Source organism: Trachypithecus francoisi, unplaced genomic scaffold (genome assembly GCF_009764315.1).
Source record: "Trachypithecus francoisi isolate TF-2019V2 unplaced genomic scaffold, Tfra_2.0 Lachesis_group19, whole genome shotgun sequence".
Lineage (NCBI taxonomy): Eukaryota > Metazoa > Chordata > Mammalia > Primates > Cercopithecidae > Trachypithecus > Trachypithecus francoisi.
This window is the reverse complement of record NW_022681464.1, coordinates 5,951,370-6,022,736: the sequence shown is the minus strand read 5'-3', so window position 1 is coordinate 6,022,736 and position 71,367 is coordinate 5,951,370. Positions and strand designations below refer to the sequence as shown.

General features: G+C 45.3%; 1 protein-coding gene across 2 annotated transcripts; it reads left to right on the top strand.

The window, feature by feature from the left end:
* Positions 1 to 22,487: 22,487 nt before the first annotated feature.
* Positions 22,488 to 51,069, top strand: LIPG (lipase G, endothelial type). 2 transcript variants are annotated; one of them, XM_033177769.1, is made up of 10 exons: positions 22,488 to 23,432; positions 27,281 to 27,462; positions 29,410 to 29,589; positions 30,573 to 30,684; positions 36,547 to 36,768; positions 41,343 to 41,585; positions 42,289 to 42,409; positions 43,391 to 43,609; positions 46,589 to 46,693; positions 50,378 to 51,069. In XM_033177769.1, exons 2-10 carry the CDS (start codon positions 27,424 to 27,426, stop codon positions 50,397 to 50,399), a joined length of 1,263 nt encoding a protein of 420 aa, XP_033033660.1. In that variant the 5' UTR covers positions 22,488 to 23,432; positions 27,281 to 27,423; the 3' UTR covers positions 50,400 to 51,069. The 2 variants fall into 2 exon arrangements, with proteins under 2 accessions (XP_033033660.1, XP_033033659.1); XM_033177768.1 differs by lacking the exon at positions 22,488 to 23,432 and adding an exon at positions 23,998 to 24,376.
* Positions 51,070 to 71,367: the final 20,298 nt, after the last annotated feature.

Sequence of the window (71,367 nt, the reverse complement as noted above, 5' to 3'; positions counted from 1 at the left end):
GGCTCACATGTATATGCTATGTGTCTATATTCAGTACTCTTTTATTTTCTCCCTCTCCCATTATTATTATTATCATTAAGACAGGAACTCACTCTGTCACCCAGGCTGGAGGGCAGTGGTGCAATCTTGGCTCACTGCATCCTCCATTTCCTGGGCTCAGGTGATCCTCCTACCTCAGCCTCCTGAGTAGCTGGAACTACAGGTGTACATCACCACTCCTGGCTAATGTTTGTATTTTTTGTAGAGATGGGGTTTGCCATGTTGCCCATGCTGGTCTTGAATTCCTAGACTCAAGCAATACACTCACTGCAGCCTCCTAAGGTGCTGGGATTACAGGTGCGAGACACTGCGCCCAGTCCCTCTGCCTTTATCTCATTGTTGTACCATCCCTGTAGAACTTACCATTTGTGTTATGGTGATCTGATATGTGTCTGCCTCCCTGGTAGGCAGGATCCTTGAGGGAAGGGACCTTTTATATGTACACCAAACACAGGCCCAGTCCACTGGGCATGCCACCTGGCCGTCTTCTGTTGCTTCTGCCCAGTGATCATCTGCTAACCACCTGCACTTCCCTGCACAGAAACAATGGGTTTAATTCAATTTAGGATTATTAATGATTATCACTTGGCTCAGCAGGCTTGTCCTGCTGGGCAAACTCACGAGAGAGCAGTTAGACATTTAAAGAAACTGCTGTGGTTTATATAAAATAATAAGCAGTCTCTCCTCCCTCTTCTATGTATAGACTGCTTAATAATAATAGTTATTAATAGCTAGTATTAATTGAGTACTGAGTGCTGGAGATACAGAGAAGACATAGTCCCACTCTAGTGGGAGGTGCACTAATAAATCCTTGCTGACATGATAGGGTGATAGTGTTATGCTAGAAGTTGCAGGGGGTTGGGGGTAGGTGCGGTGTATGGTAAACTCACCTGATAGCATAACTTAAGCATATCCTGAGAAGAACCTCACATGGCAGACGCCTCTGCATGCGGTTGGGAGTTCTGAGCTGAGGAATCCAGGCATGGCTTACCTGGAGATTCATTCCTTGTCTATGAAGAACCTCTGAGCACCCGACCCTATCCCCACCCTGTGGAATTCGGGCTGTACAGGGGACCCAGGCCGTTTGTTTGGGGTTAAATGAAGGTTGCCAGGTGGAGGTTGTCAGAGGGAGGATACTATGTGAAAATGCTATTGAAACTGTGTGCCTTTTGCAAGTGGTTGCAGTTCTCCTGCTCAGTCCACTGCCCTGGACATTCTCCCCCATATGTAAGTACCCAGTAAAAACCTCATGTCTCATTGGCTGGCTTTGGGTCTCTTCTTCGGCCTCTTGAACCTGGTGCCATCCCCACTGGTGTTGATAGGTGCTTCGCCCAACAAGGGTGGCTGCAGGAACACGGAGGGGTGATGTCTAACTTAGACTGGGATAGATCCGCAGGGAAGGCTTCTTGAAGAAGATGACTCACAGTAAGGGAGGATACCACCCCTCATATCGTCTTATGCCCAATTTCTGCCTCCAAAGAAAGAAGAAGTAAAAACTCAAAGGCAGAAATGAAATCCACAGGTAGACAGCCTGGCGCCGCACCCTGGGCCTGGTAGTTAAAGATCCACTCCTGACCTAATCGGTTCTGTTATCTATAGATTACAGACATTGTATAGAAATGCACTGTGGAAATCCCTATCCTGTTTTGTTACGATCTAATTACCAGTGCATGCAGCCCCCAGTCACGTACCCCCTCTTGCTCAATCAATCACGACCCTCTCACACGCACCCCCTTAGAGCTGTGAGCCCTTAAAAGGGACAGGAATTGCTCACTCAGGGAGCTCAGCTCTTGAGACAGGAGTCTTGCTGATGCCACTCCGGCCGAATAAACCCCTTCCTTCTTTAACTCGGTGTCTGAGGAGTTTTGTCTGTGACTCGTCCTGCTACAACAGTAAGAATAGGAGTTAGCTTGACCAGCAGGGCATGGCTGTGTGAGGCTCTTTTGGTAAAGGAAATGAGATCTTATGCTAGAGAGCTTATGCTAGCTTTAGCAGTGGCATTTGTTGTAAAGAGACACAGCCAGGGATCCACGCATGGAGGTCCTGTTACAGCTGGCCCTTGTGGAGACTGGGTATAAGATAGTGGATCGCAAACTAAAGCACACCAGAATCATCTGGAGGGCTGGTGAAAGCCCAGATCTCAGGGCCTCTCACCTCTAGGGTTTTTGATTCAGTAGGACCGAGATGAGGCCAGAGAATGTGCATTTCTTTTTTTTTTTTTTTTTTTTTTTTTTTTTTTTGAGACGGAGTCTTGCTCTGCCACCCAGGCTGGAGTGCAGTGGCCGGCTCTCAGCTCACTGCAAGCTCCGCCTCCCGGGTTCACGCCATTCTCCTGTCTCAGCCTCCCGAGAATGTGCATTTCTAACAAGCCTGCAGGTGATACTGATGCTGCTGGTCCAGGCCCCACACTTTGAGACCTCCCCCTGCCTAAAGCAGGCCTGGCAATCTCAGTCACAGAAGGCCATGGATCTTGGCCCAAGCTGTGTGCAGTCATGTTGGTTGTGCAGCTACCTTCTGTATTTTCTCTATTTTTTTATTTTTTGAGATAGAGGTTCACTCTTGTTGCTCAAGCTGGAGGGCAGTGGCGCGATCTCGGCTTACTGCAACCTCTGCCTCCCGGGTTCAAGTGATTCTCCTGTCTCAGTCACCCAAGTAACTGGGTTACAGGCGTCCACCATCACATCCGGCTAATTTTTGTATTTTTAGTAGAGACAGGGTTTCATCATACTGGTCAGGCTGGTCTCAAACTCCTGACCTCAGATGATCCACCCCCCTTGGCCTCCCAAAGTGCTGGGGTTACAGGTGTGAGCCACCACACCCAGCCTATTTTCTCTATTTTTGGTGCTTTTATTCTCTCAGGATTGTTCACTCCTCCTGCTCCCTGTGTCTTTACCTCTCAGCTTGCTTTACTCACTGGTGGTTTTGATCCTGCACGGCCTAACAGGGTCCCTCAATCCAACTGCCTCTCTCTTTTTTTTTTTTGAGATGGAACTCCTGGACTCAAGTGATCTTCCCGCCTTAGCCTCCCAAGTACCTGGGACCACAGGCATGTGCACCACTGTGCCTGGCTAATTTTTGTATTTTTTGTAGAGATGGGGTTTTGCAACGTTGCACAGGCGATCTCGGCTCAATGCAACCTCTGCCTCCTGGGTTCAAGTGATTCTTCTGTCTCAGCCACCCAAGTAACTGGGTTACAGGCGCCCGCCACCATGTCCGGCTAATTTTTGTATTTTTAGTAGAGACAGGGTTTCATCATGCTGGTCAGGCTGGTCTCAAACTCCTGACCTCAGATGATCCGCCCTCCTTGGCCTCCCAAACTCTTGGGCTCAAGCAATCCACCTGCCTCGGCCTCCCAAAATGAAGGGATTACAGGTGTGAGCCACTGTGCCTGGCCAAAGTGCTCTATTTCTATAACTCTGTTGAAACTTTCCTGAGGACCATCCATGGCTCCTGTTCTCCAGGCCCAAAAGTCTCTCTTCAGTCCTCAACATTTATTCTATTTTGCTTTTTTCAATCACTTTAGTTTTGACTAAAGTACTCGTGGTTCAAAACTTAAAAGGTACAAAATGCTCTAAAATAAAAAGAAATTATCTTTTCAGCTCTTTCCCCAGCGATCCAAAATGCCCTCCCCAGAGGCAACCAATGTTCCTAGTTTCCTCTAAACGTGCCTGGAAATATTCTATGAATATAAACATGTGTACAGTTGACCTTTAAACAGTATAGGTTTGAGGCCAGGCGCCTTGGCTCATGCCTATAATCCCAGCACTTAGGGAGGCTGAGGGAGGGCGGATCACGAGGTCAAGAGATCAAGACCATCCTGGCCAACATGGTGAAACCCCATCTCTACCAAAAATACAAAAATTAGCTGGGCATGGTGGCGTGCCTGTAGTCCCAGCTACTCGGGAGGCTGAGGTGGGAGAGTCGCTTGAACCTGGGATGTGGAGGTTGCAGTGAGCAGAGATTGTGCCACTGCACTCCAGCCTGGCAACAGAGTGAGACTCTGTCTCAAAAACAAACAAAAAAACAATATGGGTTTGAACTGGAGGGTCCACTTATACACAGATACTTTTTCAACTAAATGCAAATTGAAAACACAGTACTCACGGGATAGGAAAGCTCTGTAGACAGAGGGCTGGTTTTCATATTTACAGGTTCTGCAGGGCTGACTGCGGGACTTGAGTATGCGTGGATTTCGCTATACATGGGGGTCTGGACCCAATTTCTTGCATAAATCGAGGGACGACTATATATATTTTCTTTTTCTTTTTTTTTTTTTTTGAGATGGAGTCTTACTCTGTCACCCAGGCTGGAGTGCAGTGGCTCAATCTGGGCTCACTGCAACCTCTGTCTCCTGGGTTCAAGCGATTCTCGTGCCTCAGCCTCCCAAGTAGCTGGTACTACAGGCGTGTGCCACCATGCCCAGCTAATTTTTTTGTATTTTTAGTAGAGATAGGGATTCACCATGTTGGCCAGGCTGGTCTCAAACTCCTGACCTCAGGTGATCCGTCCCTCCTTGGCCTCCCAAAGTGATGGGATTATAGGTGTGAGCCATCTTGCCCAGCCTTCTCCTCCTTTTTTAAACTGGCTACTTCTATTTGTCAAAGCTCCTCATTAAAAAAATTGGTAGCATATTACACTCCTCCATACCTTGCTTTTTCACTTTAATTTTTTATTTTTATTTATTTTTAATTTTTTAGAGATGGGGTCTTGCTATGTTGCTCAGGTTGGTCTCCAATTCCTGGCCTCAAGTTATCCTCCTGCCTCAGTCTCCCTAGTTGCTAGAATTACAGGTGTGAGCCACTGTGTACAGCCACTTTATACATTGAAGTTAGTGTCATGTCATGACATAAGGTGCTTTTTCATTCTTTTTTACAGCTGGATATTATTCTGTTGTGTGATGTGCCATGATTTATGGCTCCCTGCTGATGGACAATGTTCATAATGTTTTGCTGTTGCAAACATGCTGTAATAAATTTTCCTGCACATATGTGACTTTGCAGTGCAGGGTATTGGTAGTTGTAATTGTCTCAAGGTGGATTCGCCAGAAAATGGAATTTTTTTTTTTTTTGAGGTGGAGTCTCGCTTTGCCCAGGCTGGAGTGCAGTGGCATGATCTCAGCTCACTGCAACCTTCGCCTCCTGGATTCAAGCAATCCTCCTGCCTCAGCCTCCTGGTAGCTGGTGCGCGCCACTACATTCAGCTAATTTTCGTATTTTCAGTAGAGACGGGATTTCACTGTGTTGGCCAGGCTGGTCTCGAGCTCCCGACCTCAGGTGATTCACCTGCCTTGGCCTCCCAAAGTGCTGGATTTACAGGCAGGAGCCGCTGCGCCTGGCCCTGAAAATGGATTTTGATGAAGAGATTTGTGTGCAGGTAGTTTGTTCCCTCAAGCCAAGAGTAACTCCTAGGGAGGGATTCAGCTCTGAATCCTCAGCTGCCAACAGTCCATCAGCTGAGAGAATGAGTGCATTGGACCTGAGAGGCGCGTTTGAACCATGCACTGCTACGCCCACTGCACTATACCCTTGAGCCAGTCAGCTCCTCCAGATTTATAATATAAATTTACTTCACCTGGGAACAGCATTGCCAGAATTCCGGTTGATCTCTTCTTGGCAGGAGGACTTCATAGAGGAGGTGATTCCTGACTTAGGTTTTTAAGAATAAATAGGACATTGCCAAGTGGACAAGACAAAGGGGTTGGAAAAAGACTTTAAAGAGCACCCCCCTCTGTGGTTCTTACCAAGGGTGTGGGTTCAAATCACTTGAGGAGTTTTGCAACACACAAGTGTCTGGGCTTCTTGGGAAAGAACCAATCTGGTCTTATCTCTTCATTTTGCAAATGAGGAAACTAAGATACTGCATTGATTGAATTAGCAACAAAGTCAGGCTGGAGTCTCAGGTCTCTGCTGAGCCCCAGACCTTGTTTTCCAAACTGTAATCCCTCTGGCACATTTCAAGCAGGAATAAAACATTCTTAACTACAATGGAATAACTGCCTTTTCCCAATTTGCAAAAAAACTTAATGTAAGTATCATTCTCAGTTGCAAGTTTTCTTCCACAATGTTCTTAATTTTTAATTTTGAACTAATTTTTGCCTTACAAAAAAGTTGCAAAAATAGTATAATGAGCCCTGTATACCCCTCACAAGCTTCCCCTAATGTCAATATTTTACATAATCACTGCAAAATGAGCAGAACTAGGAGCTCAATATTTGCACACTACTACTAACTAAACTACAGAACTTACTTGAATTTTATCCTTTTATTTTAATTAATTAATTCATTTTTTAGACAAAGTCTCACTCTGTCACTCAGGATGGAGTGCAGTGGCATGATCTCGGCTCACTGCAACCTCTGCCTCCTGGGTTCAAGCGATTCTCCTGCCTCCACCTCCTGAATAGCTGGGATCACAGGCACTCACTACCACACCAAGTTAGTTTTTGTATTTTTAGCAGAGGCAGGGTTTCACCATGTTGGCTTGGCTGGTCTTGAACTCCTGACCTCAAGTGATCTGCCCACTTTCGCCTCCCAAATTGCTGGGATTACAGGCATGAGCTACCATGCCCGGCCAATTTTATCACGTTAAAAAACTTATTCTGAACTTACTTTAGGGCTTACATAAAATTATTTTGATTTTCTATTTTTTTAGGCAGAGTCTAGCTCTGTTGCCCATGCTGGAGTGCAGTGGTGTGACCATAGCTTTCTATTAATTCTAGGAGTTCACTGTAGCCTTGAACTCCCACGCCTGACTAACTAAAATTTTCTTTTGTAGAGATGTGGCCTCGCTTTATTGCCCAGGCTGGTCTCGAATTCCTGGCTGCAAGTGATCCTCCCACACGACCTCCAAACATGCTGGATTACAGGCATGAGCCACCATGCGTGGCCAGGGTTATGGAAAATTAAACCTTACTTTTTAAAAAAGCTTTTGTACTTTCTACAACTTTCATGCTTTCAAAAGATAAAAGAACACATAAACAAGTAACAGAGGAGTTGTAATGAAAAGACTCAAAAGTTACCAATAATGCTTAGACAGCTGGTGTTTCTTCTGTATTTTAAAATCATGTTTTCCATTATCTTTGAAAGCATGCGAATTTAATTAAGCTGACATTTTAAAGCAAGGCACATTAGCTAAATGAATGGTGTCTGTGAGATCATTTTTATGTGATAAAATGAAGTATTTCACATTTAGTGCACGTCAGCAGAAACTATCATGACATGTAGGTGCTCTCCCATCTGAATGAGTCTGAGCACTGCTGTACTCCAGGCCATCCATCTATGTAGAGGTGCAAGATACCATGAAATGCAAGCCTTTGGCTTTCTGGACCAGGCTTTTCAACTAGTTACTGTTGAGATAAGACCTCAGACCTCTGTTACTATCATATACAGGCATAAATATTATGTGTCTTTTATTGGAATCCCCTCCATCCCCGATATTGATCTCCTCCTTAGAGTACTAATTTCATTTATTTATATTTTTATATTTTAGTTATTCATTTTTTATGTATGCACATGGTGAAATTCAAGCTGTACAGAAAAGTATATTAGGCCTTTTTTGTGTTGCTTTAAAACATAAGGAATACCCGAGGCTGGGTAATTTATGAAGAAAAGAGGTTTAATTGACTCATGGTTCTGCAGGCTGTACAAGAAGTGTGGTGCCACAGCGGCTTCTGGGGAGGCCTCAGGAAGCTTTCACTCATGGGGAAAGGTGAATAGGGACTAGGCTTATCACATAGCCAGAGCAGGAGCAAGAGAGAGGGGAGGTGCCACACACTTTTAAACAACCAGATCTCCAGGTAACTCATTCATTGCACCAAGCCATTCATGAGGGATCTGCCTCCGTCATCCAATACCTCCCACCAGGCCCCACCTCCGACATTGGGGGTTACATTTCAACATGAGATTTGGAGGGACAAACAACCAAACCACATCAAAAAGCATAAAATTAAGACTTAAAATACCCCCCTTGCCCCCACCGACTTCTAGACCCCTGATTCTCAAATGGGGGGGTGCCATCTCCTGGGGACACTTTGGAAAGGTTGGGGAGTATTTTTTATTGTTTGCATGATTGCAGGTATTACGGAATTGGGGGAGTGGTAAAGAATGTTTATCATCCTGCAAAAAAAGAAAAAAAAAAAAAGAATTTACCTGCATCCAACACAACGTTTTAATCCTGGTGGATGTTCATATAAGTGAAAAATCCTGTTTACTATGATCTAAATCTAGAAAATACATGTTAACAGTTGTTCAGTTCTGTCCAACCTGGGAGATGCTATTCACATCATAGAAATCATAGATTTTAATATTTACTATGCTCTTTTTCTGGTAGATGCCAGTGAAGTGTCTTGCTCTAATAAAATTAGCACATTGTGACAGTTTTTCCAAACAGTGGAGGTAAAGTATGATGAGGAAGGGGGTCCTTTTTCTAATTTGCATCAAAGTGACATACGGGACTTTTGTCTTTTAAAAAAATTGTGTAAAAAGTTTTTGAGAACGAAGAAAACAAGTTCTTATATGTTGCAAATATTTTGTGATTTAGTTTTAAATTATCTTTGACTTTGTTTAAACTCTTTTTCATTGTAGTTAAAAAACAACTTTGGCCAACATGGTGAAACCCTGTCTCTAGCCGGGGGTGGGGCAGGTGGCGCAAGACTGTAGTCTCAGGCTGAGGCATGAGAACTGCTTGAACCTGGAAGGTGGAGGTTGCAGTGAGCTGAGATGGCACCACTGCACTCTAGCCTGGATGACAGAGCAAGACTCTGTTTAAAAAAAAAAAAAATGTGTATAGCCAAGTTTATTATGTTTCCCTTTTATTTTCTGTGTTTATATCTTGCCTAAAGAGCCAGCCCTTCTTTATGAGATTGAAAAAGTAAATTTTTACTTTTAATTTTTTTAAAAACTAGAGACATTTGTGTATTAAGTATATAATCACCCTTGTTATTAAAGTATTTCATTTCTAAGGTTTTTCAAATGCCTATTGAAAATATTTTTGGTCCACCTTTGATGTGTAAATGTGGTAAACTATGTGTATAGATTTCCTTGTATGGAACCCGGCTTGCTTGCATTTCTGGGTTGAATGGACCTCAACTGGTCATGACCTTCTAATGCACTGTTGAGTTTTATTTGCTAAAGATATAAAATACTTGAAATGAGATTGATTTATGATTTTCTTGTTTTTGCATTTCAATTATTTTTCAGATTTGTTGTTAGTGTTATTCTGGTTTTGTAGAAATGTTGACACTTTTATTGTGTGGTCTGTCTCTGAAAAAGTTTAAATAGCTTCAGAATTTATCATGCATTTATTCAACAAGTATTTAGTAAGTACTGGCATTGGGAATACAGCAATGATCAAAATGGACAAGAATGCCTTTCATCTTAGTAGGGGAAGGCAGACTGTAAACAAATAAATAGTTAAGATATATAATATGTCAGGTGGTGGTAAGTGTTCTAGAGAAAATAAAACAGAGGAGGGAGACAGAGGTGCTAGGAGGCAGGGGCAGGGGTTGCCATTTTAAATGGGGAGGTCAGGCATGGTGACTCATGCCTGTAATCCTAGCACTTTGGGAGGCCAAGGCAGGCAGATCATTTGAGGTCAGGAGTTTGAAACCAGCCTGGCCAACATGGTGAAACCCTATCGCCACTAAAAGTTAGCCAAGAATGGTGGTGGGTACCTGTAATCCCAGCTACTCGGAAAGCTGAAGCAGGAGAACTGCTTGAGCCCAGGAGGCAGAGTGAGCAGTGAGCAGAGATTGCACCACTGCACTCCATCCTGGGCAACAGAGCAAGACTCGGTCTCAAAAAAAAAAAAATGGAAGGGGATTTCAGGAAGCCTCACAGAGACAGTGACATTTAGGCAAAGACCTGAAGGAGGTGAGGGAATGAGCCATGTAAGTACTGAGAGGTCAATAGAGGGAATAGCAGTCCTAAAGCCCTGAGATGGGAACTGCCTGGGGTGTTCAAAGAACATTAAGAAGGTCAGAATGAGGAGGGCTAAACCAGGGGAAAAGAAGTGTGAATTCACATCAGAGGTAGAGGGGGCCCTGAGAGTAAGGAGTCATCTTTACAATGAATGAATTGAGGAGTCACTGGAGGGTATTTCTGGTGGTTTATTTCAGGTGACAGCTCAGGGTGGTTGGACCGGGGTGGGAGCAATGGAGGTGTTCAGAGGTGGTCAGACTTCTGTTGAATCTTAAAGGTGGATCCACTGGGATTTGTTGGCTATTGGATGTGGGATAAGAAAAAATGGGAGAAGTCGGCCGGGCGCGGTGGCTCAAGCCTGTAATCCCAGCACTTTGGGAGGCCGAGACGGGCGGATCACGAGGTCAGGAGATCTAGACCATCCTGGCTAACCCGGTGAAACCCCGTCTCTACTAAAAAAAAAAAATACGAAAAACTAGCCGGGCGAGATGGCGGGCGCCTGTAGTCCCAGCTACTCGGGAGGCAGAGGCAGGAGAATGGCCTAAACCCGGGAGGCGGAGCTTGCAGTGAGCTGACATCCGGCCACTGCACTCCAGCCTGGGCGACAGAGCGAGAGTCTCAAAAAAAAAAAAAAAAAAAAAAGAAAATAAAAAATGGGAGAAGTCAAATTTGACCCCAGTTTTTGGCTGGAGTGACTGGAAGGATTTGTTTACCATTTATTGAGATTGGGAAGACAGAGGCGGGAGTAGATTTCTGGGGATGATCAGTGATTCTGTTTCAGACAAGATGCATTTGAGATGCTTTTCATGTATGTAAGGGAATAGGCAAGTGTGGGGTTTAGGGAGGAAGTTCAGGCTGGAGGTAAGATTTGAGAACAACATAAAGATGGCTTTGAAAGCATGAAAGTAGATGAGATTATCAGAGGAGTGGTTTTAGGTAAACAAAAATGAAGAGGTCCATGGACTGAACCCCAGGCTCTCCAGCAACAAGGAGTCTGTGAACAGAGGAAACTGAGATGAGGGATCAGGGAGAGAGGAGGGAAATCAGAAGGGGCTTCAGGAGGAGGGAGCGGTTCATAAGCGGGGGGGTAAGAGCAGAGGATTGTGGCTCAGTGGAGGCCGTGGGGGACTTTGATGAGAGTGGTTGGGGTCGGGGGAGAAGCTGGCTGGAGCCTAATAGGAGGTAATAGGGAAGAATTGGAACCAGGGAGCACAGAGGACTCTTTAAAGGAATTTTACTTTAAAGGGAAGCAGAAAAGTCTAGAGAAGGAAGTTAATTGCATTTTTTTAAAGAGGGAGAAATTATAACTGACTTGTATGCTGATGGGAATGATCCAGCAAAAAATAGTTGGAATGGTGGCCTTGCATAAGTGCGAGGGGATGGAATCTGGTGTGTAAATGGAGGGGGTGTGAGTTTAGATAGAAGCACAGACAGTCTGAACAGGAAGGGAGGCCGAGGACATGGTACAGATACAAATAGTTGGATGGGTATGATAGAGGAGGAGGCTCATGGATGTTTTCTTCTGGTTGTCTTACTTTTCTAGTGCAATATGAAGTCAGGTCATCAGCTGAGGGTGAGGATGGGAGAGATGGTGGAGGTTTGAGGAGAAAGAAGATGTGAGAGCATTGTCTAGAAGGAGGAGTAGATGGGGTACGTGGTCCAGGGAAATAGAATTTTATTGCTAGGCAGAATTAAAAGACCTGTTGAGGTTAGTGGTCATTAACTGGATTTAGCAGTGCTTTTTTCAGTTTGTTCTGTTTTGGTGGTATAGGTACCAGAATACGTGAAAAACTGGATTTAATCAAGAGTTTGGTGGTTTCAAAAAGTGTACCTGAGGAACCACATGCCCTTGACATTTTGGGGTGGGAGGTTGGATAGGATAGTCATTTTTATTAATTGTTTTGTGTTTATTGGTCCATTTAGATATTCTATATCTTCTAGCGTCAGTTCTTTATCACATATTTTGCTAGAAAATGGACCATTTCGGATCAGGTTTTGTTTTTGTTTTATTTTGTTTTGTTTTTTTCCCCCACAGAACTTTGGAGATGCCCAGAGCATTTAAAATTGAACTTCACTTGGTGATCTAGGCCTCTAGTCTGCCATTTGTCTTGCCCTCTTCCAGTCTGTGGAAGTGACTGGAGAGAGAAGCATGTCAGCAGGTGGGCTGCATGGTGTGCTCAGCTGTGTTTCATCAGTACAGTGCTGGCTATAGTCCTGTCCCTGGGAGTGAAGCAGGATAGGTAGTCAAGAAAGTGACCATGTTCTTGGGAGGCAGCAACCGCAATGATCATACAGCCAACACAATAAGCCTCAGCATTCACATTGTAACTGAGGTCATTCAAGCAAAGCTATCTTCAGTAGGGACTTTCCCCTCTAGAAAGTATGTACATTTTGATTTTTACCTGTCCTCAGAATGATCCTTTGTTCATTATAATAGTAAAAGACACACCCCTGGGTGGAGATTTAAGATGCTAATGAGACATGTGACATATGAACAAATATGTATGGCTACTGCACATGTGCACCCAGAGGACCTCCCAGAACGTGTTTACTAGCAACACCTTTTCCCACCTTATGAATAATCATGTAAGACATCAGAAAGGGAGTCCCCTAGTGCCAGCTTTGCTGTCTCATCCTTACATACAGCCTCCCCTGAACTCTCTCAAGGTGTACTGTTGTATTAGTCCATTCTTACGCTGCTACGAAGAAATACTCAAGACTGGATAATTTATAAAGAAAAGAGGTTTAATTGGCTCACAGTTCTGCATGGCAGGGGAGACCTCAGAAAACTTATAATCATGGCAGAAGGCACCTCTTCACAGGATGGCAGGAGAGAGAATGACAGCCAGCAGAGGAAATGCCAGACGCTTATAAAACCATCAGTTTTCATGAGAATTCACTCACTATCATGAGAATAGCCTGCGAGAAACCGCTCCCAGGATTCAATTACCTCCACCTGGTCCTGCCCTTGACACAAGGGGATTATGGGGATTACAATTCAAGGTGAGATTTCGGTGGGGACACAGGACCAAACCATATCAACTGTCTATTCTGCACCTAACTTTCAAAATACTATTTTTCTTTTGCAATAAATTACTCTATGTTACACCTCCTTTGCTGTATGTCCCCCGTTTAAATTATTTTAAGCCAAGAAGATAAGAACTGAGCGGTCAACACAGCGTCACACATCAGCGGTCAACAGGAGCTGCTGATCTCTAGGCTTGCTCAGAATCATGAAGTTCTTGGCTGATCTCATCAGTGGTCATTTAGCTTTTGTGTATAGTACAAATAGGAGAAGAATATTAATCTGGTAAATTAAAATAACACTCTGGGCTGGGTGTGGTGGCTCATGTCTGTAATCCCAGTACTTTGGGAGGATCACCTGAGGTCAGGAGTTCAAGACCAGCCTGGTCAACATGGCAAAACCCCGTCTCTACTAAAAATACAAAAATTAGCCAGGTATGGTGGCGCGTGCCTGTAATCCCACCTACTTGGGAGGCTGAGGTGGGAGAATTGCTTGAACCTGGGAGGCAGAGGTTGCAGTGAGTGGAGATCGTGCCACTGTATTCCAGCATGGGCGACAGAGTGAGACTCTGTCTCAAACAACAACAACAACAAAAAACACTCTGAGCTGAACCACTCTGGTATGTTTTGTTTTTTATAGGAGTGGGGACGGTGGGGTGAGTGGAGCCTGACAACCACTCCCTGAGCCTCTCATAATGTGGCCAATTACCATGCACAACCTCTCCCAAAAGAAATGTGCCAGGCCTGGCTGGTCTCTCAAGTAAATCCCTCTGAACTCCCCCAAATGCTAGTTAAAGCTAATGTTTCACCTGCTTCTTGTCTATATAAATGCAGGAGAAAAACACAACCATGCATGAGTAGTATGCATAAAGTTGCATGAAAATAAATTATTCAGTTTCCCCTAGATGTCTTCTGAATGGAAGAGTTCAAGAAATTGGAACTCATGATTTGCAAAGGAGGGGAAACATAAAAAGTAAAGAAACCAGGCAAGGCATGGTGGCTCACACCAGTAATTCCAACACTTTGGGGGGTCAAGGTGAGCAAATCCCTTGAGCTCAGGAGTTCGAGACCAGCCTGGGAAACATGGTGAAACCACATCTCTACCAAAAATAAATAAATAAATAAAAAAGATAAAAAAAAAAAAAAGCTGAGTGTGGCAGAGTGAAACCATGTCAAACAGTAAAAAAGAAAGAACGAAAGAAACAATGAAAGAACAAAAGGAAAGAAAGAAAGAAAAAAAGAAAGAAAGAAAAAAGAAAAGAAAAGAAAAGAAAGAAAGAAAGAAAGAAACCGAAATACACCTATCAGAAGCTACCTTCAGCATTCAGGAGAGCTGAGGTCATACTGCAAGTGGAGATTTCAATTTAGGCTCAGTCAACTTGCTCTGTAGTCTCTCACCCAGTACTTCCCAGACTGTGTTCCTGGAGAATTCTGATCCCTCATGTTAAAAGAAAAACTTCAGCCGAATTAAATTTAAAGGAGTTTAATTGAGCAATGCATACTTCGTGAACTGGGCAGCCCTCAGAATCACAGCAGATTCAGAGAGGCTCTAGGGATGCCCCGTGATCAGAACAAATTTACAGGCAAAAAAAAAAAAAAAAGAAAAGAAAGTGTCGTACAGAAATTGGAAGGGAGGTACAGAAACAACTGGATTAGTTACAAGTTGGTCTTTGCCTTATTTGAACACAATTTGAACACTCAGCAGTCTATGAGTGGTTGAAGTGTGGTTGCTGGGATTGGCCAAGACTCAGCTATTGTTACAGGCACATACTCCTAAATTAGGTTTTCAATCTTGTCTACCTATTAAGTTAGGTTATGGTTTGTCTGCGAGCGGATCATGAGGTCAGGAGTTCGAGACTAGCCTGACCAACATGGTAAAACCTTGTCTCTACTAAAAATACAAAAATTAGCTGGGCATGGTGGTGCACACCTGTAATCCCAGCTACTTGGGAGGCTGAGGCAGGCGAATCACTTGAACTCGGGAGGCGGAGGTTGCGGTGAGCCAAGATCGCATCACTGCATTCCAGCCTGGGCAACAGAGCAGGACTCCATCTAAAAAAAAAAAATAAAGAAGTAGGAGTCCTTCTCAGGCCATGTTTAGTTTGCTGTAACATTCACTAAACTCTTTGTGGGGTGAGGGTTCTGTGGTCAGATCAATTTAGTAAAAGCTGAAAATTCTGTCCCTTTCTTGGAGATTCACAACATACTTCATTTATGTAATCATGTAATAAGCTCCTTCTATCTGCCAGGCTTTATTCTGGGCTCTAGGAGAATGGTAATAAAGGAAAGCAAATGCAATTGCTGCTTTAATGGATCTTTTACCCTAATAGGGAGATGGACATTAATCAAATAGCCAAACAAATAATGTATAATTACAAACCAAGGTAAGTTCTACAAAAGAAAGGAATATGCTTATAGGAAACCCAGGCAAGGGTTCAGAAAAAGTGGCTTTGAGGAAAGGATGCAAACAGATATCTGAAGCTTGCAGAGTTAGCATTAACGAGGCCAACAAGGCAGAGTTAGGCCTTGAGGCTTTAGGATGTCCAATAAAAATATACTGTGATTGGCCGGGCACGGTGGTTCACGCCTGTAATTCCAGCACTTTGGGAGGCTGAGGCAGGAGGATCACCTGAGGTCAGAAGGTCAAGACCAGCCTGACCAATAAGATGAAACCCTATCTCTACTAAAAATACAAAAATTAACTGGGCCTGGTGGCATGTGCCTGTAATTCCAGCTACTAGGGATGCTAAGACAGGAGAATCACTTGAACCCGGGAGGCGGAGGTTGCACTGAGTCAAGATCGCGCCATTGCACTCCAGCCTGGGCAACAAGAGCAAGACTCTGTCTCAAAAAAAAAAAAAAAAATTAAAAAAATATTTATATAAAAAAAATACTGTGATCCACATATGTAATTACAATTTCTTCAGCAACCACATTATAAAAAGTGAAAAAAAGGTGAAAACAATTTTAATAATATATTTTACCTAACTCAGTCTGTCCAAAGTATTATTTCAATATGCATTCAACATAAAAAATATTAGTGTAAGAATTTACATTCTTTTTTTTGTCTTAGGTCTTCAAATCTGGTGGGTATTTTCTGCTTACGGCACATCTCAGTGTAGACTAGCCATGTCTCAAATGCTTATAAACCACAGATGGCCCATGGATGCTGCACTTGATGACAAGCATCTAGAGAAACTGCTGGCAGGGCCACTGTGGCAGGAAGGCAGAGGGACGAGGGTGTGAGGTGCTGCCCTCACCTGGGCCAGTCCATGGAAGGTGATGTAGGCATGTTAAGGATCTTGACCTTGAAGCTGAGCCACTGATGGCATAAAACATATTAAAAGTCCTGAAAAGGCCAGGCGCGGTGGCTCACGCCTGTAATCCCAGCACTTTGGGAGGCTGAGGCGGGAGGATCACGAGGTCAGGAGGTCGAGACCATCCTGGCTAACACAGTGAAACCCCGTCTCTACTAAAAATACAAAAAAATTAGCTGGGCATGGTGATGGGTGCCTGAAGGGGTGGCCTGCCCCTCCACACCTGTGGGTGCTTCTCGTTAGGTGGAACGAGAGACTTGAGAAAAGAAATAATACACAGAGACAAAGTATAGAGAAAGAAAAGCGGGGCCTAGGGGACCGGTGCTGTGCTTACAGAGGACCCACACCGGCACCGGTCTCTGAGTTCCCTCAGTATTTATTGCTCAAAAGATAAGGGAGTAAATCAGCAGTAAGACATACAGATACACGGAGATGTTCCATTTCCCAGGGACGGGCAGGAGTCAGATGTTTTTCTTTTACTGAGATTTAAGAGAATGGTGATGACCTTTAACCACCAGCAGCCTTTAGGCATTTGTTTAACAAAGCGCATTCCTTACAGCCCAAAATCCTTTAAACCTTACATCACCACAGCGATGTCTCTTGCAAGGACAGGGTTGGGGGTAGGGTCACAGATTACCAGCATCCCAAATACAGAGCCAAACGGAGTCTCTTAAATTTACTTCTTTCTATATAAACACAGTAACAAGCTGACCTCTCTTTTCCCCACAGGTGCCTGCAGTCCCAGCTTCTTGGGAGCCTGAGGCAGGAGAATGGCGTGAACCCAGGAGTTGGAGCTTGCAGTGAGCCGAGATCACACCACTGCACTCCAGCCTGGGCGACAGAGCGAGACTCTGTCTCAAAAACAAAAACAAAAACAAAAACAAAAACAAAAACAAAACAAAACTCCTGAGAAGTTCTGCAGTGAAAAAGCCCATTCTTGCTTGTCTAACTCAGTGTTCCCACTTTTATTCCATGTAACACCTAACAACGTCCTAGGGTCACACACTGGGAAATGCTGCTCTAGTTGACTACACTTAGAGGAAGTCTTGCTGCTAATATAAACTTAAGCAAGAGCTAGTTACGGTGGCTCACGCTTGTAGTCTCAGATACTGGGGAGGCTGAGACAGGAGGATGGCTTGAGGCCAGGAGTTCAAGACCAACCTGGACAACATAGTGAGACTCTGTCTCTATAAAAAACAAAACAAAAAAATTAGCTGGGTGTGGCAGCATGCACCTATGGTTCCAGCTACTTGGGAAGCTGAGGCGGGAGGAATGCCTGAGCTCAGAAGTTCAAGGCTGCAGTGAGCTATGATCAAGCCACTGTACTCCAGCCTGGGAGATAGAACAAGATGCTGTCTCAAAAACAAACAAACAAATAAAAAACCCTTAAGCAGTTGGAGGTTTCAGGCCTCTCAACTTATTGAGGGGATAGCAAGGCTATATGTTATCCAGACCTAAGACCAGGTAAGCATAGAGATGCTGCCTGGTGGAAACTTGGCCCTTTCTAAACTTTGTAGGCAGCAAATAACACAAGAGGATCCAAGTGCTAGCCAAGAGCCAAAAAGTAAGGGCTTTTCATCCTTTAAGGTCTTCCCAAGTCTTACCTTCATCTAATGGTCTGTCTTATCAATTTGCTTCACTTAATACTTTTTCTCTTCTCTGCACTTGGAATTCAGAGTGTGAGTAAACTGCATTCATTTATATTTGTCATTTCTTTTTGAGTTTTCTACAGCACCTAGCACAATGGCAGGAATGTGTTAGGTGTTCAGTGAGTATTTGAAGGGGTCATGTTTGTGTTCTTTTTTTCAGGCAATGGTATGTCTTTATTTCAGGTCCTCCACTAAGTCTGGTCCTCTCAGTCCTTCATCATCTCTTCTGTCTTTGAATGGGGAGAGGCCATGGGAAAAGCACTGATCTTGGAATTAGAGGCTGGGTGCCATGGCTTACATCTGTAATCCCAGTGCTTTGGGAGGACCAGTCAGGAGGATCGCTTGCCCGGGAGTTTGAGAACAGCCTGGGCAACACAGTGAGGCCCTGTCTCTACAAAAATCATGAAAGAAAGTAGGGTCAGGTGCGGTGGCTCATGCCTGTCATTCCAACTCTTTGAGAGGCCGAGGCAGGTAGATCACCTGAGGTCAGGAGTTCGACACCAGTCTGGCCAACACGGTGAAACCCCGTCTCTACTAAAAATACAAAAATTAGCTTGGTGTGGTAGTGTGTGCCTGTAATCCCAGCTACTCGGGAGGCTGAGGCAGGAGAATCGCTTGGACCCTGGAGGTGGAGGTTGCAGTGAGCTGAGATCTCGCCACTGCACTCTAGCCTGGGGGACAGAGCAAGACTTCCTCTCAAAAAAAAAAAAAAAAGAAAAAAGAAAATAAATAGCTGGGCATGGTGGCAGGCACTTGTAGTCTAGCAGCTTGGGAGGCTAAGGTGGAAAGATCACTTGAGCTCAGGAATTTGAGGCTGCAGTGAGCCATAATTTTGTCATTGCACTCCAGTCTGAGTGACAGAGTGAGATGCTGTCTCAAAAAAAGAAAAAAAAAAAAAGAGGAATTAGTAACCCAAGTTTGTGTTCCATCTCTGCCTTTTTACCAACTGTGTGACCTTGAGCAAGTCAGTTAATCTGGCTGGGTCTTGGGATCATGATCTGTAAAGTGAGACGGTTGTACTAAATGATCTCCAAGGTTTATTTTAGTTTTAATACTATAGGTCTATGCTGTCCAGTATGGTAGCAACCAGCTACATGTGGCTACTGAGCCCTTGAATATGGGTAGTCAGAACTGACACATGCTATAAGTGTAAAATACACACTGGATTTCAAAACAAAAATGTAAAATATCTCAATAATTATTTTTTATATTGGCAACATGTTGAAATGACAATATTTTGGATATGTTGGGTTAAGTAAAATATATTAATTTCTTTTTAAAAATGTTTTTACTTATTTATTTGGGTAGAGATGAGGTCTCCTTATGTTGCCCTAGCTGGTCTCAAATGCCTAGCCTCAAGCCATCCTCCCACTTTGACCTCCCAAAGTGCCAGGATTACAGGCGCACCCAGCCACTTAATTTTAATTTCATGTGTTTCTTTTTACCTTTATAATAGGGTTACTAGGAAACATAAAATTATATATGTGCTGCTAGGGACTGAATTGGGACCCCCTCAAATTCCTATGTTGAAGCTCTCACTCCCTATGATGTATTTGAAGATGGGCCCTGGGGGAGATCATTAGGTCTAGATGAGGTTATGAGATGAGGCACCATGATGGGATTAGAGTTGTTATTGGAAGAGACATCAGCATTCTCTCTCTGTCTCTGCCACATGAGGACACAGTGAGAAGGCAGCCATCTATAAGCCAGAAAGAGGGCCCTCACCAGAAACTGACTATGCCGATATCCTGATCTTAGACTTCCAGCCTCCAGAATTATGAGAAAATAAATTTCTGTTGTTTAAAACCACTAAATCTATGGTATTCTGTTCTGGCAGCCCAAACAGACCAAGACATGCGGTTTGTGTTATATATTTCTGTTGGATAGCATTGGTCCAGGTATCTGGGAACTCCTACATACCAGCCCGCTTTCTGGCACTTGTAACTTTCTGCATTGTGTCTGTGAGAGCACAGGCATGGTCTCCAGGCCAGTGTTTCCTCCCTAGCAGCTGCTCAATAAGCTTCTGGCAATTAAGTCATTTTCTTACTTGTAAGAATATAAACAGTCTCTGGATAATGTATGTAAAAAAGGACCTCATTAAGAGAATATTGGGTAACAATTGGAATCTCTGCAGGGCAGAAGAACCAGGCTTGGAGGATATACTCAGGCAGGCAGCAATGTCCCAAATCCCACTGCAGACTAGTCTGGGAGTGACTCCACTGCTGCACCAGAGAACCAGAGTTGGCTGCCCATTGGCAGAGTGAGTATGTGCTTCCAGCCTCATTAGCTTCCAGTTCAGAGTTCGGTTAAGTTTGAATCAGGGACTAGCTGCCAGGGAGGTTGGGAAGGTGAGCAATTGCTTTTGAGCTTTTTTTAGTGGGAAGTGGGGTGTTATCATAAGCAGAAGATTTATTCCTTTAACACAGGAAGGGTCTTTAGATGCTGGGCTGCCAAATAAGGACTGGAACCCTTTCTTTGTGTTGCCTGAGACCTTGAAATTTTGTCTGCAACACAGCCGAAGTTCCACCAAGACTCCTCAGCTGGAACTCCTCCAGGCGAGAGGCTCTTCAGATCTCCTTGTTCTTCTGGGAAGTATGAAGCAGAACAGTTGATGTCACACATTCTAATGCTACAATTATAATTTCATGATGTTCTTTCAAAGTTCTTGCATGATATTTTAGTGTAGAGACACAGGAGGGCACTCTAACCAACTAGCAATAAAACATAAATGGTTTCACAGCCTTGGCCGTTAAAAAATGGATGTTGAGGCCGGGCGCGGTGGCTCAAGCCTGTAATCCCAGCACTTTGGGAGGCCGAGACGGGCGGATCACGAGGTCAGGAGATCGAGACCATACTGGCTAACACGGTGAAACCCCATCTCTACTAAAAATACAAAAAAAAACTAGCCGGGCGAAGTGGCGGGCGCCTGTAGTCCCAGCTACTCGGGAGGCTGAGGCAGGAGAATGGCGTGAACCCGGGAGGCGGAGCTTGCAGTGAGCTGAGATCCGGCCACTGCACTCCAGTCCGGGCGACAGAGCGAGACTCCGCCTCAAAAAAAAAAAAAAAAAAAAAAAAAAAAAAATGGATGTTGAGGCCGGGCGCGGTGGCTCAAGCCTGTAATCCCAGCACTTTGGGAGGCCGAGACGGGCGGATCACGAGGTCAGGAGATCGAGACCATCCTGGCTAACACGGTGAAACCCCGTCTCTACTAAAAATACAAAAAACTAGCCGGGCGAGGTGGCGGGCGCCTATAGTCCCAGCTACTCGGGAGGCTGAGGCAGGAGAATGGCCTAAACCCGGGAGGCGGAGCTTGCAGTGAGCTGAGATCCGGCCACTGCACTCAAGCCTGGGCGACAGAGCGAGACTCTGCCTCAAAAAAAAAAAAAAAAAAAAAAATGGATGTTGATTTGTTGAACCTGCAAAACACAGTTTTTTTTTTTTCTTTCTTTCAATTTATTTATTTATTTGAGATGGAGTTTCACTCTTGTTGCCCAGGCTGGAGTGCAATGGCGTGATCTTGGCTCACCACAACCTCCGCCTCCCAGGTTCGCACGATTCTCCTGCCTCAGCCTCCCGAGTAGCTGGGATTATAGGGATGCGCCACCACGCCCGGCTAAGTTTTTTGTATTTTTAGTAGAGACGGGGTTTCTCCATGTTGGTCAGGCTAGTCTCGAACTTCTGACCTCAGGTGATCCGCCCACCTCGGCCTCCCAAAGTGTTGGGATTACAGGTGTGAGCCACCGCGCCCGGCCAGGTTTTTCTTTTTTTTCTAGGCAGGATAACTAACTTTGCAGGACTACCTTCCAACAATACCCTGCAAAATACCCTAGCTTCCGTGGGGGTATCTCACCTATGACAAAGGCTCTCAAGACACACCCTCCACATTATCCAGTTAATGTTCTAGGGACCCTGACTGTGAGCAACTCAGAACAGGGAAGGAGTTTTTTCTTCTGTTGTCCAGGCTGGAGTGTAGTGGTGTGATCATGGTACATTGCAGCCCTGAACTGCTGGGCTCAAGGACTCCTTCCACCTCAGCCTTCGAAGTATTAATAGCTTGCACCACAGGAGTACCATTTTGCCTGGCTAATTAAAAAATGTTTTTTGGTAGAGATGGGTGTCTATGTTGCCAGGGTTAGGGAAGAAGATTTTTGACTATAGCTTATCCGCTGCCTCAGCCACTAGACCGGGTTGCCAAGGGCTCACATTTAAAGGTCAGTTGGCCAAGTTGAACCTAGAGCAGAGAAGAGAGACCCGGTTGTCTTGAGACTTTCTTCAAATCTGCAGCCTGTCCCCATGACTCAGTTTTCCCATCTGTAAAATGGAGATAATCTATGTCTGTATAGACCTATGTCTGTATAGTTTGCTCATGAAGAGAGAGAGTGGAAACAACGTATCTAGGAGTGACATTTACCATCGCATACAGACCATTGAATTCCATACTCAAAAACTAAAGCCAGCCTGCGTCTTCTTAATGAATGATAGCACATTATTCATTCACCTTGTCCTCATGCTGGAACCTGGCGGTTTGAGAGGCAAGAAGGTTGTTAGAGCTCTGTCTGCTGGAGCTGCCTTTTAATCTTGTTGTAGGTGTCTTGAAAGTTCAGGTGGCAGGATAGCTGGCTTTGACTTGATTCGTGCTTGCAGGGAGTATCTGGTGAGTCACTTGTGCTTAGAAGCTGCAGGGACAAAGCTGGAGGGACAAAGCGTGCTCTGCTGGCAGCTGGAGTAACAAAAGTAACCAGGCGAGGTAGGAACAGGATCTGCTGGCACCGGCTCGGTTTCCTCACACAGGTCTCTCCAGCTGGAGCCCCGACAATAGGGAGGAAGGGGCGCGGGGCTGCTGCGGGGGTTTTCCCTCCGCAGGCAGGGGCAGGACCTGCTCCGAGTGACTGCAGAGTTACTCGCGGTCAAGGGTATCGCCTTGAAGAGCCGGCTCCTCCTGGCTGGAGCGAGGCTGGATGGCGGGGTGCAGCCTCTCAGCCTCTCGCACCCGCCCTGCGTCCGCAGTGGCTGTTGGCGCAGCCACCCCGCCGGTGTTCCGGGCTCAGTCCCCGCTCCCCAGCGCCAGACGCAGACTCTGGGCCAAGTTCTCCTTCCGCTCGCTGCTTTCTGCGCCAGGACCCGGATCAATAAAGGGAAGGAAAGCCGGGAGGAAATGATGGAGAACAGAGAGAAATGAGGTGCTTGATTTCGCTCACCAAGCAGTTAGTGCTCACCGGCAGACACCGGGCGCTGGTCACGCGTCTTAGACACCAAATCTCGGCTGGCTGGTCCCTTTGAGGAGGTCGCCTGGGGTTCCCGCAGCCCTCCACCCCACCGTAGGAGAGTGCCTGCCAAAGTGCTTTGCTACGTGAACTCTTGGTTTCCCAACATCCCTGAGCCGCGGATACGTTATCACCCACGTATTGCGGACGAGAGAACCTCCTGGGAGAAGCTGGCTGGCTCGCCTGGAGTTTTGCAGCTAGTGGCGGAGCCAGGATTCCGAGCAGGTACTGTGCGATCCTCCAGCGCCGGCCACAGCTCACAGCCCCTTAGCTCCGCCGCGTTATTGTGCGATCGCGCCTTCTGCACCTGTTGCGGCCCTCGCTAGGCGGGAGGGGAGGGATAAGAGGAGGACCAAGGGGATGAGCAGGTGGCTCTCCTTTGACGGACTCCCGGCGCGGAGCGCGGGTAGACCACTCCCAGAGTGTGGCTTTGCGCCTTGGAGAGGGTGCTCTCCTTCTCCAGGGATGGCGTCCCCAGCGGACGCAGGGTTTCGATGAAATGTCCGCCTCCGCCACTTGGGGTGGCAGGGGCGAGAGGAGGATCTGGAGGTCCGGGGGAGGGCAGTGGGAGAAAGCTGGGGCTGCTGGAGTCGCATCTGCCCGCTGAGCGGGCCGGGGAGGAAGCGGGGCCGAGCGTGCGGCGTCCATGCGCTGAGTGTGCAGCGCTTTCATTCAAACTTTCTCCAGTCTCGGTTCCGGCGTCAGCAAGGTGTGACCAATCAGAATCTAGAGACGGGAATAAATTATGCAAATCACCATCTGGCGATGGGTCAGATGACTCCCATACTTTAAAAAACTACCTCTATAGGAGCGTGACAGCAGCGAGCCCTTGCTTCCCGGCGGCTCAGGAAGAGGGCAGATCTGGTTCTGGTGCAGGCGGTTCACATTCGCTCCCTGCCACCGCCCGCGGCTCCGTGCCGCCAAGTTTTCATTTTCCACCTTCTCCGCGTCCACCCCCCAGCCCCTGGCCGAGAGAAGGATCTTACTGTCCCGGATTGCTGGAAACACCGAGAGGTGGTTTTTGTTTTTAAAACTCCTGTTTCTGGGGAGGGGGTGTGGCGGGGCAGGCAGGATGAGCAACTCCGTTCCTCTGCTCTGTTTCTGGAGCCTTTGCTGTTGCTTTGCTGCTGGGAGCCCCACACCTTTTGGTCCAGAGGGACTGCTGGAAGGTAACGTGCATTTATTTTTATTCCCCCCCAGCCACTTCTCTGTGTTGGGTCCCCTCTGTCTTGTTGATTCTTCAATCCCTCCTTGTTCCTATGAAATTCTTCCTTTCCCACTGCGCTGCCCATTTTCTCCTCCAATCCACCTTGGAGTCCACTTGTCTCTCTGCGTGTCTGATGGGAGTATCCCCGGCAAGTCATGCAAAAGGCAAAGGCTGGCAGGCTGCACTGGCTTTTGCCAGCCCTCTCACCCGCACCTCCTTCCCTCAGACGGTGCTGGTGCTGTCCAGCCAGCCGACCGGCCTGGCAGCAGCTCTGAAACCTTGTCCTCATGCTGGAACCTGGCGGTTTGAGAGGCAAGAAGGTTGTTAGAGCTCTGTCTGCTGGAGCTGCCTTTTAATCTTGTTGTAGGTGTCTTGAAAGTTCAGGTGGCAGGATAGCTGGCTTTGACTTGATTCGTGCTTGCAGGGAGTATCCGGTGAGTCACTTGTGCTTAGAAGCTGCAGGGCCTATTCCCCCAGGTTGCCAGCCTTTTCCTCTTCAACACTCTTGTGCTCCCCCGACTCTTCCTCTTCCCACTTTTCCTCCCTTTCCTCCTCCTGGCATTTAGCTTTTCTTCCTCTTGAGTTCTCTATGGCAGCCTTTTCCAGTGGCAGCTTGCCCTGGGGGAGCCAGAGTCAGTCAGCTCTGGGGGAGTCAGAGTCAGAGTCAGAGTCAGAGTGAGAACTAAGTCAGCTGAGTAAGCAGTGGAGGGCTGGGGAGCCCCTAAACTGAACCCCATCATCTCATTTTCTAGTCTGCTGAGGTTGTGCCAAATGGTCTGTGTCCACTTTTGTATGTGTGGGAGGGTTACTGTGAATGAATGGAAAGCCTTGCTTTACTCAACATGTTTCCAACTCTGGTGCTAACTAGAAGCATTGTCTGGGGGCAGGTCTCATCTCTGGCTCCTCACCTGTAAAATGCTAAAGTTCCTTTTAACTTCTGTGTTCTGGGCCTCTGAGTATGTGTGAGTCATTTCCTTCATTCCAAAAAGTATTTACTGCATACCTACTTAGTGTCAGACACTATTCTGGGAGCAGGGGAGAGAGCAATGGACAAAATAGATGGCAATCTCTGCCCTCGTGACACTTACATTTCAGTGGTGGGAAGACAGACAGTGCACTGATTAAAATACCAGTGGTGCTCAGTATTATGGAGAAAAATCAAGCAGAGGAGGAAGGTGGGGGATGCTGGTGGGGGAAGGGGGCACGATTTTATGATGTGTTCGGGGAAGGCCTTTCTGGAGAAGCTGACCATTGAGCAAAGAGCTAAAGGGGGTGAGAGAAGGAGCCATGAGGACATCTGGGTGAGGAACAATCAGAAAGTCCCAGAGGCTGAAGTGACCCAGGCCAAAAGTAGTAGGAATGCAGCTAGAGAACTTTGGGGTCAGAGCGGTCAGACGCTAAGAGGAAGAGTCTTTGTCCATATGTGGGTTTATCCGCAGATCTGTCTCAGGAAACCAGGAGCCTCCTTTTCTCCTAGATTTCCCCATCTGGCCTCTGGGTGAGTGGCTGTCTGGGTAGAAGGTGGGGAGTTGCTGAACTCATTATGTCTGTGGTTCAAATTTCTGCTGGATGGGGCTTTTGTTCATTACTTTCATGACAGTTAACCTGATTTCTGCTCATGTGCATTTAGCAGCATTTTCTGGAACCTTATCCCTCTTATATCTGCTGCATTCTTCCCCTTCTCCCTCTCCTTTCCCTCCACCCTCTCCACCACTGTATCTCTTTCCTTTTGGTATCTTTTTCCTTTTGCTTCTTAACTCTGAGATAAATTAACTCCAAGATGACCATTTGGCATCTTTCTCTGCTGGGTGATAGGAGAGTTTGATACTCTAACTTCCTAGCCAGTTATCCAGTGATGCATCCTAGGATGGCTGAAAGAACACTGGGTGGGGTCCATTTATGACTTTCTGAAACAGTGTCATGATGACAGCACCTACCTAGTGTTAAGCCACAGGGGCCATCAGTGACATGAGCTGCACTTTGGGAGCGGGGCCGTCTCCTAGGTGGCACTGTGCATGAGCAGTAAAGCTGGAAGGGGGGATTTTTGTTGTTTTTAGGAGTTTCTCCATGGATTTAGTCATTTACTTAACAAACCAGATGAATGCCTGGCACATACCACCATTAGAAAGGGCACTGAGGATGCCTGAGGTTCCCTAGATGGGAACACTAGGGGAAGCCTATTTTCCAGCAGGTCAACAGCCTCTTGCCTCCAATTCCAAAATCCACAATCTCTCAAAATTGGAAAATGCATTTGGTAACTTGTTTGGCAGCAAGACCTGGCCTTACCTGATCTGAACTTATTTGGCAGCAAAAAGCCTGAGCTAACAGGAGGCTACTGGTTATCTTTATGTTTGCCCTCAAATGTGAGTGGTTATGTATTTCTTTGCAGAAATTTTAGGGTGTTTGATCCAGGGGGAATAGCCCAGGCCCCACTGAAAGCATCATATAATATATGGTGTATGCTCCGTAATGCCTTTCTAAAATCTGAAAACTTCTAAATTCTGAAACTCACCTGGTTTCAAGCATTTCAGAAAAAGAATTGAGAACCTGTGATCTAAAAGTAGGAAGGAAGTAGAACATCTTTTGATAGGAAAGAAGAGGGAAAAGCCAGAGAGAGATCTATTTATTTCAGAGTGACAGTAATTAATACTAGTGACTAATTAATACTCTTTAAGTATAAATGAGATGTCCTTTTTTATAAAATCTTCACAGTTTTTCTGGGAGGTGAAAAGGAACATTCAGCAGATGTAAAAAGTGAAACCCAGATGGCTTAAGCAATTTGCTCACGATTGAACTAGAATCAGACTCCAGGTCTCTCACTCCCCAAGTCTGCTAGATGCACCCATGCTCTGTTCTGTCTCCCCAGATGAGCTCCACAAACCCAAAGCTATACAGACTGAGGTCAAACCCTCTGTGAGGTTTAACCTCCGCACCTCCAAGGACCCAGAGCATGAAGGATGCTACCTCTCCCTTGGTCACAGCCAGCCCTTAGAAGACTGCGGTTTTAACATGACAGCGAAAACCTTTTTCATTGTTCACGGATGGACGGTGAGCCCGGGGAGGGAGCTCTGTGGCTTTATGCAAGATTTGATTCCCTTTGTTTTGGTCAATTAGAAAGAATTCTGGTGTTTCCAGATTCCAAACCCTCTTCCCCCCTTTCCTTGTGGGCTGCTTGTATTTCAGACAGCTGTGAAGAATGTAACGGGCATTCACTAAGGGGCAATCTGGACTCCAGCAGGGTGGTATTAATGCTGGCATACAACGGGCTTTCAGAAAGTGGCTCTCCTGAGGGCAGCAGCCCAGCTCCACTGGCTCTTAAGGACCCCTCTAATTACACTTAATTACGCTGGTCAACCCTGCCTGGAGGGGGCTGTCCTGCCGTGAGAGCTGAGCTTCACTAAAGCAACTTGACTGGCTCCGAGAACCTATGAGTAGCCAGCTGGCCTGGATTGCTGGCTGCCCTTGGCATGATGCCCTCCTGTTTGCATAGAGATAGCCCCGTTTAAAGGCACTGGGGCTCTTTATGTGCCCTAGCTGAGCAATTCACATTGAAAAGCTCATGACAAACTTCAACAAAAAAGGGCTTTAGTGCTCAACTTCAGAAGCTTTTGACCAGCCAGGGATTTATTCATTCATATAATGACAGTCTGTAGGGAAATGGCACTATGAAGTGAGCAGATTTCTGCCTGGGCTAATTGGAAGGGGACAGTCCTCCTCTTAATGATGAGAAATTCGTATCTGTTACATGCTTTTGGGGTCTTTAAGTCTATCATCCACGGTTGAGGTCAGGGGCAGGAGAGGGCGGGTGCCTGCCTACCTAATTGAATGAAGAGATGATTAAGAGCCTAGCTGTGCTCATCACACAACCTACAATCAGAATCATATGTTTGAATCTTTTTAAGGCCCCCTGTCAAAATGCAAATACAAGCTGCCTGCGACTTACACATGGGTTGCATTCCAGAAAGTTCTTTTGTAATCTGTTTGGAACTTGGAACAGCAGTTTCCCATAGAAGCAAGATTGTAAATGGTGTTTGGGTTCCCAGGCTAGGCACAGAAAATCTATTTATTTGATAATGTGCTTGTGGATAGGTTTACAACTGGACCTAGTCGCCATTTATAACTTTGTTTCTGTGGGAAAATATGTTCTGAGTTGTAATTTGGGATTCCGGGGACAGATTTTCCCTACTCTGGGGTCAGGAAGGATGGCAGAGATGGGTTGTGGGAAGGGGTCATTTGTTAACTCTGCATTCACCTAGGAGACAGCATCTCCCTGCATCTCTAAGAGAGAAGCTAATTCTCCAGGACAACCCTCCCCACTGCCTTTGAAGGATGGACCAGGCCACTTGCCTGCCTGTAACAGGGACTCAGACCAGCCTTATGCCAGTATCACCCTTAACACATATCTCACAGTGGCCCCAACAGACAGTGGGCCAATAGCATAGGATATTCGCTAGGAAAGTTTTGATGGGAAATGCTGGGGATGTGAAGAGCAACGGAAGACAAACACCTGCATAGTGATTCTGCCTGTGCTGGTCCTGCTCATGTGCAAATGTCTGGTCCCTGAGCAGCCAATGTGCAGGTTCTAAAATTGTCTGGGGGCACTGGGCATGGTGACTCATGCCTGTAATCCCAGCACTCAGGAAGACCTAGGTGGGAGGATCGCTTGAGCCCAGGAGTTCAAGACCAGCCTGGGCAACATAGTGAGACCCTGTTGCTGCAAAAAGTTTAAGAATTACCCAGGCATGGTGGCGTGTGCCTGTAGCCCCAGTTACTCTGGAGGCTGAGGTGGGAGGAGGATGGCCTCAGCTTAGGAATTTGAGGCTCTCTTGAGCTGAGATGGTTGTCAGTGCACTCCAGCCTGGGCAACAGTGAGACCCCGAGTCAAAAAAAAAAAAAAAAAAGTCGGTTGGAGAGAGGGTCATATAGAACGGAATTTCGTATTTTTTAGGATTTCTGAAACCAAGAATAAAAAATAACTTCCACTTTTCTCTGCAGATGAGCGGTATCTTTGAAAACTGGCTGCATAAACTCGTGTCAGCCCTGCACACAAGAGAGAAAGATGCCAATGTAGTTGTGGTTGACTGGCTCCCCCTGGCCCACCAGCTTTACACGGATGCGGTCAATAACACCAGGGTGGTGGGACACAGCATTGCCAGGATGCTCGACTGGCTGCAGGTACTGGGGGATGACAGGGAGTCTCCTGTTGCCAGCAGGATCTCAAACCCTAATCTTCTTAAGAAATATAGGTCGTGCATCTGTTGTCATGAACTTCTGGAAAAAAATCTTTGAGATTAAAAGTTTTATTGAATTAAGTATTGCTTGGAATACTTGAAAGTTGGGACTTTTTGAGAGCCTTTTAATTATTGATAGATCTCTGGATTTTTCCTGATACTTAATTTGCTGAAAATTGGCCTTATGGGTTGTTCCTTCCTGTCTTAGAAACAGATACCCTTAGGCTGGTTGGGGATGGCCAGGAACCAGGCCAGGCTTGTGATCTGAAATTCCTACAAAGCCTGCTCTCGTCTCTGAAGCATGGCTGTGTTGAAGGTGGGGAGGGGGTTATTTCAAAGATGCAGCCTAATATCTCTTTTTTTAATCTCGGTTCACTGCAACCTCCACTTTCCGGGTTCAAGTGATTCTCCTGCCTCAGCCTCCCGAGTAGCTGGGACTACAGGCGCCTGCCACCACGCCTGGCTAATTTTTTGTATTTTTAGTAAAGACAGGATTTCACTGTGTTAGCCAGGATGGTCTCGATCTCCTGACCTCATGATCCGCCCGCCTAGGCTTCCCAAAGTGATGGGATTACAGGCATGAGCCACTGTTCCTGGCCTCTTCACCACCACACTCCCCTCTCTTAGAGACTGCCAGAAAGAACAGGAAACATGTAGGGAACAGCCACATATGCAGCCTCCAGTCATACCCTCCACCCTGCCCCCATGCTTGGCATTTTCAGTGCCACCGTGTCCTTTTGGCCTCCCCTAAACTGACTGTGACCCACACATGGGGCATCACCAGCAAAGCCAGTGGGGCCCTGGGGAGTCTCTGTGCCCACGGTCCCTGTGTCTCCTCCTACACCGTGATTGAGTTGTTGAATTGCTGGTGACTCTGGATCTCCGGACCCTGCTCTTCTGCTCACATACTTTGGTGACTTTCTGCAGGAGAAAGATGATTTTTCTCTCGGGAATGTCCACTTGATCGGCTACAGCCTTGGAGCGCATGTGGCTGGGTATGCTGGCAACTTCGTGAAAGGAACGGTGGGCCGAATCACAGGTGAGCTCTGCTTCCATCACCAATAGCCGGTGATGGCTGGGCTCCCTCAGCTCACTGAGCCAGAATGCTCCCAAATGAGGCAGCGGAGTGAATCACAGAGAGTTAACTCTAGAAGGAACCTGGAATGCATCTAATTCAAAACCTCCCAAATGTTCTTTTTTTTTTTTTTCAAATTGAACTCATACAGGTCCCCAACATATGAGACATGGAGAGAGAGGGGGGTGCTGTGGGTGAAGTGGGGTGGGGATATGGCAGGTTGTGTTAGCCTTGCCAGTGTGGGCTTTCCCCTTACCTGGAGGCATCTCAGAGTCTCAGAGCACCAGGGAACACAGTTTGAAAACCATGGGTCTGGTCCAACAGGTGAGGAAACAGATACAGAGAGGTGAGGCAACTTGCCCAGGGGCAAACAGCTAACAACTCAAGAGCAGAAGCTGGATGGAGTCCTGGCCCCAAAGCTTTTGGGTGTTCACTTCAGGTCTCCACCCAAAGACTCAGGGGAAAAGAATGAATAGTAGGTTTTAGTTTGAATTCTGCCTTTGATTTCTATCTTGTCTCACAATAGCCTCTTTCCCATGTTAAGGTAGCATATTTATGAATGATAGCTACCAATTTAGAACAGGTGGTTCAACTTTGTAATGAAAGGAACCTTTCTGATATTGGTCCCCAGGGGGTCAATAGAAAATTGAATTTTCCATGTTGAAAACTGCATCTTAGTGAGCTTTTAACATGAGAGTTTGGATTAAATCATTGAATGATTGTGAAAAGTGTCAAAGGTTTTCTTTCTCATTGATGGGCCCCTCAGGTATATACACAGAGCTTCCCCTATGCTACAATTAATGATAAATTTGTTGCCCTGAACTTCTATCATCCTTCCAGCATCATTTTATTTATATTTACCCCTAGTTTCCCCCTTACTCCCAAGACTCTAAGGGTGATCACCTAGAAGGAAAGATCTGAACAATTCCTTGTCCTGCAGCATTTTCATTTTAAAACAAAACTCAGGCTGAGTGTGGTGGCTCACACCTGTAATCCCAGCACTTTGGGAGGCCAAGGTGGGCGGATCACTTGAGGTCAGCAGTTTGAGACCAGCCTGGCCAACATGGTGAAACCCTGTGTCTACTAAAAATACAAAAATTAGCCAGGTGTGGTGGTGGGTGCCTGTAATCCCAGCTACTTGGGAGGCTTAGGCAGGAGAATCGCTTGAACCCAGGAGGTGGAGGTTGCAGTGAGCCGAGATTGTGCCACTGCATGCCAGCCTGGGTGACAGAGAAAGACTCCGTCTCAAAAAACAAAACAAAACTCAGGTAGAAGAGAGTCCTTAGCTAAATAACGATTTGGTAAAGGTAGAATTTCAGATTTCAGTGACAAGCTGATATGGTAGAATTTTAAAAAGAATATTTGTGAAGTTTTCCTGGCTCTCCTGTATCCTGTCCCTGGGCTTGAGTCTAGTTATGTGCGTGCATATACGAACACGCATGCACACAAATGCCTGTTGATCCAATGATTTGATTCATCCCAGCTTGAGAGCTTTATTTTTGATTTCCAAGACTGTGGGGCTTGAGCTGCCCAAAGTGGGCTATGCTTGTGTGACCACCCATGACTGCTTATTAACCCCTTGCTGGTGCAAAGCAGGTTGACCTGAAGCCCCTCGGGTTCCATTGTCTGAGCGCCTCTTCCTAGCCCCTGAATGAGAGGTGTGATGCTTCAGATCCAGGCGGCTGAGTTCAAATTTCAGCACACACCAGAGTCAGGCCCAGGATGTCAGTAACAGTGACAAACTACAGATCTTGCCTTTCTCTATTTCTAAATCTGAAATGAGATAGGGCTAGGGACGAAACTTTCCAGTTCTTTCCCCCTGCCTATTTGAGTGGCATCTGCTGGGGTGAGGGCTTTTCTCCTGAGGATGGCAGGGGAGCCAGGCAGAATGCTAACTAGTGCTCTGGGATGTTTGCATGGAGCATGATGCCCACATGCCCTGAGCATAGCCCCTTCCCTCTGGCCTTTTTCTGTAGAGCAGGGGCCTGGCCTCTGTCCAGTTGCCAAGCAGCATCCCTGACACATGCTATTGTGTATGTCTGTTGGGGGAGGCTATGTCCTCTTCTCTCCCCTTGGTAGACTTCTCATGGACCTGTGGACCAGGTGATCCCAGCTGGTAAGAAGACAGATTGAGGCTCGCATAGGGTCCTGCATCCAGTGATGCCACTATGCCAAGGCCACCAGGCAGTCCTTAGCCTGGGCCTTGCAAGGGAATATCTGAACCCCAATCTTGCTTGGACCAGAGGGTGTGGATGGGTGTTTGCTAGAGTTTTACTTTCTTAGGCTTCTGAGAGAAGCCTGTGATATACTAGGAAAGAAGTCATATATTTATAATTGAACCTGTGCCTTGTTCGCTACAATCAGGTAAGCAAGCAGATGAATTTATTGAAGAAATGCGTCCATGTGTGCAGGCTAGATGCTAGCTAATGTTAAATACCTCATGTGTGGCCGGGCGCGATGGCTCACGCCTGTAACCCCAGCAGTTTGGGAGGCTGAGTTGGGTGGATCACCTGAGGTCAGGAGTTCAAGACCAGCCTGGCCAACATGATGAAACCCCGTCTCTACTAAAAGTACAAAAATTAGCTGGGTATAGTGGTGGGTGCCTGTAATCCCAGCTACTCAGGAGGCCGAAGCAGGAGAATCGCTTGAACCCAGGAGGAGAAGGTTGCAGTGGGCCGAGATCGCGCCATTGCACTCCAGGCTGGGTGACAAGAGCGAGACTCCATCTCAAAAAAAAAAAAAAAAAAAGCAAAAATAAAAAACGAACAAAAAAAACCTCATGTATGACAGCTGCTTTATGCTATCTCTGAGCCACATAGCAACCCTGAACATTCTACAGAGGGGGAAACTGGGACTCAGTGAGTAAAGGGCCCAATATCCTGGGCCCTATAAGTAGCAGAGCTGGAACTCCAACCCATGCTGTCAGATTCCGGATCCCACGCACCTCACTGCTGCGCCATGCCGCCTTTCTTCTGCAGACAGAGATAAAGTGGCCAGGCATGGCGGTGCATGCCTGTAATCCTAGCTACTTGGGAGGCTGAGGTGGGAGGATCACCTGAGCCCAGGAGGTGGAGGTTGCAGTGAACTGAGTTTGGACCACTGCACTCCAGCCTGGGCAACAGAGTGAGACCCTGTCTTAAAAAGAAAAAGTAGCTGTTGAACTACAGCAGGCCCTGCCCTGCCAGGCCAGAATGCACAGCCCTGGAAGTTTTGCACGCATGCATGTGTGTGTGCTCCATTTGCTGGACAGGGCAACTTTGGAGGAGTCTATGACTGAATGGAAGAAGCAAGGGCTCTCTATCTCCTCTTTATTTAAGGAGGCAGTTCTCCTGGTCATTCATCCCTAGTTAAAAAAGTTAAATGTGCCACTGCGCCCCTGAATCTGTGGGCCACAGCTATGTGTCAGGGACAGTCAGAGCAGGGCAGGCAGGCTCTGGCTGGGTAGGTGAAGGCCCAGCCTTGCCTGCCAGCCAGCCTGTGAAACCCTGTCAGCTGCCCGCATTCCTCCAGTACAGCCTGGTTTCCATGGCACTGACCGTCTGGTGGGGACCTTTGTTCACACCGAGTAAAGAGCCTCTGTCTTGTATTGATTGCAAAGCAGAATGTTGCTCTCTCTTTCTCTTTCCTCCAGGGGACACAGTGAGAGGCAGGGAGAGGCTGCTGTGTCAGTACTGTGGTCCTTGTGGCCTCTGAAATGGGTAGTCGTCGGTTATTGTGGGAGGACACTGCTTTTGTGCCATCTTTCTTTTGAGTCTTGGGCTAGGGATGAACCCTCAAGCAGCCTGGGCTCCCTTTCTGTCTTGGTCGCACATAAAGTTATCTAAACTTGGCCGGACGCGGTGGCTCATACCTGTAATCCCAGCTACTCAAGAGGCTGAGGCAGGAGAATTGCTTGAACCCAGGAGGTGGAGGCTGCAGTGAGCCGAGATCACGCCACTGCACTCTAGCCTGGGTGATAGAGCAAGATTCCGTCTCAAAAAAAAAAAAAGTTATTTAAATTTGTGGAAACTGTTTAATGTTTCAGCCTCTGCCAGTTCTCATATGAGTAATGAGTTCTGCAAGTTGACCGTCTACTCCAGACAGTAGCTCTGCCTCTTGTTTATCCTGAAGCTACCGTCTCAAGTCTCCTGATAGGCTCCCTGGTTCTAATGTGCTGGGGTCTGGTGAAAACGGTTGTTACCCATGTCCTCCTTTCAGGACTCTCATTGGTCACATGTCCTCCCAGCCTTGGTGTTTCGAGGCCAGGGTTTCTCAGCCTAGGCAATATTGACATTTGGGGCCAGGTAAGGTTTTGGTGTGTGTGTGGGGGTGTGTGTGTGTGTTGGGGGTGGATTGACTTGTGTACTGTAGAATGTTTATCTGTATTCCTGGCCTGGCCCTGCTAGATGCTAGCAACTCTCTCTGTGAGAATGGGGGCAACAAAAAGGTCTCCAGGCATTGCCAGATGTCCCCTGGGGGGCAAAGCCACTTGTAGTGGTGAACCACTGTTCCAGCGGCCCTTCCTTTCTGGCACATTTCATCTCTTAACTTTCTCCAGGTCCTTCCTATGTGTCTGTGGGGCAAAGATCCGTTCTGGTTGGGTTAAATGTGGTTCCCATAATCACTTGGGCTTGGTAATAGTAGCTAATACTGATGGGAACTCAGTCTCTTAAGATCTCACTTGGACTGTATGAATTAAGGTATAAATTCAGGTTCTATTTTATAAATGATAGTGAAACACAGGGAAGTTTTTCAATATTTGGCCCACAGCATGCCTACTTTTAGGATCATCTGGGGAATGAATATCTATTTCTAGGCGCCATAATTCATATCTACCCACTAGAATCTCTAGGAGTTCAGGGACTTGTGAATCTGCATTTTATACTTTGCAAGTTCTTTTTTGGAATGATTTTATGTTAATGCAGTTTTCAAATCAAAAGATGGTGAAAAGTCTGTCTTACTGCTCTACTATCTGTCCATTTCCCTTACCCACCCTCTCCCCCAACGCACATGCATACAGGTAACTAGTTGCTTGTGTGTCCTTCCAGAATGTTTTGTAGCTGTGTGGTAGAATTTAAATTTAACAATCTCCCAGTTTCAAATATGAGAACCAGTGCTCTCAACTGTGCCGCTTGCCTGCTCAACACAAAATGTTTGGAGGCAGAAAGGTTTTCTCATTGTGGCTGCAAAATAGAGGAATTCTGGAGGCCTGATGTATGGATTCTCAGTGTGTCGGGTGTCCTGATGTATGGATTCTCAGTGTGTCGGGTGTCCTCTTCTCTCTCACCATTCCACCCCTGGGCCTGACTCATAACTAAAGGAAGGGGAAGAATAAATTCAGATACAAATAGCTCAGTTTGGGGAGACTGGATTCTCCTTCCAGAAGGATGTAGGCAGCTTAGTTATTCTGTAAAAATTCTGCTAAAATTAAGGACGTGAAAGGTGCTCAGTGGCAGGATGAATAGGACAAATGGCTTAGTTTTAGGCAGTCTGAGTTCTTTCTAGAACTGCTTCAGTTTTAACAGGAGCAGTTCCTTGGAGCTGTGTGGCAGCGTGAACCTTGTAGCTAGTTTACGGGGTTTGGCTGAGGTGTTGGGATACATGAAGGCTTCAGAAGAAAGTATAAATTCCATTAACAATAGGATTTAATTTCCTCAATGATGTCTTGGGGTCAATTGCATATGGAAATGGGTTTCTTACTTTCTTCCATGCTTTCCACGTCTTGATTCTCCCAGCTGGACTCAGAAGGCATCTTCTTCATTCTGCACACTCAGACTTAACTTGTAATCAGGACTCACTGACTTTGTGTACCTGACATAGCTGTTTTGGGGCCTTCTTCTGCTGCAGGTTTGGATCCTGCCGGGCCCATGTTTGAAGGGGCTGACATCCACAAGAGGCTCTCTCCTGACGATGCAGATTTTGTGGATGTCCTCCACACCTACACGCGTTCCTTCGGCTTGAGCATTGGTATTCAGATGCCTGTGGGCCACATTGACATCTACCCCAATGGGGGTGACTTCCAGCCAGGCTGTGGACTCAACGATGTCTTGGGATCAATTGCATATGGAAGTGAGTTTCCTGTTTTCTGCTTTGTGTTTGACTCAGTTTATCCCATCTCCTTCTAAATCAGCCCGAGCCTTTAGCGCTGCAGGCACTACGTGTTCACTATTCTCATCTCCTGCCAGAGGCCTCCAACACTGTGTTTAATGTTTCTCATTGTCCTCCAAGACTAACCGACCCAGTGGTTCCTACTCTGCTTTCCCATGCTTTAAGGTCACAGTTGTTATTGATTAATTTCTTTTCTTTCTTTTCTTTCTTGTTTTTGAGAGGGAGTTTTGCTCTTGTTGCCCAGTCTAGAGTGCAATGGTGCAGTCCTCGGCTCACCGCAACCTCCACCTCCCTGGTTCAAGCGATTCTGCTGCCTCAGCCTCCCAAGTAGCTGGGACTACAGGCGCACGCCACTACGCTTGGCTAATTTTGTATTTTTAGTAGAGATGGGTTTTCACCATGTTGGCCAGGCTGGTTTTAAACTCTTGACCTCAGGTGATCCACCTGCCTCAGCCTCCCTAAGTGTTGAGATTACAGCGTGAGCCACCGTGCCCGGCCGATTAATTTCTTTTTATGACAAAAAAGAATACACACGTTTGTTGAAAAAGAAATCAAGCATTATAGACTTGCATAAAGCAAAAGGACACTCCCACTCCCACCCCTACTTCCACTCTTCAGATGTAGCCAGTATAAATGCTTTTGTGTGTATCCTTCTAGTCTTTTTTCTTTGCAAATTAGTTGCATGCATATTTTCCCCCAAATCACATTGTTCTGCAACTTTATTTTAATTTTAACTTTTTTCAACTTTCTTTTTTTCCTGTAATAATATGTTATGGTTCATTCTTTTTCATTTCTTTTTTTTAAAAGACAGAATCTTGCTTTTTTTTTTTTTTTTTTTTTTTTTGAGACGGAGTTTCGCTCTTGTTGCCCAGGCTGGAGTTCAGTAGCACGATCTCAGCTCACTGCAACTTCTGCCTCCCAGATTCAGGCGATTCTCCTGTCTCAGCCCCAGTAGCTGGGATTACAGGCACCTACCACCATGCCCGGCTAATTTTTTGTATTTTTAGTAGAGACGGGGTTTCAGCATGTTAGCTAGGCTGGTCTCGAACTCCTGATCTCAGGTGATCCACCTGCCTTGGCCTCCCAAAGTGCTGGGATTACAGGTGTGGGCCACTGCACCCAGCCAGAATCTTGCTATGTTGCCCAAGTTGGAGTGCAGTGGCTATTCACAGCTTACTACAGCCTTGAACTCCTGGGCTCAAGCTATCCCCCTGCCTCAGCCTTCCAATAGCTGAGACTACAGACATGTGCTACTGCATCTTGCTATTATGGACATTCTTAAATATCAGAGCACACAGATTTACTAACATTATTTTTACAGGCTGTATAATATTCCATAGCATGGATACACTCTATTTTAATTTTTGGTAACATTTTAAAGAAGCAAAAGCATTTCATTTAAGTTTTTTCCATTCATTTAACATTTTTCTTCTTCTTCTCCTTCTTCCTCACTATGTTTCCCAGGCTGGAAACAAGCGATCCTCCTGCCTCAGCCTGAGATTACGGGTGCAAGCCACCACACCTGGCTCCAAAATTTATCTTCTGAATGCTTGAGCCTATTCTCAGCAGATTTGGGCTGAACTGAATTTGCTAAAACTGAGGTGTAGGGCAGTGACCAATTTTTGGGGGGTTTGTTACCCTTTTACTGCCTTGGATGCTGACAGCATTTCCTGTCTTGACCCCAGGCAGCTTTCTCCACTCTGATGCTCTGCCCTCCACATGTCCTGCTCTGTTGCTCAGTCTTCCCCTGTCCTAGTTTAATCCAAGTAGTTCTGCAGGGTTTGGAGGTCCATGCAAGGGGAATTTGCTCCCTCCTCAGAATATAGGATGATGGCTTTTCTTTCTTTTTCTTTTCTCTCTCTCTCTGTTTTTTTTTTTTTTTTTTTTTTTTTTTTTTTTGAGATGGAGTTTCACTCTTGTTGCCTAGGCTGGAGTGCAATGGTGTGATCTCTGCTCACTGCATCCTCCACTTCCCAGGTTCAAGTGATTCTCTGCCTCAGCCTCCCACGTAGCTGGGACTACAGGTGCCCACCACCATGCCGGCTAATTTTTTGTATTTTTAGTAGAGACGGGGTTTCAGCATGTTAGCTAGGCTGGTCTCGAACTCCTGATCTCAGGTGATCACCTGCCTTGGCCTCCCAAAGTGCTGGGATTACAGGTGTGGGCCACTGCACCCAGCCAGAATCTTGCTATGTTGCCCAAGTTGGAGTGCAGTGGCTATTCACAGCTTACTACAGCCTTGAACTCCTGGGCTCAAGCTATCCCCCTGCCTCAGCCTTCCAAATAGCTGAGACTACAGACATGTGCTACTGCATCTTGCTATTATGGACATTCTTAAATATCAGAGCACACAGATTTACTAACATTATTTTTACAGGCTGTATAATATTCCATAGCATGGATACACTCTATTTTAATTTTTGGTAACATTTTAAAGAAGCAAAAGCATTTCATTTAAGTTTTTTCCATTCATTTAACATTTTTCTTCTTCTTCTCCTTCTTCCTCACTATGTTTCCCAGGCTGGAAACAAGCGATCCTCCTGCCTCAGCCTGAGATTACGGGTGCAAGCCACCACACCTGGCTCCAAAATTTATCTTCTGAATGCTTGAGCCTATTCTCAGCAGATTTGGGCTGAACTGAATTTGCTAAAACTGAGGTGTAGGGCAGTGACCAATTTTTGGGGGGTTTGTTACCCTTTTACTGCCTTGGATGCTGACAGCATTTCCTGTCTTGACCCCAGGCAGCTTTCTCCACTCTGATGCTCTGCCCTCCACATGTCCTGCTCTGTTGCTCAGTCTTCCCCTGTCCTAGTTTAATCCAAGTAGTTCTGCAGGGTTTGGAGGTCCATGCAAGGGGAATTTGCTCCCTCCTCAGAATATAGGATGATGGCTTTTCTTTCTTTTTCTTTTCTCTCTCTCTCTGTTTTTTTTTTTTTTTTTTTTTTTTTTTTTTTTTTGAGATGGAGTTTCACTCTTGTTGCCTAGGCTGGAGTGCAATGGTGTGATCTCTGCTCACTGCATCCTCCACTTCCCAGGTTCAAGTGATTCTCTGCCTCAGCCTCCCACGTAGCTGGGACTACAGGTGCCCACCACCATGCCCGGCTAATTTTTTGTATTTTTAGTAGAGATGGGGTTTCTCCATTTTGGCCAGGCTGGTCTCGAACTCCTGTCCTCAGGTGATCCACCCACCTCAGCCTCCCTCACGATTACAGGTGTGAGCCACCACGCCCGGCTAGATGATAGCATCTCTTAAGGCTGCTAGTGCCATTGAGGCAGGGTTGGGGGTGGCTTTGCCAAATTTTTCATAAGATTCCAGAAATTATTTGGACCAGAAAATCCAAATTGTATGCCTAACTTTGTAATCAACTGTCTGTATGACCCTGAGCAGATTACCTTACCCCTATGGACCTTTGGGTCATAATCTTTAATTGAAGGCATTGAACTAGAATGGAGTTGGTCAACATCTTCTTAAAGCATCAGCTAGTACATGTTTTAGGCTTTGCAGGCCGTATTGCCTCTGTTCCAACTCCGTTGATGTAGCATGAAGGTAGCCACAATAATACATAAACAAATGAGGGTAACTATTCCAATAAAACTTTATTTACAAAAACAGGTAGCCAGCAGGCGTGGTGTGGTGCACCTGTAGTCCCACCTATTTGGGAGACTGAAGCAGGACGACTGCTTGGGCCCAGGTGAGGATCACTTGAGCCCAGGAGTTTCAGGCCAGCCCAGGCCACATAATGAGATACTGTCTATAAAACAAAAACAAAACAAAGCAAAAAAAAAAAAAAAAAGTAGCCAGCTTGCAAGTCATGTTTTGCTGAGCCCTGCATGAGATGTTTAGGATCTCATCCATTTGCAGCATTCTGTGGCTGTATAGCCCTATTAGGAGGTAGTGACTCCTGCTGCACAGCTCGTCTGCATCACTCTATTTAGCACTTATTATATGGGCTTTCTTGCTCTTTATTGCTTTGTGTGTATTCGTGCTGTCTTCCCACCAAGAGAGTGAACAGTTAGGCAGCAGGAATGGCCTTAAATTCTTCTACATCTTAATGGGAACCTAGCACCTTCCTGGACATTAATTAAGCATTACACAGGCCGGGTGCAGCGGCTCACATCTGTAATCCCGGCACTTTAGGAGGTGAAGATGGGAAGATTGCTTGAGCCCAGGAGTTCAAGACCAGCCTGGGCAATGTGGTGAAACCCCTTATCTACAAAAACTACAAAAATTAGCCAGGTGTGGTGGTCATGTGCCTGTAGTCGCAGATACTGGGGAGGCTGAGGTGAGAGATCCCCTGAACCTCGGAGGTTGAGGCTGCTGTGAGCAGTGAGTCATGATTATCCCACTGCACTCTAGCCTGGGCAACAGAGTGAGACCCTGTCTGAAAACAAACAAACAAGCAAAAGAATTACATGAAAATACTAACAGCGACAATGAACAGCTATCACTGATAAGGATTACAGTATTTATTGTTTGAGTGTCTAGTCATCGAGAAAAGCTCATCCTGCATGCTTTCTGTCTCTCCCACCCCCAGCAATCACAGAGGTGGTAAAATGTGAGCATGAGCGGGCTGTCCACCTCTTTGTTGACTCTCTGGTGAATCAAGACAAGCCGAGCTTTGCCTTCCAGTGCACTGACTCCAATCGCTTCAAGAAGGGGATCTGTCTGAGCTGCCGCAAGAACCGTTGTAATAGCATTGGCTACAATGCCAAGAAGATGAGGAACAAGAGGAACAGCAAAATGTATCTAAAAACCCGGGCAGGCATGCCTTTCAAAGGTAACCTTCAGTCCCTGAAGCATCCCTGAGGAAGGCCCTTATACCTCCTTCTTAATACCATGCTGCAGAGCAGGGCACGCTAGCCCAGGAGAAGTGGCCAGCACAATTCAATCAAATCATTGCAAATCAGATTACACTGTGCATGTCCTAGGAAAGGGAATCTTTACAAAATAAACAGTGGGGACCCCTTTTGTGATGTGGCTATCAGTCCATGATCACAATATCCGTATCTTGAATTTTTATCTTGCATTTAACTTTCAAAGCTGTTTCATGTTTGTTTTCTCATTTGATCATCACAAGAAACGTAAGGCAGATGAACAGTGAACCAAAATGACATGTTACGTTTTTATAATGCACTGTAAAATCACAAGGTGTTCTGGGTACTGTGGGTATTATTTTACTATGAGGAGGTTGAGGCTCAGAGAGGTTAATATCTTGGTCCTTAATCCAGGGGCACATAGTTAGAAAGTAGCTAAGTGAAAATTCTCAAAAGATCTAACCCCCAAGCACAGGGCTCCTTCTTCTAGACTGCAGTGGCCTCTTATGGCATTGGACAGAACAAGAGCAGATGGGGGCTGCAGGTTGGGCTCAACCAAAAGAACACCAGCCCTAAAATCTCTGTGCTGGGTGACTCAGTTTGGGTCGGGGTGTCCTGTGATGACAAGCAAGGGTTACAAGCATCTTTGTTTTGCTGTCTCTGCAGTTTACCATTATCAGATGAAAATCCATGTATTCAGTTACAAGAACATGGGAGAAATTGAGCCCACCTTTTATGTTACCCTTTATGGCACTGAGGCAGATTCCCAGACTCTGCCACTGGAAATGTAAGTCATCAGTTTCCCTTGCTGGGTTTGGGATAGAGAACAGATTGGTTTGAGATTGAGAGAGCACAAGGGAGCGTGTGAACAAGTGCAGCATGCAGGATAGTGGAGTCCGACTGCTTGGGGAGGAGCCAAGTGGTCTGGCTGGCCTCTGCAGTCCTCTCTCCTGCTGCACCTTCTCTACCAAGCTCTGACTCAGCGTTTCAGGGAGGGAAGTTCCTGGGATGAATCAGCATCATGAGAAGCTGCTAGATCAGTGGCTGTATCAACTGGGCAGAAACTGCTGTTTCATTCCAGGCAATGCCTGATGAGGCTTCAGGCAATCTGGAATTTCATAAACGTCATCCCTGGACCTTTCCTAATGATGTGGCTATGGGAGGGGTGCATAGCAATCTGTATTATTTGTTGAATATCCACCAGGGACAAAGCGTCGTGCCAAGTAATGTTGGGATTGTGATGAAACATCATCAAAGTAGCTCACTTTTCAGGGCTCAGGGTCTAGCTGGGAGACCAGGTTTGTACATGCACATGCATACTTACACACAGATGGGGCAAGCAGACGAAGCCAAGCCAAATGAGAGGGACAGACAGGAAGCAGCTAGGAGTTCGGGGGAGACAGATGCCTGTGGGCTGAGCAGAACAGCGCACTTGAGTGGGGATGTGACTTCTTTGTGTTTTCTTATTGTGTTCTTTCTTGGTTCTGTATTTTCAGGAAGTAGCATAAGTGGGGTGGAGGGGGTGCCCAGGAATGGTTTTGGTAAGAAGCTGGAGTGCTGTGGGCAGGGTTAGTTCGGCCTGTGTGGAGTACACCTCAGCTTCCATCTTGGTCCTGCTGGTGGGAGGTAGAGGGTTAGAGGTGGGGGAAGGACTCACACTGTCTCTCTCCTGTCTGTGTGGGGTTGTTACTGCCACTGTGTCACCCCACACAGTGTGGCAGTTTTCTAGCTGTCAGGGGAGTGAGATCAGCTTCTCTCCAACTTGTAGAGTGGAGCGGATCGAGCAGAATGCCACCAATACCTTCCTGGTCTACACCGAGGAGGACTTGGGAGACCTCTTGAAAATCCAGCTCACCTGGGAGGGGGCCTCTCAGTCTTGGTACAACCTGTGGAAGGAGCTTCGCAGCTACCTGTCTCAACCCCACAACCCCGGACGGGAGCTGAATATCAGGCGCATCCGGGTGAAGTCTGGGGAAACCCAGCGGAAGTAAGTGCCTCCTGCTCCTTCTTCTGCCTGGTGTAGGTGGGGAACAGAAGGCTGTGCCTCTGCCATTTCCTTTCCTTTGCTGCATCCACCCTCAATCCTTCCCTCCAGCATGCAGGTAAAACCTCAAACACCTTTGCAAGGACAAGTGACTTCCAGATCAAGCCTTCTATCAACTGTTACGCATCTCATGCCCTGAACATAGGCCCTCGGGGAGAAGGGTGGGCCAGTGGAGGCAGGAATTCAGCCCTGGCCCTGTTTGCCAGGCCTTGTGTTAGCCTGGAGGAGGGGGGCTTCTCTTGGACCGGGCTTTTTAGGAGTGCTGCCTTGTTGATCTGTTTACTGTGGGATCCATGCAGACAAAAGGCTTTGCTTGCTTCTGACCAGAGCAGACTGGAGTATCACGTCCAGGGAGCCCCCATGGATGAGATCTATGGGAGGAGCTGGTTTTCCCCAGCATCTGATTTTCAGAGCATCATTAACTCTCCTTTAGAGGTTCTAAGTCAAGGATGTGGGGCTGTGGTCCTAACTGCAAGTCACAGAGAATCCTCTGTGCCACACTAGCTGGCAGTTTCCCATTTCTTTTAACCCCAAGCCTAGCATAAAAGATCCAGACCTTTCTATCAGCTCCTAACACCGTGCCTTGACTCCCTGAGCAGCCTTCTTTCTAAACAGAAGCCAGGGAAGCCTGCGAGACCTTTGTCAAGAAGGGAGAGTTTCTTTAACCAAGTCCTTCAGCTGACCTCTAGAGAGGTCACTGCCAGCCTTGGCATGGGAGGAGGCAACTGCCCCCCTCTTTGTCCCTCCTCTGGCATTTTCTCCATTATAATTCTGGCCATGTCTGGTTTACATTCATCATCTGTGGCACAACTTGGCAGCAGAGGGAAGTGAAGTGGAAGCTTGGAGCTCTCAGCTGAATGATTCTAGTCTAGAAACCTGTGAACTGGGGGTGGTCTAGGCTGTGTATCTTTTTACTTCTCTTGGCCCTCGCAGGTGCAAACTATACCCATGGGTGTGACAGCAGGAAGATGATCACTTATAAATAACATATTTCAAATAAAATAAACACCTATTAAATCACCACTGAGACTTAAAAGTATAAATAGTTTTCCATATGGGTTTAGATATCAGATTTTTAAAAACTAAAGCATGATAGATACAGTTGAAGCCCCTGTGCCCTTCTCTGCTCTACCCTTCTTCTTTCAAACCCAATATAACTACTATTTCAATACTAACAAATGTTAGTGTGTTTCCTTCCATCATGTTTTTATACCATTAGTACTTTTTTTTTTCTTTTGAGACTGAGTCTTGCTCTGTGGTCCAGGCTGGAGTATAGTGGCACAATCTTGGCTCACTGCAAACTCTGCCTCCCGGATTCAAGTGATTCTCCTGCCTCGGCTTTCTGAGTAGCTGAGATTACAGGTGTGTGCCACCATGCCCAGCTAATTTTTGTATTTTTAGTAAAGATGGGGTTTCGCTGTGTTGGCCAGGCTGGTTTCAAACTCCTGACCTCAGGTGATCGGCCTGCCTCGGCCTCCCAAAGTGCTGGGATTACAGGTGTGAGCCCCCGCGCCCGGCTCCCTTAGTGCTTCTGTTTGTATACATAAACAATGTATAGAATTGTTTTGGATGCTTCTGAATTTTACATGAGTGGACATAATATTTTACAATTTGATTTTTTCATTCTAATATTGTTTGTGAAATTTATCCAAAACCTAAAGATCTAATCTATTCTTGTTTAACTCTGTATGTAAATCACCATTGCACAAATAGTTTTGCCATTGTTCTGCTGAATAAGTTAAGTTGTTATTGCTTCTTTGTAGTTACAGATGGTGCTGAGATGAACATCCTCTGCATTTTCCTCGTGCACATGTGTGTGAGGGCTGTTTTTTAGCATGTGTTCTAAACAGTGGAATTGCTGGGTTGTAGTATATGCATTCTCCAGCCTGAACAGATATGATTACATCTGTCTCCAGAGTGGTGGAACTAATTTTCCATCTTAACTATGGATGAAGAGTTCCCTTTTCCCTCCTTTTCATCCATGTCTGGTGGGATGTTCTTGTCATTTTGTTAGGTGTGAATGGGCCCCCTGCTGTTGTTTGAATTTGCATTTCCTGATTGTGCGTGAGATAGGCCATGTTTTTATATGTGTTTAAACATATAGGTCCTAAGGTCCTTAGGGCTTCCTGGGAAAGGTTCTTAAACTGTTCTGAATGGGGCTTTTGTCCTGCCTCAGCTCCAGGGTCAGGTGCCCCACACACTTAAGGATTACGTGGTCACGCTAATCACACGCCCTGAGCCTGCGTGGGGCAGCCATAAGTTACAGGGAAATGGTTATTAGGCCCTGATTCTTTCTTGTGGGTCTTGGCTGTCCGTTTGCTGAGTCTTTGATTTGGACTTGCGGCTGAGTTGCAGTTGCTCTTGCCAATGGATATTTACAGAGCACTGGACTAGAGGTACTTTGAATCACTCCATTCAAGTTTACGGTCTAGTGGAGAAGTCAACCACGGAAATCAGCAAGCAATTTCACATAGGGCATAAGGTTTTAAAATAAAAGGTGTTTTTTTTTTTTTAACTGTATGTTGCAAGAAGTAGCAACACTAACAAAAGCAATATTTATATAAGGACATACTTTGTAACCAGTTGAAAGGCCAAGGGAGGGTTAGGTTAATGAGGGCTCAGGCAGTCAGGGAGGCTTCTGAGAGGCTATGGCCTTGACAGGCAGGTGCCTTTTGGATAGACAGAGGGAAGCAGCGGGGAGAGGTCTGGCTGAGGCTGCATGAGGCTGCATCATGGAAGCTTCAACGTGAGACACAGTTTAGAGTCCCTGCAGTAGCGATGGGGAATTCTGAAGGCTTTTGAGTCAGGGCATGGCATGAAAATTTCACCCCTGCCTCCTCACCCATCTGCCTTGAATCCAGAAAGCACAGCTGGATTCCCCCTAAAGTTCTGGCTACATCAATGGTTTCTTTTCCTTCCTAGACTGACATTTTGTGCAGAAGACCCTGAGAACACCAGCATATCCCCAGGCCGGGAGCTCTGGTTTCGCAAGTGTCGGGATGGCTGGAGGATGAAAAATGAAACCAGGTAACCAGGACATTTTCATGTGTTCCACCCAGGACATGTTGACGTGATGATCTCCTAGCATGTGCTGGGGATGGATCTGGGTGCGAGGGACATAGCATGAACAAAACAGATAAAAATCTCTTCAAGAAGCTGGGCCGAGCGTGGTGGCTCACTTCAGGAGGCCGAGGCAGGCAGATCACCTGAGGTCAGGAGTTTGAGACAGCCTGGCTAACATGGTGAAACCCAGTCTCTACTACTACTACTACTACTACTACTACTACTACTACTAGTAGTAGTACTAAAAAGCTGGGTGTGGTGGTACATGCCTGTAATCCTAGCTACTTGGGAGGCTGAGGCAGGAAAATCGCTTGAACCTGAGAGGCGGAGGCTGCAGTGAGCTGAGACCGCAGCCTGGGTGACAAGAATGAAGCTCTGTCTCAAAAAGAAAGAAAGGGCTGGCTGCAGTGGCTCATGCCTGTAATCTCAGCACTTTGGGAGGCCAAGGCAGGTGGATCATGAGATCAGGAGATCGAGACCATCCTGGCTAACATGGTGAAAACCTGTCTCTGCTAAAGATATAAAAAATTAGCCGGGTGGGGTGGTGGGCACCTGTAGTTCCAGCTACTTGGGAGACTGAGGCAGGAGAATGGCATGAACCCGGGAGGTGGAGCTTGCAGTGAGCTGAGATCACACCACTGCACTGCAGCCTGGGTGACAGAGTGAGACTCTGTCTCAAAAAAAAACAAGAAAAAGAAAAAGAAAAAGAAAAAGAAAAAAAGGAAAAAAAAAAGAAAGAAAGAAGCTGACCTTTTGCGAGGAGATAAAGAAGCAAGTGAAATACTGTAGATATGATGTTGGAAGTGTTAATGTCTCTTCTGCATTTTGTCCTGCCTCAACCTGTAGGGGTTCATCGCACATGACCCTACTGGCATGAGATTGTCTCTGTAACTAAGTCCCTGGGTTGGTGCCCCTGCCTGCCATCTTTGAAGTATCTTTTTTTTTTTTTTCTTTTTTTCCTTTGAGACAGGGTCTTACTCTGTTACCCAGGCTGGAGTGCAGTGTCATGATCCTGGCTCACTGCAGCCTTGACCTTCCCAGGCTTGGGTGATCCTTCCACCTTTGCCTCCTGAATAGGTGGGACCACAGGCACATGACACCTCACCGAGCTAATTTGTGCATTTTTTGCAGAAACAGGGCTTCACCATGTTGCCCAGTCTGGTCTTGAATACCTTAGCTCAAGTGATCCGCCTGCCTCGGCCTCCCAGAGTGCTGGGATTACAGGCGTGAGCCACTGTGCCTGGCCCCTGCCATCTTTGATTGACATCTTCTCTGTAATAACTAGAGCTGTGGGAAGGTGCCTAAGGGCTCCTAGCTTCCTTTGGCCATCAGGTCAGGGTTGGGAATGGGGTGGGAGACAAAGAGAAGCACAAAGCGTATTCTCCTTTCTTAGGTTTTCTAGAACTCACGTGAGTGTGGGCCTAATTCTTCCACACCTTTTTTTGTTTGTTTGTTTGAGACAAAGTCTAGCTCTATCGCCCAGGCTGGAGTGAAGTGGAGTGATCTTGGCTTCCTACAGCCTCTGCCTCCTGGGTCCAAGTGATTCTCCTTCCTCAGCCTCCCGTACCTGGGATTACAGGTGCCTGCCACCATGCCTGGCTAATTTTTGTATTTTTAGTCGAGATAGGTTTTCGCCATGTTGGCCAAGTTGGTCTCGAACTCTTGACCTCAAGTGATCTGCCCACCTTGACCTCCAAAAGTGCTGGCATTACAGGTTTGAGTCACTGTGCCCAACCCCAATCCTCCGCCTTTTTGAGAAACAGAAATGCTCATGTATGTGGAGCTAAGTGAGACAAAGGGGTTGTCATGCTTCACTATCCCCTTGTCCCATGATGCAATCCATTATTTCAGATGTGAGGAAGGCCCATCTCATGGTGTGAGGCAGTGGGCTCATCCTGGGGAACCAGCCACATGCCTTCTAAGCCGAAACACCTGCTGAGGAGGAAGGGGACTGTCTCCCCACACCATGCCTGTCCCCACCCCTTGCTCTAACCAGGGTACTAGATAATAATAGTGTTGTGGTACACCTAGCACTTAGCTTGGGCCCAACCTGCACCCAGGGACTTACATAATGATGTTTATCATCAACCCCACTAGGCAGGGGTTGTTATCCCTGTGGACAGACGAGGAACCGGGGCTCAGGGAGATGAAGTTTCTCTCCCAAGGCCCCCAGCGCTGGCAGAGGGAGTTGAAGCAGGTCAGTCTACTCCAAAGCCTGCGCTCTTGAACACCGAGGCTCCATGTGCTCAGATGAATCACCTCGCCTCTGTCTGGGTATCAATTATCAGGCAGCTGTGCCCATGCTCCGGGGCCCCTGTGATGAACCGTTTGCCACCCCCGAGGCTGGGCTGCAGCTCAGCTGCTCTGGCTCCTGTTTAGGAGCTCAACATGACCACAACCACCATCACCACAGGACTCATGCCATCTCATCAAGGGACTCAGTCTAGTGTAGGCTCATACGATTTTCTACTATTATAACAATTGTAAATCTTTATGTATTTAAATGTATACATTTCAAAGTGTTTCCACATATATTAACTTCATTTCTCCTCCAGACAACCATGTAGACTGGACACACCCAGAAAAGATGGCTAAGGAAGGCTATTCTTTTTTATTGAGACAGGGTCTTGCTCTGTCACCCAGGCTGGAGTACAGTGGCAGGATCACAGCTCATTGCAGCCTCGACCTCCCTGGGCTCAGATGATCCTCCTACCTCAGCCTCCTGAGTAGCTTGGATTACAGGAATGCGCCACCATGCCTGGCTAATTTTTGTATTTTTTGTAGAGATGAGGTTTCACCATGTTGCCCAGGCTGGTCTCTATCTCCTGGGCTCAAGTGATCTACCTGCCTCGACCACCCGAAGTACTGGGTTTGCAGGCATGAGTCACTGTGCCAAGTCAGGATGGCTAGTCTTCTGATAAAGGCTAAGATATTTATTCTTCTTTCCCACTTTGGAATTCATATACCTGAGAACTCTATGACTCACCCTCTCACTACTAATTTTAGAAAACAAGCTGTCCTTTCCATTTCCCTCAAAAACAGCAGGAGCCCAAGTAATAAATGAACATTAGGAAGTCATAGCATCCTATGTAACATGTTCAGCATCCTCCGTCCTGACATGGATGCTGTTCACATGTTCACTGGTAAGGAACCCGAGATTCAGAGAGGTTCAGTGGTTTGTTCATGTAACTGAGACTGGAATCCAGGTCTCCCAGCTCTCAGTCTTGCCCGCTTCCTGCCAAGACAGTGTTTCTCTTGTATTTCTAGATCAAGGCAGGGAGGATGCTTTGATAGTTCTCCCCGCACTTGTGTGTCTGTGATTGTGTGTGTGTGTGTGTGTGTGTGTGTGTGTTGTGAGTGGATATTGTGCTAAATATGTCAATGCAAGAACTGTGATGTACTCAGCTCAGGGTCCAGAGAGTGGTGCAGCATGGTGTTTCTCAAAGTGCATTTGTGGCTTCTCAGGTTAGGGAGAGAAGGCAGCACTCAAGACCTTGTCCATTTATTCTGAAAGGAATACAGGTAAAATAGTCCTGTGAAGTGTCAGAAAGTTTGGCCTTGAGGTTGACAGAGCACACCCTGAATACAGGTTTGCATGTTTGCTGGTGCGTGAGCTAATGAATGCCACTCTCACATGGTTTCTTTCAGTCCCACTGTGGAGCTTCCCTGAGAGTGCCCTGGCAAGTCTTGCCAGCAAGGCTGGAAGACTGCCTGCTATCCAAGCACATGGAGGAGAGTTACTGCTGAGGACCCACCAATGGGAGGATTCTTCTCAGCCTTGACCCTGGAGCTCCGGGAACAACTGGTCTCCTGTGATGGCCGGGATTCCTCGTGGGAGGGGACTGTACGCTGCTATAGCTCTTGCTGCCTCTCTTGAATAGCTCTAACTCCAAACCTCTGTCCACACCTCCAGACCACCAAGTCCAGATTTATGTGTAAGCAGCTGGGTGCCCAGGGCCTCCCATGCACACTGGATTGGTTTCTCAGTTGCTGGGCGAGCCCGTAGTCTGCTTGACAAGGAATGCTGGCTCCGAAGAGGCCCTGTGTAGAAGGCTGTCAGCTGCTCAGCCTGCCTTGTGCCTTAGTGAGAAGTCCTTCCAACGGGAGCTGACTCTTGTCAGAATGGCAGGTCTGGTATCTTGTTCAGACCCTGACTGTTGGGATTCTTATGGGTTGCACTGACCACACTGGTTACATCTTAGCCATTCCGTCCTGCTCCCCAGCTTGCTCTCTGAAGCACACATAATTGGCTTTCTTATATTTCTGTTGTTCATTTTTTTTATTTGGAGATGGAGTCTTGCTCTGTCGCCCAGGCTGGAGTGCAGTGGCGCAATCTCAGCTCACTGCAACCTCCGCCTCCCGGGTTCACACCATTCTCCTGCCTCAGCCTCCCGAGTAGCTGAGAGTACAGGCGCCCGCCACCATGCCCGGCTAATTTTTGGTATTTTTAGTAGAGACAGGGTTTCACCGTGTTAGCCAGGATGGTCTCGATCTCCTGACCCTGGGATCCGCCCACCTCGGCCTCCCAAAGTGCTGGGATTACAGGCATGAGCCACCACGCCTGGCCTGTTGTTCATTTTTTAATTGAGCAAATGTTTATTGAACACTTAAAATTAGTTAGAATGTGGCAGTGAGCCTCTCCATTTGGAACCCAGTGGAGTTGGGATTTCTAGACCCTCTTTCTGTTTGGATGGTATATGTGTACATGCATGGGGAAAGGCACTTGGGGCCTGGCGGAGGCTATAGGATATAAGCATCAGGGACCCTGAGGCTTTAAGTGGTTTCTTCTTCTTAGTTATTATGTGCCACCTCCCCTGTGAGTGACATGTTTGATCACTAGCAGAATAGCAAGCAGAGTATCATACATGCTGGGGCCAGAATGATGGCTGGTTGCCAGATGTAACTGCTTTGGAGCAAATCTCTTCTGTTTAGGGAGATAGAAGGTATGACATATGTAATACACATCTGTGTACACAGAAACCGGCACCTGCCAGACAGAGCTGGTTCTGAGATTTAATACAGTGCTTTTTTCCTCCTTGAAATATTTTGTTTTAATACCAGTGCCTTTTCTTGTTGAACTTCTTGGAAAACCCACCGATTCTAGATCTTGATTTGAATTAATACACACAATATCTGAGACACTTACACTTTTCAAAAGATTTGTGTGTGCATTACCTAATTAGAGTAGGGGGAGAAGGGCAGCTATTGTTATCCCTATTTACAAAACCGAAGCTTAGTGAGGTTCAGTCACATGCCTAGACTTATATACCTAGTTAGTGGTGTAGCCAGGGAGAGGACTCAGATTTCCTGGAGGCAAAGTCTGCCTCTGAAACTCCATGAAGACGTTTGCAGCCAATTCCCACCAATATGCCCCAGATGTGAGACACACAAGGACTTTTTTGTTTTTTTTTTTCTTTTAATAGAGCCATCCATAAAATCCTAAGCCCTTTTATTAATGTATAACCAGGAGAACATCTGTGCCAAGGGGTTGGACTTTTTATGTCTGATATTCAGGAGGAAGTGTGATACCAAGTTGGGGAGGAAGAATGATTTTCTTTGTACTTAGGTTTTCTAAGGACACTATTTTAATCTGTATCATGCCAAAGTTGTATCACTGTTAAACTTCTGAAGACATAACCAGTTGAGTCTTAATTCAAGATATGTTCTTAAGCCAATTATGTGCTTCTCTTGTTTCTGTGATTGCTTTCTAGCCAAAGTGAAGCTTGTATAGGTTGAGTATCCCTTATCCAAAATGCTTGGAACCAGAAGTGTTTCAAATTTTAGATTATTTTCAGATTTTGGAATATTTGCATATACATAATGAGATATTTTGGGAATAAGACCCAAGTCTAAACACAAAATTCATTTATGTGTCATTTACACCTTATCCACATAGCCTGAGGGTAAATTTTGTACAATATTTTAAATAATCACGTACATGAAGCACAGTTTGTGGTGAGTACTTATGTGAGGGGTTTTCCCACTTGTTTTCTTGTTGGTGCTCAAAAAGTTTTGGATTTTGGAGCATTTCGTATTTTGGATTTTTGGATTAGGGATGCTCAACCCATATTATTGGCTGTACATCCTGGTCACTTCTGACTTCTGTTTTCACTCATGGAAGCTTTGCGAATTGAATTCTCAGTAAGTTGTATATTTATATACCTGGCTTGAAGCCTCAATTGTATATAATGATGCTTTTTAAAAAATGCTATTTAGAAGACTATTTATTTCTCAAGTGTATATAATGTATAAAAACAAATATACGGTTAGTTTTTACGTTAGGTTAACCAATTTCAAGATTAAAAGTTTTAAATAGTAAAATAATAAAAAATTATAAAGTTCTTAATGGTCTGGCAACTCAATTCTTGTTTTTTTTTTTTTTTTTTTTTTTTTTTTTTTTTTTTTTTGAGACAGAGCCTCTCTCTGTTGCCCAGGCTGGAGTGCAGTAGCAGTCTTGGCTCACTACAACCTCTGCCTCCTGAGCTCAGGTGATCCTCCCACCTCAGCCTCCTGTGTAGCTGGGATTACAGAGATGTGCCACCATGCCCAGCTAATTTTTGTATTTTTAGTAGAAATGGGGTTTTGCCATGTTGGCCAGGCTGGTCAGGCTGGGTTTGAACTCTTGGCCTCAAGTGATCCGCCTGCCTCGGCCTCTCGAAGTTCTGGGATTACAGGCATGAGCCACCGTGCCTGGCCAATTCTTAAAATTTGAAAGAATTATAGCTGCCCCAACGTAGAGCTTGACAAAAAGTTACTCTAATATAAGGCATATTCTTTGACACTCATTGTTGGCGGAAGTGGACAGCAATTCACTAAAGAACCAGAACAAGAACATCATTTCACTAAAGATGAGAAGAAAAATTATTTCAATTGTAGCAGCTTGAAGGTCTGAAGGTGGATGTTAGGAAGAACAGGGAGCATGGCTGGACATTGGGGAGCATTAGTGAGATTACTGGGTTTGGTTGAATGGGAACTAGATATCAGTGACCTAGACCAGAGGGAAGCTGATTTCTCTATTGGTTAAAGTCCCAGCTGGTAGTAAGGCTCTATTCTACAGGCCAAGAGGGGTGCAGGTTCTTAGTTTTTCACTGTGCCATTCATAGGGTATTCCTCACATCCCCACAGCCCAGGGGTCCCCCATTAGGTCCCCTACCAGCTGATGGAAAGCCAGAAAAGGGAAGGGATAAACAGTCTCCTCTTAAAGACATGACTGAGAAGTTGCCTACGTTCTATTGGCCGGAAATGAATCCATGGTCACATGACAGGCTGGGAAATACAGTCTTTATTTAGGGTGCCCATGGGCCCTGCTGAAGATCCAATTACTATTATTTATTTATTTATTTAAAAGTGATGTATAATAATTGTACATATTTGTGGGGTAAATAGTGATGTTTCCATACATATAAGGTATAGTGATCATATTAGAATAATTAGCATATCCATCCTCTCAAACATGTATCGTTGCTTTGTGTTGGGAACATTCAGTGTCCTCCTTATAGTTACTTGAAATCATATTTTATTAACTCTAGTTACCCGCAGTGGTATAGGACACTAGAACTTATTCCTCCTGTCTAGCTGTAACCTTGTTTGTTTTGTTTTGTGTGTGCGTGTGTTGTTGTTGTTGTTGTTGTTTTATTGAGACAGAGTCTTGCTCTGTCGCCCAGGCTGGAGTGCGGTGGTGTGATCTTGGCCCACTGCAACCTCCGCCTCCTGGGTTCAAGTGATTCTCCTGCCTCAGCCTCTCAAGTAGCTGGAATTACAGGCATACACCACCACGCCCAGCTAATTTTTGTATTTTTAGTAGAGACAGGGTTTCACCATGTTGGCCAGGCTGAACTTGAACTCCTGGCCTCAAGTGATCCACCTACCTCAGCCTTCCAAACTGTCAGGATTACAGGTGTGAGCCACTGTGCCCAGCCACTAGCTGTAATTTTGTATCTTTTAACAATGCTGTCCCTAGTTCCCCTTTCCCCCTACCAATTACTATTTATTAAAAGGGAAATTGGATCTTGCCATCCATTTATCAGGAATTAATTTTTCTCTGCTAAGGCCCGCGAGATAGACCAGAGTACCGTTTAAATGATTAAATCCTGTAGTCAATTTTTAGTAATCTTAAATTGATCTATGACTATGAAGTATAATGCATTACATCAGTTTGACTTTATTTCTGGTCTTAAGTGTGAAAACATTTTAAAATGAGAAGGGAGCTCTCTGTAAGGGGCTTTAATGATGGTGGAAACTCCACTGTCCATCTCTACCAAGGACATTCTGAAACCAGGCTTGATAATGGCTGTAGGGAGTTGGGTTAGACAATAAGAGGTAAGTTCTTCATTTAGTTCAGATGTCAGAGGAAAGCAGAAAATGGTGTCTCTAGCATACTAAAGAAAATTGTTGAAATTTCCCAAAGGAAGAGTCATAACCTGTTTGACTTCAAGTTCCTTGTTGGACTTGGGGGTTCAGTTACTAATTAAGAGTCAGGGGAATGTCCACAGCCTTCCTTTGACTCTCCAAACAAGCTGAAGCCCCAGCTCTTGGGAGAATGGATACAAAGTGGGTACTAGAACAGTCTTTGTCATCAAATACGGTATTTCTCAGATGTCACCTCTGTGTTCAGAGCTACCCTGAGCCCTCTGCCGTGTAAGCTCTCTGATGGCACGGATTTTTATCTGGCTTGTTTTCTGCCATTGTCTTAGAACCTAGAATAGTGTCTGGAACATCATGGGTGTTCAATGAATATTTAAATAAATAGATGAAGTTAGATATAAGAAACTAGGTGCTTAAACAGGCAGCAGGTAAAAAAAGAGCAGTTAGTTTGAAATCAGAATTCTTGGTGTGTCATCCAGCATTATGTGAGCTTTAGGCTAACTAAATATAGCCTTTCTGAGACTCTGTCTGCTCATTTAAGAGACAGAGACAATACTGCTTAGGGTTGCTGTGAATGTTAAAGGTACATGGTGAAAAAGAAAATATTCATGTTTTGTAAACATTTGAACTGATAGGAGGACAGTGTGAGACAAAGATACAATAAAAATAAAATCCTGGCTGGGCGTAGTGGCTCACCCCTGTAATCTCAGCACTTTGGGAGGCCGAGGTGGGAGAATCATGAAGTCAGGAGTTTGAGACCAGCCTGGCCAATGTGGTGAAACCCTGTCTCTACTAAAAATACAAAAATTAGCTGGGCCTGGTGGCACGCGTCTGTAGTCCCAGCTACTCCGGAGGCTGAGGTGGAAGAAATTGCTTGAACCTGGGAGATGGAGTTTGCAGTGAGCTGAGATCACGCCACTGCACTCCAGCCTGGGCAACAGAGTGAGACTCCATCTCAAAATAAAATAAAATAGAATAGAATAAAATAAAATAAAATCCTTTCCACATATATGTGGAATTTTATATATGATAAAAGGTGCCTATTAATCTTTGGGAAAGGAATGGATGGATGATGAGAAAGTAGGCTCATTTAATAAAGAGAAACAAAATTAGATCCCTATCTTAACATGCAACAAAGATGAATTGCAAAATACCCATTGGGTACTATGCTTATTACCTGAGTGACAAAATAATCTGTACAGCAAACTCCTGTGACACAGCATTTACCTATATAACAAACCTGCACATGTACCCCTGAACCTAAAATAAAAGTTAAAAAAACCATCAACCCCCCAAAAACAAAAATAAATTCCACCTGAATAAAGGTATAAATGTGAAAGTCATCATGTTAATAGATATTATGAAATATAAATTCAAACCCTATATAAAAACTGAAAAAATGTAAAATGTCACAATTAGCATAAGAAAATTTAAATAGAACAATGAATATTAAATAAATTAAAGTGCTAATAAAATGTACTCCATAGGGCTGGGCATGGTGGCTCACGCCTGTAATCCCAGTACTTTGGGAGGCTGAGGTGGGTGGATCACCTGAGGTCAGGAGTTTGAGACTAGCCTGGCCAATGTGGTAAAACCCTGTCTCTACTAAAAATACAAAAAATTAGCCAGGCATGGTGGTGGGCACCTGTAATCTCAGCTACTTGGGAGGCTGAGGCAGGAGAATCACTTGAACCCAGGAGGTGGAGGTTGCAGTGAGCCGAGATCATGGCACTGCACTCTAGCCTGGGTGACAAGAACAAAACTCTACCTCAAAAAAAAAAAAAAAATAGTGCCACAGAAACGTCCATCCAGCAGGTGGACAATTATCCTTTTGTCAGCCGTTCCCCTGTTACTGACCATCAGATCCACATTTCTTTTCCATCCGCCCTGGTACCCTGGTGCCCCCTTTCCTGGCCCCGTGACAGATTATGTGGCTCCAAGCATTTCAGCCCCTCATACCCGTCAAGTGCTCCATTTTCCAAATGCATTTGACCTCCCACTCCCTTAGCCCCAGCTCTCTGGTATTCTGTGTAGCTGACTTCCACAAGGGATCTGTTGAGAGCTTGTAACTGAACTGAAGTCATGCACATTGTCAATGGCTAGTAGGCCTTTACCTGGCCCAGAGTTGTCTGCATTGTTTAAAGAAGACGTTTGTTAATCCAAACTAATCTTTGATTTGCATGGAGACAGTACAGCAAATCAAAAGGAAAGCTTCCTCTCCCTAGAAAGCAAACTCAGAAAAAACAAACAAACAAACAAAAAACAAGAAACAAAAGGAAAGGTTCTTGTTGGGGTAGGGAAACAGTGGAGCAGGGCAGCCACCTTACACATAGGCTAGATGGGCTTGGGAATCTTTCTTCTAATCGAGGCCCCTAAAATAGTCCTGATTTTCACAATTGATTTCATTCCTTCCCTCCTGAACTTACAGAGCCTTTCAGTAAACACCAGTATTTGTCCCTCCCCGCATATGCCCAGTGGTTTCCATGGCAGCAACAGTTGCCATAGAGAGGTGAAGAGAGGTGTTGATGTCCTCTTTTATAACTGTGGGTTATCTATAAATTGGGGGTGGCCTCTCCTAAAAAAGATTAATATGTAAATCAAAGGAATAAGAATCAAACAAATATAAATCAGGGCTCAAGTCATTTGTTTTCCTAAACCTCTGTGGTTATCCATACTATTTAACCTTGACTTTGCTTAAATCATACCGGTGCGTGTGTGTGCAGGGGGAAGGGCTACAAGAGTCTGGAAGCGAGGACAGGTCTGAGCAGGTGAGGGCTCAAGCCCAGAGGCCAGCTGGGGCAGCAGGGAGCAGAGTTATCTGGGCCATTAGCTAATTATCTCAGCCCAGAGGAGTCCACACGCTGTGTGGTTTAACACCTTCACCAGAGGCAAATGGTTTTGGACTCACAAGAATTGCTCATGGCCAGAGGCAATGGACAGATGCCACATGAGAAAAGGCTGGTGCCAGGAACAGAGGCAGGCTTATCTCACTGGAATGGAGAAGCTAAAATGACATTATCTTTCCTTCTTCCCTGGTTATTATCCCAAGGCAACTTCAGTGGGCTTGTTTTGAAGTCAAAGCCTCAACTATTTATTGTGAGGGAGAGCACTCCATCATGACCTCAATAATTCATTTTCATTTTCCTGCCAGAGATGTCAGTCTTGCTATTTATCCTGTGTCCTCTATTAGACACACAGAGCTTCTTCCTTCTGCCTAGGCTGCCCCGGATTCCATGTAGGATTCTTTTTGATCAGCTAAAAAGAGGTCCTAGGAAATGATGTGGCTTCACAACCCTGGGGTTTGTTTCTCTGACTGTTGCCTCTCTCTTTCTGTTTTTTTTTTTTTTTTTTGGAGACAGGGTATCGCTGTGTGGCCCAGGCTGGAGTGTGGTGACACCATCACTGCTCACTGCAGCCTCGACCTCCTGGGCTCTAGCAATCCTCCCACTTCAGCCTCCCAAATAGCTGGGACTACAGGTGTACTCCACTATGCCTGGCTAAATTTTGAAGTTTTTGTAGAAATGGGGTTTTGCCATGTTGCTCAGGTTGGTCTCAAACTCCTGGGCTCAAGCAATCCACTCACCTTGGCCTCCCAAAGTGCTGGGATTACAGGCATGAACTATCGGGCCTGGCCATGCTGCCTCTGTCTCCTTCAAGGTAAACTTCCTCTTTCCTTCCCTTTCTCCCTGTTTCTTTCTCCTCCTCCCTCCTCTTCATCTTCTCCTTCTCCTTCTTCTTCTCACAGCTTTTTATTGAGTTATAACAGGCACACAATAAACTGCACACAGGTAAAACATATATTTGACATTTTGATACAGGAAATCATCACGAAACAAAAAGCATTACATTGAGATTGTGAACATACCACCACCAGAAGTTTTCTTGTGCCCCTTTGTAATTCTTCGCACTGCACTCTCCCCAGGTTATCTCTGATCTGCTTTCTGTCCTTACAGGTTAGTTGCATTTTCTAGAATTTTATATAAGTGGAGTGTACATACAGTATGTTCTCTTTTGTGTTTGCCTTCTTGTACTCAGCATATAATTATTTTGAGATTCATCCATATCTTCGCATGGATCAATCATTTATTCCATTTTATTGCTAAGCAGTATTCCACTGTATAGATAAATTACATTTTGTTTATCCATTTACTTGTTGATGAACTTTAAGCTGTTTTCAGTTTGAGTGATTATGGGTAATGCTACTATGAACATTTGCATATGAATCTTTGTATGGACATGCACTTTCATTTCCTTTGGGAGTAGGGATAGCTGGATCATATGGAATGTATATGTTTAACTTTTAAATAAACTGCCAAACTGTTTTCCAAAGTGGTTGTACCATATTACATTGCCACCAACAATGTATAAGAATTCCAGTTGTCCTATATTCTCTCCAACATTTGATATCGCCAGTCTTTTCAATTTTAGTCATGCTAACAGATATATCATGGTATCTCATTGTGTTTTAACTTGCATTGACCTAATGACTAATGATGCTGAGTATATTTTAACGTACTTATTTGCCATTGACATATTTTCTTTAGTGAGGTATCAGTTCAAATCTTTTGTCCATTTTGAGGGAGGTTGTTTGCTTTCTTACTGAGTGTTGGGCATTCTTTATGTAAAGGATATAAGTTCTTTATCAGATATATGCTTTGCAAATGCTTTCTCCCCATTTGTTATTTGTCATTTCATTCTCACATTAGTGTCTTTTAAAGAGTGGAAGTTTTACATTTTGATGAAATATAATTTGTCAATTTGTTCTTTTAGAGATGTTGATTTTAGTACTATCCGTGAGAAGTTCACAAAGACAAACACCTGGTTGGTGGGGAGGGGCGAGGGGAGGTGGGTCACACCAACCACGTGTTTGTCCTGAGAGCTCACCCCAGTAAACTTCTGCATACAAATCTCCATCTCAGACAGTATTCCTGGGGAATCCAACCTAAGATAGATGATTATTTCCTAATCAGTTTGCAACTAATGCAAGGACTTAAAAGATTGTAACTATCTATCTTCAGGCAGCCGGGGAGACTCAGGTATGAGAGATGGGAAAAACAGAAAGGCAGTTTGTCAGTGGCCCCAGATGGTGTAGAGTCCAAGTCACTTTTCTTAGTCCAAGGGGCTTTCCCTCTCACACCTCACATCACTGAGTGAATCCACCTGACAGTGGGAGGCAGAGAAAGCACCTGGCAGGCTTCTGCCTTCTCAGCATGGCAGGGACCTGGATGACACAATGGGGAGAGAGAGGGAAAGAGGGAGACTTTCTGTATAGGGCCAAGGGAAGCGGAACAGAGGCTCACCCACTGGGAACAGGGGATCACAGCACTGGAGAGGAACCCTGATGAGGAAGGTAGAGAAGACCACTTTGTAGCTTTTCTCAATTCCTGTTCAATGGGGGCAGAGTGGGAGATGGGAAGTCAGAGGAAATTGTACCAGAGGTACTATCAAATTGAACATTATGGTATTTTCAACATTATGGTATTCACACATTTTTATTCACCTATGGATGCTGATGAAACCCAGAGTGAACAGAACTGAGGGGTGGGCAAACAAGATCTAACAGATGTGTTTCCTAATGACTCTTCTTTGCCACAGACATTAACCAACATTGTGTCTTCCATCTTGACATAAATCTTGTCCTATTCTGTCCCAAGGGTATGTGCTCCACTTTTTTTTAAGTTAGAATAGTGCCTTCAAAAAAAAAACATGGGCTGGCCAGGCGTGGTGGCTCATGACTGCCCTCTCAGCTACTTGGGAGGCTGAGGCAGGAGGATGGCATGAGCCCAGTGGTTTAAGACCAGCCTGTGCAACATAGCAAGGCCCTGTGTCTAAAAAAGTTTTAAAACGAACAGTCTTGGGCTTCCTCATGTCAGTGAGCTTCACTTTATACAGCAGAGATATTTATATTTTTTTTGTAAATTTAATTGTAAAATAATGATGAATACATTAATTGTATTATAATGTCCTTTCACTTATGTTCCCTCATTTCACCTTTACAATAATCTATGTGGTAGGTATTTCTCCTTGGCAGAGGAGAGAGCTGAGTTCAAGGAGGTAAGTGACAGGTACTAGGCATCTTAATGAAAAAACTTGGATTTAAACTTGGGTTCACAGATACTAAAGCCTGAGCTCTAGATACATCCTTCCCTTACAAGCACTGTAAGAATTTGCCTTTCTGATGACTTCTCTAGTGAGTGTCTCTTTCCTCTCATGTAGAAATATGACTGGACAACGTAGGTCAGATGATTCCTTTATGGCCAGTTCTTACACAGACAGGCAAAGGGGAAATTCAAGTAGTATATGATATCTTTAGGTTTCATGCCTGGCTTTGGGGGAAAGGGGTTCTGATTTCTATGTCCTGCCTTGGGGAAGAAATTTGGATATTCATCTGTTATGAGGTGGGGGCCGTCTGCTTTCTGCTGAGAGCATCCATTTCGAGACTTTCTCATAAGAAAATGGACAGTGAAGAACCTCTCTCATGCGTCAGGCTGGTGGGAGATTAGCAGTTGCCAAGGTTTCCAAACTTGCCCAACTGGCTCTCTGGGGACAACCAGTATCACACACATTCCTGAAGAATGGCCTGGAGATGTTTTACCAGCAGAACCTCCTCCTGTGATGGAAAGGGACACCACCTGGAAAGAGGAGCAGTTACGGGAACAGGAGGTGCAAGGAGGAGGAATTTGTGAACTGAGTCCTGGACATGCTCCAGTTATCAGGTAGGCTCAGAAAGTTCTGGAAGTCATGGAAGGTCCAGCATGAAACCAGGCCATTTTCAGGCTAATCACGTTTAATCCTCACTGTACTGGTATGAGGCCAGTTTTTCTTTCCTTTATTTCCAATGGGAAATGGAGTCTTGGGGAGGCTGAAATGCCAACGCTTAGCAAATGTAAGTGGTGGTTAGGATTTGAGCCCCGGTCCTCTGACTCCAAATCTGTTGTTTTTAATCACTGTGTTCTACTGAATATAGAGTGAGGCAGGATAATGAATTGTATTGCATTCAGACCCATATTTAAATTATTTCTTCAACATTTGCTTAGTGAGGTGGGAGAGGCTGGTGGTGGGAGGAGGGGCAGGGCAGCATCTGGCACACACTCTTCACTCAGCAGGGTCCGCTAGGTCATGTAATGCTCCTCCCACCTTGTAAGACAGACCAGAGCTGTTCTGTGCTTACCTGAGCTTATTATTGGGAGACATCGTCTTTCCTACCTCAACCCGCCCATTAGAGAATCCCTTACAAGCACAAGCAGTTTGGACCCTGAGAGGTGGCCTTGTAAATGGCGTTGCCAGAAGGGTGGTATGCTGAGTTCTGGTTCCCCAGGCACTGCCACTGTTTCCCGTATGGTCAGGCCACAGGCCACCTCCGAGGGTCTCAGAAAACGAAACCCCAAAATGAAGGTCTCAGAATCAGCTCTGTCTGCCCTCCTGCTCCTCCTGTCTCTGGCCTCGCTCATTCTCCCCCGAGGCTAGTCATAGAAACTAGACTCCCTCTTCCCCAAGGCAGGTCATAGAAACCAGAACCCCTTTCTCCCAAAGCCAGGCATGAAACCTAAAGATATCATACACTACTCGAATTTCCCTTTGCGTGTCTGTGTAAGAACTGGCCAGAAAGGAATCGTCTGACCTACCTTGTCCAATCATATTTCTACATGGCTGCTCATACTAGGGCGAATCTAAGCATAAAAATGAACAGTTTCCACTGTATCTTTGGGTCATAACACCCCCATTCCAGAGAGGGTCCTGCCCAACCCAGGAGGAAGACGTGCTGCACAGAGAGGCCAAGAAGAATCCAGACAGGCCTTGCTGGGTTTCCCCATTCATTCCTTTTTTTATTTTTAATTATTATTACTTTTTGAGACAAGTCTCACTCTGTTGCCCAAACTGGAGTGCAACAGCACAATCTCGGCTCACTGCAACCTCTGCCTCCCGGATTCAAGCGATTCTCCTGCCTCAGTCTCCCGAGTAGCTGGGATTACAGGTGCCTACCACTGCACCTGGCTAATTTTTGTATTTTTAGTAGAGACGGGGTTTTACCATGTTGGCCAGGCTGGTCTCGAACTCCTGACCTCAGGTGATCCACCACCTTGGCCTCCCAAAGTGCTGGGATTACAGGCATGAGCTCCCCATTCATTCTATTAGCATTAATCCTACCCTTTTTGTCCAATCGTATTTCTACAAGGCTGTCTGTACTTTATTGAATCTAAGTATAAAAATGAACAGTTTCCCCTGTATCTTTGGGTCTTTATTCTGAAGGCTCCTGCATCATGTAAAACTGTGATCCAATAAATTTGTATGCCTTTTCTTTCCTCAATCTGTCTTTTGTCAGTGATTTCCAGCTAACTTTCAGAGGGTGATAGGGAAGTTTTCCCTTGGCCCCTGTGTAAACAATTGCCAAGAGGTTTGTTGGAGAGCTCCTGTTCTGCCTTCTGGCCTTACTCACTGTGGCTGCTGCTATGCTCTCCCCAGAGCTGGGCACCTGATGGGTGATGCTGGCCCCACTGGCCAAGCGGCTGCATACTGCCCCTCCTCCCTCTGGCCACACTCCCCTGTTGAGCAGTGGGGACCTGGCTCTTGTTTCCAGCCATTGCTACCTGCTGTGGGTGGCTTCCTCCCAGACTACACCTCCTGCTTCCCCTCAGAACGCACACATCCCAGGGAATCAGATGACTTCCATATGTATATGCTTTACTCTGGAGAAAGTTTGGATTACATGAAGATCTCCTTCAGGGAAGTGCACTCCAGGTTTGCACATCATGATAAATAAACGAGGGCTTCTCCACTCCATTCTCTTCTCTGTATGTCATCATCAGTGTACTTCATTAAGGCTGAAGTCCACAGCATTTTGGCTGAATATAAGTCCAACTGAATATTTTTAAAACTGTAATTTTATACAGTAATTCAGACACTTTTCCATCAAGGAGTTAGTAGTCTACCAAGAATTCAGTTCATGGTATGGTATAAATCTTTACTGTGCTCAAACCAGTTTTAACAGTGAGAAAACATAAGCTAAAAGTTTGTGCACAGGTAAGTATGGGTGTGTGAGAATAAAGGAGAGGTACAGAAATGGACAAAGATGACTGGAGGTGACTGGCAAGGAAGACCCAGCAAGAGCCTGCACCTGCTGGAATGTGCTCATCAGAATCCTAATTACTATTAGAGGAAGAGAAAGACAAAAGATCAATGTAACGTTCCCTGAGCCAGGACTAAACCAGCCTAGAGGCACTAAGGAGTCACTGATCCTGATCTGTGCAAAATCAGGAAGTGTTATTATGGTATTAACTGGTATAACAAGATTCACATGAGCTCTAAAGATGTGCAAATTATTCCATAAATAAAAGACTGTAAAAGAATACTCAGCTAGTGCTTGGAAAATGAGCTTGAACTTTTTGCAGGATGTCACAGGCCTTGGATCATCCCAACCTGAAGATGTGTACATAATTTCTCAGCCACTCCTGGTGGCTTTGCCAAAATTCCATGAAGGCAGAATTGGCTGACACTGCTGAGGAGTGACACTTCATGGTACATGAAGGCCAGGGGAAGATGCTGGCGCATCGGGTCTGGCCACCACAGGGAAGGTGGGACAGTTGTGAACATCTGACTGTGGATGTAATATTTGAATGATAATGTGTTATCCATGTGATGGTAATTTTCTTTTATTTTGTTCTGGAATTTTGGCTCTCATGTATAACAGGTAAATGCTCTAATAATGATTTAATAAATGGTCTCCAAATTCCCTTAGGAAAGGTAAGGAGTAATTAATTAAAACAACAAAAATGAAGTGTAGTAAATGTAAATGGTCCAAGAGAATGAACCTTGCTGACTTCTCTCCTTATACTAATTTATTTCTATTCCAAGTCTTAGGGTCATCAACAGGATTCTTGCTTTTCCTGGGTCTTTTGGGAAGCAAAAAACATTTTATTTTTAGAGTTCAAGTGATATGGTAGGCATTGTTCAGATCAGATTCTAGTAACAGGCAAAACCACAGAAGTCACACAAACCTGTGGCATGAGAAACAACACAGTGTACAGAATGAGGAGGATGGGAATATTTTAAAGTTAAAAATAAGTAAGGTTCATTAGCAAAAATGGAAGAGTAGGTAGCTCCAAGGGCCTGTCCCTCCACAGAAACATGAAAAACTGCAGCAAAAACTGTCAGTATTAATTTTGTCAAAACTCTGAAAACAGTCACTGGTTTACAGCAACCAAACAATGAATAAATAAATTTAAAAAAAAATTTAAAAATGGTAGAAGAGTTTTGCCATATTCATACCTACCCTGTCTCATCCCCCACCTCAGCAAGGCAGCAGTCCTGAAGACTGCAGCCTGCTTTTCAGCTCTGGCTAGTCTTTAGACTTGGCACCAGCAGGAAGTGAAGGCAAAGGCAGTGTTGTAAACGACATGGCTAAGCATTGAAGGAGGATCCCAACACAGAGCCCCATTGCAACGTCTATAAGAGCTTTCTTCCCCCTTTTTCTTTTCTATTTTTGGCATCTGGTGTTCAAGGGAATCTCTGTCAAAACACTAGCTGATTACAAGCTAAAGGATCAGAGACCTCAGAGATCACATATGACAAAGAATATAGGCTTTACAAAGAGTTTAGAAAAGTCACTAAGCAAATGAATAGGTACAACCCATAGCAAGCAATGAAAATAAATCCTGAGTAGGGGGAAGAATCTGATTTCCAGAGTTAAAGATCCTGTTTTAAACAAAAAGGTATGAAGCGTGCAAAGAAACAAGGAAGTATGGTTCATTTACAGAAGAAATTAACACAAACTATTGCTGAGGAAGCACAGACATTCAACTTACTAGACAAAGACTATAAATCAAAAGTCTTAAATATGCTCAAAAAGCTAAAGCAAACCAAAAGAATGATGTATGAACAAATAGAAAATATCAAGAGATAGAAATCATCATAGAAAACCAAGCAGAAATTCTGAAACTGAAAAATGTATTGACATTGTTAAGATGGCAAGAATCCCCTAACTCATCTACAGATTCAATGCAATCTCTATCAGAATCTCAGTTGGCTTCTTTGCCAAAATTGACAAGCTGATTTTAACATTTACATGGAATTACAAGGGGTCCTGAGTAGCCAAAACAATCTTGAAAAGGAAGAATAAAATTGAAGGACTAACACTTACTGATTTTAAAACTTACTACAAAGCCATACTAATCAAAATAGTATGGTACTATCATAAGTATAGACATATAGATCAGTGGAATATAGACTCCAGAAATAAACACATACATCTCTGGTCAGTTGATGTGCAACAGGGGTGCTAAGACCAGTCAGAGTGAGAAATAATAGTCTCTTCAACAATGGTGCTGGGACAACTGAATATTTACATGCAAATGAATAAAGTTGGATCTTATCTGACACTATACAAAAATTAACTAAATTAACTAAAAATGGGTTCTTGACCATGTAAATATGCACAAAATTATTAGCTATCAGCAAAATGCAAGTTAAAACCACAGGTTAAAACCACTTTGAACTCACTAGGATGAGCATAATAAGATGCACAGATAACAAGTGTGGGCAAGGATGTGAAGAAGTTGGAATGCACATACACTGCTGGTGGGAATGTAAAGTGATGCAGTCATTTTGGATAACACTTTGGCAGTTCCTTTAAAAGTTAAATAGTTATCATATGACCCAACATTTCTACTCCTAAGTAAATACCTGAAGTAACTGAAAATACATGTCTACACAAAAACTTGTACATGAATGTTCATAGTAGCATTATTCATAATAGCCAAACGATGGAAACAACCCAAATGTCCATCAACTGAAGAATGGTTAAGCAAAATGTGGCCTATCAATACAATGGAATAACAGTCATAAAAAGGAATTACATTCTGGTGTGGATGAACCTTGAAAATATAATTCTACATGTATGTTCTTTGCAGCACTATTCACAATAGCAAATAAATGGAATCAATCTAAATGTCCATCATACATTTAGGTAGATGAGATAATTCTTTTTTGTTTGTTTGTTTCTTGAGATGGAGTCTCGCTCTACCCAGGCTGGAATGCAGTGGTGCGATCTCGGCTCACTGCAAGCTCCGCCTCCTGGGTTCACGCCATTCTCCTGCCTCAGCCTCCCGAGTAGCTGGAACTACAGGCGCCCGCCACCATGCCCAGCTAATTTTTTGTATTTTTAGTAAAGATGGGGTTTCACTATGTTAGCCAGGATGGTCTCGATCTCCTGACCTCGTGATCCATCCACCTCGGCCTCCCAAAGTGCTGGGATTAGAGGCATGAGCCACCGCGCCCGGCTGAGATAATTCTTTATGAGCAGTTTTTACACAGACAGGCAGGCAGAAAGAGTAATATGATATCTTTAGGTTTTATGACTGGCTTTGGGGAAAGGGGTTCTGGTTTCTATGATGCACCTTGGGGAAGAGGTAGTCTAGTTTCTATGGCTAGCCTCGGGGAGAGAATGAGAGGCCAGAGACAGGAGGGCAGGATAAGGTCAGAGAAAAACTTTTGCATCTGAGGTCTTCATTTTTGGATATTGTTTTCTGAGTCCCAACAACAGAAATGTCCAGAATAGGCAAATCTGTAGAGACAGAAAGTCGATTAGTGGTTTCCTTTGGTTGAGGGGCTGGGGCTAGGGCTGGGTGAGGGACATAGAGGGAGTGACTGCTAAACGGTACAGGGTTTCTTTTTGGTGTGATAAAATGTTCTGAAATGGATTGCACTGATGGTTGTACAACTCTGTGAACATGCCACTGCTGACTTGTACTCTTTAAATGGGCAAATTGTATGGTATGTTAATGCTATCTCAATAAAGTGGTTAAAAATGAGTAAGGAGAGCCCATGTGTAAGATTCTGAGTGTTGAAGGAGGGAAGCTGCAGCTGTTTGTACCTCCTGGAGTGCTCCTGGGACCACAGCTGAGGGCTGTGTAGGGAGATAAGGAGGGGGCCTGGACTGGACACTACGGAGGCGGAAGCCAGTAGGCATTTGATACTCGAATGGACAAATTCTGAAGTTCCTGGCTCTTTGTTAATGCCCAGTCAGTGAGGGGGAAGAGAAGAAAAGAGTTAGGCTTAAGTCTTATGATTTGGAGCTTGGAAGGGCTTTTGGCGGTGGTCCAAAGGGATTTTGAATTAAGGCTTTAATAGAACCAGCCATACTGTATATTTGCACATCTCTTCACCCCTCAGTGAGCATTACACCTGGGGTCTCATTTGGGGTCTTTGTCTACGAGACTGAGGGGCTGAGAGCAGGAGGATCTCATTTGGCATTTCAGCATGGAAATCTGGCTCAAGGAAATCAGTTGCCCCTAAGAATTCTCATCTCCTATTGTGACATATGGCATTTAAGTTAAATGAAAAGATTTCTCCAGCAGCAAAGCTCACAAAACACTGGGCTGAATCACCTCTGAGAAGACGTAGGACCTTTTAGGTAGGAAGATACTTGGGAATTAGATGTGACCCAATATGAGACTGGGGCATAGGATCATTCAACCTTGGAAAGCCCCACAGTCAGGGGAGAGGTTGTGATTTAGCCTGTTGAAGGATCAAGATCAGGTGTGATCTAATAGGTTGAATAGAGTCAAATGGGTCATTTCACCCAAATTTTAAACCAGCTATTGCTGGCCAGTAATTTATTGTGTGATGCTGGGTAAGACACTTGCCCCTACGAATCTGCTATAAAGTTATGAGTAAGGGCTGGCTTTGAAGGAAATCACGAAGCTGTTTTCTGCTTTCTCTGTTGCTGCTATACTTCAGTTTCAACTGTGCTTGTGTCCCAAGTGCCAATATTACCCCAATCTGGTTCCAACTCCTGTTCCTTAGTAACTTGGTTGGCAGAGAAGCTTCGGAAAGAGAATGGCGTAGGTGAAACCATTCTGGTAAACAAATTCATGCTAAGATATGTGTGACTAAGAGTTATTTAATATGTGGGACACAGAGAGGAAGTCAGTTACCTTATGGAACAATTTAATGAGCTCATTGCAGTAGCTTTTGTTTGTTTATTTTGTTTTAGGTGGGCAGATATTCTGGATGCTTCTTAATTGACATCACTTGAGGTTAGTGCATTTCAAACTTTAATGTACACATGAATCATCTGGGGACCTAGTTAAACTTGATTCTGATTCAGTAAGTCTGGGGTGGGGCCTGGGGCTCTACATTTCTAACAAGCTCCCGTGGGTGCTAACTCTGCGGCTAGGGGACTGTCCTTAGAGCAGAGGCCTGGGTGACCATCAACCCATCTTCAGCGATACTGATGCACTCAGGAAGGAATGAGTTGCTTTTCTCTTTCTTGAGGCCCTTTGACACTCTGCACATGTATCCATTGGAGCGCTTTGTGTTGTAATGATTTGTGCTGGCCCATCTTCTCTATGAGGCTGAGGGCTCTTATACACAGGGGCTGCATCTTATTTATCTCCATTTCCTCTCGACTTCCACCTCTCCTCACTTTAACACTGTGATTGGCATAAAAAGGGCAGTTAACGTATGAAGATGAACAGGCCCAGTCAGGCCTGATGGTGACTGGGTGAGCTTATAAACTCTGTGGACTCTTACGTGGCATCTCTATTCCTGTGTGGCCACATGGCATAAACCAGTGATTTCCAACTCTGACTACAGATCAGGGGAATTAAAAAAAATACTGATCCCAGGCCCACTCCAGTGTTCTGATTTAACTGAACTATTTTGAAGTTCATGTATGAATGATTTTAATAGCCCTCCAGGCTCTTACAACTCAAAAATAAAAAGACAACCCAATTAAAAATAGGCAAAATATTTGAATGGATATTTTCCCAAGGAAGATTTACAAATGGTCCGTAAGTACAGAAAAAGATATTAAATATCATTAAGGAAATGCAAATCAAAGCTGAGAGATACACTTCACACCTAATAGGATGGTGTGGGAGAATTTCAAATTTTCCCTCTGTAGATTTGAGTCTAAGGCTGTTGAAATGAATTGACAGTAGATGGATTAATAGGAAAAAAGGCATACAAATTTGCTTAATGTGCCTATGCATGGGGGAATCGCAGGAGAATAATTACCCAACAACCCAGTGAGGTCCAGATGCTTTCATACCCTTTTACATAGGGGAAGGGGAGACAGGGGGTGTAGGAATAATTGATTTTAGGAGAGGTGAATAGACCTTGGAGACAGAAATTAGCTTGGGAAGGATTCTTTTTGTAAATTGAAGGTACTGGAGAACAAACAATAGTTTGGAGTAAAGGTGGTCTGGACTTTAGGTGTGGTGTTTAATTTTCAGTCTCTTCCTCTGTGACTTTGAATTTTAATCTTCTCCGGTTAATGTAATTTTAGGGGAGGGATCAAAGGCAATTGTGTTTCTCTTTAGCAGGCCCGGTTTCTAGGTAGTTGAGGACATTTCAGAGAATAGCCTCATCCTGTGCTTTCGGAAAGACAGGAGAGGCGGGGGAAGGCCAGAGAGATCTTAAGCCTGCTTCTTAACTCGGCATGTCAAAGTGCCACATTTCATAGCATCTTTTTTGTGCCCCCACAACGGATATATTAAAAAAAGAAAAGAAATGTCGGTGAGGATGTGGAGAAGTCAGAACCCTCATATACTGCTGACGGGGATGTAAAATGGTGCAGATGCTTTGGAAAACAGCTTGGCAGTTCCAAAAATGTTAAACGTGGAGTTATTATATGACCCAGCAATTTCATTCCTAAGTATGCGCCCAAGATAACAGAATTTCATCTCAAAAAATAAAAAGTAAAGGGCCGGGCATGATAACTCACGCCTGAAATCCCAGCACTTTGGGAGGCCAAGGCGGGTGGATCACAAGGTCAGGAGATCGAGACCATCCTGGCTAACACAGTGAAACCCTGTCTCTACTAAAAATACAAAAAATTAACTGGGCGTGGTGGCGGGCGCCTGTAGTCCCAGCTACTTGGGAGACTGAGGCAGTCTCCCGCCTCACTGCAAGGTGGAGCTTACAGTGAGCCAAGATCATGCCACTGCACTCCAGCCCAGGCGACAGAGCGAGACTCCGTCTCAAAATAAATATATAAAAATAAAAAGCAAAATGCTTCCCAGGGGAATCTGATGTGCAGCCACATTTGAGAAGCTCTGATGTAAAGTAACCTAGGGTTCAAACACTTTCTGTCAAGAGGATGCTGCTGCTGACCAGAAGGTCTTGACTTTACATGCACATTGGAATGACCTGAGGGACTTCTAAAAAATGCCATTGCCTGGATATCCCCAAAATGAGCTTGATTTAATTGTTCTGGGGTACAGCCTGGACAAGCACCGCAGGAGATTCTAATAAGCAGCCAAAATGGACACAGT

Bases quoted from the DNA above. Each gene is read 5' to 3' on its own strand.
- LIPG (XM_033177768.1), top strand. From the start codon at position 24,280: ATGAGCAACTCCGTTCCTCTGCTCTGTTTCTGGAGCCTTTGCTGTTGC. The intron at 24,377-27,280 runs GTAACGTGCATT...CTGTCTCCCCAG, and splicing joins TCCAGAGGGACTGCTGGAAG to ATGAGCTCCACAAACCCAAA. The intron at 43,610-46,588 runs GTAAGTGCCTCC...TTTCCTTCCTAG, and splicing joins TCTGGGGAAACCCAGCGGAA to ACTGACATTTTGTGCAGAAG.